Here is a 72,089-nt window from a genome sequence, read left to right on the forward strand (position 1 = left end):
AGAACAAGGATGACACCGTCCAAATTCTCTTCATAAACACAGACTCCGACGAACATGGGGGCATGGACCAGCTTTCATTTCCCGGATCACGCATAGCAAATAGTCATATACCATCCCTAAACGGTCTCTTCACGCAAGAAATGTCTCCATCCCCAGTCCGTCCTCCCGATGAGCGCGAGTAATTCGGAGGGATATGACTGAAACCCAGGGGGCATGCGTCCTGGTCTGCTTCGGCAAGAAAACTTTGGGTATAGGGTAGGTTTCCGCGGGAGAATATGACTAGTCTGTACCCCGTCCGTCAGTGGAAGAGGGGTTATTCTAGAATAAGATTCTTTTGTCAAAGTTATGTGAGTTGGCGAGCGCCGCCACTCACCTTTGTTTATCTCGGTAGACATCGCCGAAGAAGTGTTTTGTTTGCACCGCGAATAGAACAATCTTTGGGTGACCTGTAAGAGGTAGGCCTCTCCCGATAGAACAAATGTTTTGTCTGCAAATTGAGGGGTAACCTTGAAACCATATTTTATACCTGGGGGCATGCAAACCTTTTGGAATGCAAGCAAAGAGCGATTATTTATCTGTTTTTTGGATTAGTCGTTTCCTAACTTGCATAAAGAAAGGATGTGGGGCAAAAATCTAAAAGTTATCGTTTTTATATGAGACATTCTTATCATATGAGTGGATTAATCGAGCAGTTTTAGCACATAGTTCAAGCTCGTTAAAAAATAAACATAAGACATGAGCAAATGTTCCCACCCGCGTTTAAGCTCGTTAAAAAATGAACTATTCCTCGGTAAATAACCACCGTGAATGAAGCATTTCAGCCATTAAAGCCTTGGTCGTGTTTGCACCGTCACCTCCACTTTTCCATTGCCCGATCATTCACCTCCATTTGATTGTTTACCCATTTTGAGGAACAGCTGCGAAGAGTGATTTCGCTAGCCATCCTTGTGACACTGTCGTGATTGGAAAATTCCAAACCTTACCTGGAATCAGCTGCTACCCATTTTATCACTCGTTCCTCAAAAGACGAGTCTTCTTTAAGCTCTTTTCAACTGACTTGTAAAATATGAAAAGATTGCCGAGTTTTGGCCTTCCAGCTCGTTAAAGCGACAGGAAGTGCTATCCCTCCTCTAGATTTTAATCTTTTTGGACTTGAGGGATTATTGCACAAAAAGATCGAGCGCTTGTTTTGTTCGGCTCGTTAAAGATAATCGAAAATTCATCCCTTCTGTATTGTTTTATACTTTTTCGGACTTAAGGGATTAGATGACGAAAGGAATTTTGGAGTTACCTTTACTTACCTTTTCAGACTCTCTAAAAATGAAAAGGACCGAGTTATCTTTGTCGTTAGACTCGTTAAAAATCATTAATAGCGACAAACTTGTCTTTAGACGAGAACGAGTTTCACTATCGCTAGGCTCGTTAAAACATAGCGATGGGTTTGCCCGAAGGGCAAATTATAGAACAAGCATATGTTATCCTCCTCAAGCTTGACAAAAATAAAGAGGTACTGGTTAGCAATGACTGGGGAAAAATTGGGAAGAAAACTCAAAGAATCTTTATTGGTAGCAAGTCGCTCTTGAACATGACACTTCCGCTCCATGCCCGAGTCGGGTTGGGTTGTTTCATTCACCGGTCACATCGCCATGGTCTGGCCATACCATCCATATTTGGGGTTAATGCTACCAATCCATCACATAAGTGTCGCCGACATGTTCAAGAGAAGTCATCCAGAAAGGCCACCTGTGTCCCGCCCACTACCATACATTATACTCCATTCTTTCATGACCGCCACCCTGAACCATATATCATCAGATCGTTTTCACCTCCATCAAAATCATTTGCTCCGTTCCCTGTCATTGATGTGGGATTCATTAAGGCCCTCCTGTGACGGATCACTTCTTGTCGACATCAGCTCATTATCCAAGAAGTTGATCTAGGAACACCCCATTCAGTACTTTGAAGCTTGCATGCCTCAATGGCAAGTTTCTCACTTCCAGCGACAGGTATACATCAATGACCTTCGATCGAAAGATTTTGCGTGGTGTTCGACACCAAGTCCTTTATTCACACCACGTGAATTGTACTGCAGTACCTTGAGGGTCATTATCATTATCGGTGATTCCTCTCGCACTTGTTAACAGTTTACATCATTGACTGGTAATCAAGCGATGTCTTTCCATGTTCGACTTCAAAACATTTCTCACATGGATCGACTTGTACTTCGAGTGAAGATCGGACGAGATTGAAGACCCCGGATCTAGTTTCATCCATCCGGGCTACGATATATATTCAGGAAAATAAAGACATTGAAATGTACAGCATTGCAGCACAGATAATCATCCTACCAAAAGGATGATGGCTCTATCAGAATCATCAGTCTACCATCAAACGATTGTCTGTCCTATGTACATGAAAATGAATTTATAAAGCTGAGCATGGGAATGCCTGCCTCAGCTAGATCATGAAAACAGTATGAAGATAATGTATTGTATTGTATCTTATTACAGATCTCCTCCCAGCATTGAAAGAACTTCGGATCCTCCTAATAAAGCATTTCACCCGATAAACAGCCTCATACTTTAGGGGGCAACTGTTATAGACATTTTTGTTCCTTACAGCTCTAAGCATGAAATTTCCATAAACCAAGGGCTCCTAAGTCCCTAAAAGTGTTGTTCTAACTCCTAAAGGAACAAGGTCAACAAATTACAGCTTCTCCCAGAAGTTCTCCACCAGAAACTGCTCAGAACTAGTCAAATCAGGATCATTTCAGCTGCTCCACTAGCCAAGTGCGTTGCATAGCACCTAAGTCCACTAGCTAGGTGCGTTGCAACGCACCTAAATGCACTACCAGGGTGCGTTGAGTGGGAAATGACAAGTGGCAGAGTCATTCCACGAGGTGGAGAGACAATGGAAGCTTCCAGAATCTTCTCCAATGACACTTGCCTCACTGAATTCGACCAAGGATGAGTAAGAGGCTCTCAGTCTCCAAATGGAAGCAGGAACTGACAGAGAGAAGCCACTAATCAATTCATGAGCTGACTCATCCTCCTTGCATACATCTATATATGGATCCCTCATCCCAGAGATCCAGAGGCTGGAATTTTGCACATTGTAAGGAATTGTTGTTGGTTTTGAGATACATATCAGAGAATTGGGTGATCTATGCTTTGTTGGGGTTGAAGAAGGGACTTCTTTGCTGGGAGGTTGATGCTGGGTCAGGAATCATCGGCTGTAACTCCTCCTGGATCTTCTTGTATATCAATAAAACTATTTGAGTTTCTTCTCCATGCTTGTGTTTCATTGATGCTTGTTACATTTGTATGGTTAACTTAAATCTGATCCTAAGTTATTTATGAGTATAAACCCATGTCTTTGTATAGTTTCCTTCTTCTGTGATCTTGCAGGTACTTGGTGAAGCTGGGCCAGTGAAGGAGCAGGTAGCTGGAAGCTGTCAAAGAGAAAAGAGATTGGATCGAAGGACTAGCGCAAGACACAGGTTGGTTCATCCTAATCCTCTTTGTTTATAGTTCATAAAGAAGAATACAAAGGTAGTTTTCTCTGTTTGTTTCTAAGGTAGCTGTCACACCTTAGTGGGATAGAGCAGATATAGATAGACACTTTTCCCAATAACACTATTCAAAAGAAAAAATTTCTTTCCCCGCCAACTGTAATAAGGAAATACAGGGTTTTAGTGTTAAACTCCTCGACAGCTGATTTGCCGAATTTTAAATAAAAATTAACTGTTTATGTCAAAAAAAAATGGAGAGCGGAGCGCTTAGGGTTTGACGTTGCTCTACAACTGGAAGACCTTCACAGACTGCACCGTTCTGCCATTAACCTTCAACCATAAGGTAGCTACAACACAATAAGGAATAGCTATCGTGCAATGGAACCCCCTCAGGGGGAGGACATGATGCCTCACCTCGCTGATACGGAAAGCGGCCTGCGACAGACTAAAAATGTCAGGATGGACTATCCAAAAGATACAACAATAGAGAATGAAAATACACCAATGAATAACAACACAAATGAAGAACCATGAGTGACATCAAACACCTGCAAGCTGATAGCAGTTGACAGACCCAAAATCGAGCTCCCAAGTTTATGCATCAACACTCAGATCCAGTTTATGAGGGATCATGCTTTGATAGGAAAGTTCATAGGCCTTTGGCCAATGGAGAAAGCTTTACATGGCTGGATCACAACCAAATGGAAGCCAAAAGGGCACATAACACTACAGTTAGGGCCTAAGGGCTTCTTTATTGCCATTTCCAATTGTCTGGAGGACCAAAACAAGGTATTGGATGGAGGAACATATTTCTTCAACGCAGCAGGGCTATACCTAAGAGGATGGATCGAGCACTTTAACCTAGACAAACTCAGTGTGGTTGCACCTTTATTCTCTCCCTCTAGAGTATTGGGACAAAGACTCTTTGCAATACATTGGGAATGGTTTAGGCGAATTCATCAAAGTGGCAGAGGAGACAAGGCTGAAGCGATACACCTCCTATGTGTGGATCTGTGTATACATGCACCTCAGCAAAGCTCTCTCGAACATGGTAAGCCTCTACCATGATGATTATGAATGGTTACAAATAATAGATTATGATCATGTACCATTCCATTATCGAAAATGCCACACCCTGGGCCATTTATTCCAAGACTTTCCCTCCAATATGAAATCCATGACCACCCCTTCAATGGAAAAATCCGACTTGGATGGGTTCACAAATGTTCCCAATCACAAAAACACCCATAAAAATCTCTCTATCTCAGTGAAAAAACCTGTAACCAGCACCTCCTTGCCTTCAACAAGCAACAACTTTGAAATCCTGCTCTAGCCGGAGGTTCATATTTTAGATAATCAGAAACAACCTGAAGCCATTCCTAAGACTTCCACCCATTCTACTCCATCAAGATCAAAGAAAGCCCTCACTTCTAAGCAACCTGCGGACACCAAAACCCCCTCTCCCAGTAACATGCAGAAAAGGACTTCTCAAGGTATGGAGGTAGATAGCACTCAAATGAAACTCACGATTGTAGATGATACAACGGTAGAGTAGGAAATAGTACAACACATGGAAGAGGAACCAGAGAGCTTCGACATCGGAGATCTACATATACTGGGACTTGAACAGGCTTGTAAGAAAAAGGAATATGACAAAATTCTTGAGTGACAAGTAGAGAACTTAGAAGTAATTCTCTCAAGAGCACAGAAGCAAAGATCACTAGGCGTCCAAACTGGTAGTCAGTGGGATGGAAGAAATATCTTCAAAGACGGATGAAATATGTTTGATGATATGTATGTAGTTAGTAAACTCCTCTGCATTACTCCATTGCATTAATCCTTGCTTTGTATCTTGCATGTACCCTCACTGCTTGTCAGATTTGGCTACTTGCTGCCAATAGTCTCTTAGCTCTTTCTTGAAAAAGCAGGTGAAGGAATTTCCTTCAACCTGATTTCTTCAAGGCTCTTCATAGAAATTATAGAACTAAGAGAAGGAGATGTGGAATCTCACTATCAAACTCTTGAAAAAACTTTGCTTGTTCGAATATATCCAAACAAATTAAGCTACCACTCAACAACATTGTCAATCTTGGAAGACTCAAGAAAGATCACATCTCTAGATATTATAAACTTCTTATTCACTTCATCATAGAGATGGTATGCTTTGGAGGTATGAGTACCCAAAGAAGATACATTTGTGATTCATTGCACTGATTTTTTTTATCTGTTCCTTAGGTATGAAGGCATAATATGAGGAACCAAAAACCATGAGATGCCTCACTGAAGGAATGTGGCCATACCACATTTCATAGGGAGTCTTGTTTCTAATAGCAAGAGTTGGACACCTATTATTTATATACACAACACATAGAACCACATCAGCCCAAAACCTTATGAACTTAACATGTGAACTATGCCAAGTTCATAGAAAAGTAATACATTCCAATGAACTATGTGTTGAAAAATGTAGCAAGAAATTCTCAATTTGATGTTTCCTTGATTAAATTGAAAAAATTCAAATTTCCACATCAATAGACAACTTGGATGATGTTAACTTGTGTGACATGGCTTGTGTCACCTAGTTTACTCAATAAATTCGAGTTGAAGGAGTTAGAGTTCAGTTCTGCATATGTGATTGCTAACTTGTGGCAATAAAGGTCAATTATCTCACGTTGTTGTTAGTTAAACTAGTTCTAACTTTTGGAGGAACTAGTGGAAGGTCATTTAAGTAGTGGGACTTCAGTCAAACTCAATGATCATCTAGTTAATTAATCAATCAACCCAAAATACTTGGGGCATGAAGAGAAGTCAAGTCCCCTAAAATTGGTGGAGATTCGAAGGTAGTTTTAATTTCTTGTAGCTCACGCAGTTGCAAGAACTTGCTATAACCATAGTGGAGGAGGTAGCTTGATTAGGATCTTCTTATGAAATTAGAGAGTGAATGATTGTTGGTAGCATTAATAGCCTACTAGCAATTTGTTTTGCACCACACTTCAATGTTTTGGGCATGGTTTTTGAGGGTGGATATTTTTTTTTTATGCTTTTTGGTCATGCACGTCCTCACTAAGTATCTTGGGAGGTCTGTAATAGTTTCTTGCATGCACATCCTCACTAAATATCTTTTGGGATGTCTGTACTAGGTCCTTGTAAATTTTTGTTTGCCAAGGCTTAACTACTTATGATCTTAGGTGCTCACAAAAATTCAACAGTTTATGGCACTTTCCAAATCACCATTCCTGAAAGGATCCAACAAAATGACTTTAGAGGAAGATGAGAAGGGAAAACTCTTATTGGAACTAGACTAGAACTAGTGGAATTGGTTGCTCCCAATGGTTTTAGAGTTGTACTAATCTAGTTTGGTGGTTCAGATTGGCTAAGGTCAGTCTTGTATTGAACTGACCTTAAAACACCAAATTCACTAGTTCTCTAATAAACTGACCAATTTTGAAGAATGTAGTGCAACATAGCTAATGACCACCAAATAATAATTTTTTAATAAAAAATACTGAAAACGAAAAAAGAAAAGTATTAACTCGAGGGGCCTACAAAACCTAACCCTAGTAATTAATGGTAATATTTAATTTTTAAAGTTAAAGCGAAAGTTGACATTCTCCTTTTCTTTCCTTTTTGAAAAGGAAAGATAAGGATAATGTCATCTTTTACTTAAATTTTTAATATTAACATTAATTGTTTTGAGTTGTTTCAGAGTGGTTCCAAATTCATTCAATTTTGAGAAAGTCAAATTTTAGATCCGATTCAAAACTTAGTGGTTATTATTTGAACTACTTCTTTATAATGAGTCCTAGACTTTGACTTTCAATTCTTCAGGTGCAGTTATTGCATAATCATATTCCTTGTGAGACTTTGCAGCAGAAGTTGATCTTTAATCCATTGCAAGCACTTGACCTAGCATAGGGAACCATCAGCTACCCCTCCCAAGTTACACCTCAACATTGAAATTTTATTTTTCAGTAGACATTCATTTTATCCATTAGATCATTTCTTCCACTGTGACAGTCCAACAACACCCCTGCCAGCATATGCTTGACAATCCATCTCATCTTTACTGCTACCTTATAAACACTCTTAAATCTTGTGTCTCCAATATAAAAGAGGAAGAACCAGAAAGGGCCTTCTTGGCGCTCTTCACAATCCACAATATGTTTAGCTTCTCTCTTGTGCTTACACTCTAGTCTTCTCGCAGCTTCAGAATGGTGAATCTTAAAAACAATCTCATGATGTCCATTCAGGGAAGCATAATTCACCCTTTGTTTGAATCAAATTACCCCCCTAGCATTCCCTTTACCTTTAAATGCAGGCATATATTTTCCTTCTGGATCATTGGTAAGCTTCCCATCTCTATTTCGTCTCCCTCTCCTACCCTCATGAACCCGATAAGCTGAATTTAACCAATCTCAATGTATCTGAGATAAACAATCCATCCAGCTGGGTAGATTGAGTTGAGACCCTTTTAGAAACTAAATCCATCCCTCCACAATGATATATCCCTCCCCAACAACATCATCATGCTCTATTCGATATTTATCATTCCCATGATCACTATAAATTTCAGAGTCCTTCACTTACATATTTGGTAACATCATCATTCAAATCACTTATACTTTGTTGTGTTGTTTCTTGTGTTATGATTTCCTTTAATGGAAATATCTCCCTAGTAGGCACGAGTAACTAAATTCAAGTTCTTATTGAACTCTTGCGTTAACATACTTAATTTTCATTTTGACCTATTCGGTTTCAAATTCTTGTGTGGTTGGTTTACTGGTTGACTACTAGCATTCACCAAGTGGTTATTGATGATCATAGTTAGTCTAGAGTGAACGTTGGACTTTGCCTTGAAAACCAAGCCCCAAGAATAAGCACTTATCATGGAACATTTCAGAGCCCATACTAGTGGAAGGCCAATTGTGCAGTGGGACTTTAGTGAAACTTAGTGATCATCCAGTTAATTGATCAATCAACCCAAAATATCTAGTGCATGGAGAATTCGAGTTACCCAAATATGGTGGAGATTCCAAGGCAATGTAACATCAATTGTAGACTAGCCTTGAGTGTACAGGTGTTAGATACTTTCCCCCTTTTCTTGCTTATTCATTCATTGCCAAACACTATACCACTAGTTCTAAGAATCTTGTGGATACTATCACCACAATAAATGTATATTTTATTTTATACGAGACAAGAATTGTATATTTACCTTTGGGACACTCCAAAAATATTTTGATGCACCTTTGTGACCTTTATGACTTTATGACCTTAATTCCCATTCCATGTTCATCCATGTGGACACACTTTATGATGTTCTACGACAACCTAATGTCCTTGTCAACTTCCTCTCATCTTCCTTGTCATGTTTTCAGGACTTGTGTATCCAACAAGAAATTTGGGAGATGAATGCCATCAAGGTAGAAAATCAAGGGGGTTTCAAGTCATTTATTTAGGGTTCCCACTAGCATAGTCCCACCATATGATCCACCCAATCCCTAAATTGGGGTCTACTACTATTTCAATTAATTATTAGATGATCATGGTGGGCCATAATTCCAAGTTAAATATTATGATTCTTCATATGATATTATTGGATATACTTGAGGAGACATCCTTTTGGCTAAAGGGTTAAGGGAGGATTTTGACTTCAATATCGACCCATATTCTAATTCTAGAGAGCCATATTGTAATAAGGTGAAAAGCTCCAATACTAACCGGAGATTTGTGGAGTTTTAAATGACAACTCATTAAAATTCCATCAGCTGACAAAGTCTATAGATAACTTTTAAGGAAAACCTTTGGAAGACCTTTATAATAAATGATCGTTAGACCCACCTCTAATTAGGCCTCTATCCAACCTTAGAAAGAACTTTGAACAACACTTTCAAGTGACATCACTCCAATATCCAATCCAACATAAGAGAACACATGGATGCCCCACTTTAGTGAGAAGAGGAATATTTAGTGAAGTACAAGACCCTCCCAAAAATATTTGAAACATAGGCTCAAGCTACCTTTGGAGGTTTGAAATGAAACCACATTTCTACACTCATTAAGATGCCACTGAACAAATTTATAAGGAATGAAGTAGTTTTATATTAAATTCCACAGAGGGTTGAATGAGACTCAAAACATAGCCACCTAATTTCTTGTGAAAGATCCTTAGCAAAGGCTTCTCTAGGCCTCAGAATAGTGTCTAACATAGGGCTTTGACTTGTGAGAATTAGGGCTTAGATTTCCCCTACCAAAGAGGGTTGAAAGAGATCTCTATTAATTCAATCAAAATGTATCTCTATCCTAGGGCCAAAAGATAAAAGCCCGGCAAACGAGCTCTATCCATCGAGATAGATTTGGATGCAAGAATCAATGTTTTTGGGTCGAAGACCATCTTCATTTGATTCTCCTCATTGTGTCGATTCCAATGGTAGGTGGAATGCCACATAACTCCTCATGTTTGGCGATATATGCTTGATCAAATTTAGTGCCTCAAAAGTATGGTAAATATCCCCAAAATGAGTTGATGAAGGCAACTTGATGTTGTGGTGAATTAATGGAACTTATTCTCAAATGGTTGATTAACATTAAAGGTATCTAATGGGTTTCCTTAAAATTTATCTATAGGCATATTTAAGAATAAATATGGTTATACACAAAATCAACAAATTAATAATATCTATCAACATTAAGTTATAGAAACATTTTTCTCACTTAGCTTTGGATTGATGGTTAATGGGTCCATTGTTAAGGCACCCCTTGCGTTAGGCCAACAGTTAAAATCCCCCATCACTTCTAGCCTACAAAAAAAAGTTATATAAATGTTTTAGAAAATACAGATCACAATTATATTATTGTCTTATCTCAGTCTAAACATAAATGGATGGATATAGTTAGAACTATAGCATATGTAGATGGCTTAATCAAATAATTGACGTAATCAATTGTTAAATGTTGTTGTCATTTATCCCAACCTCAGTCTTTGAAACACTCTTAATATCCGTCTATGGATTGCATTGATAGGAATACCCAATGGTCACAAAACCCTAAAAGGAAGAGAAGAAAGCAAGCCGTTGTAGTGTATCCATGATACTCTGCATTTAGGAATTTGGGTGCAAGAATCAATGTTTTTGGGTGGAAGACCATCTTCATTTGATTATCCTAATTGTGTCGATTCCAATGGTAGGTGGAATGCCACATAACTCCTCATGTTTAACGAGATATGCTTGATTTAATTTAGTGCCTCAAAAGTATGGTAAATATCCCCAAAATGAGTTGATGAAGGAAACTTGATGTTGTGGTGAATTAATGAAACTTATTCTCAAATGGTTGATTAACATTAATATTGGGATTATTAAGGATCATCCTAGTTAATTTTAACTTACAAAGAAAGACTTTGTAAAGGGATTATTGATTAAATACTTTGAATCCCATGTTAGCTTTAAAGGATGATTTTTTTGGCTCCAAAACTTAAAAATTCAAGTTTCATTTTGTCTATGTTGGCGCCATGTGTTAGGATGATGTTCACCCCTCTAGAAGCTTTCTCCACTTTATATTTGAGCTTGACATCTCCTTGGAGTGCATTGAAATTTTATCCAATCCTAGAATTATCTCTATTCTAGTAGGTGAGGAATAGTTGCATTCACCTATGGATGAGGATGAATTTCATTGTGAGCTATTAAGATTGATCTAAATCTATTGTGGATTTTCTGAGGAGTATACTTGAGGTTTTTTGTGGAGTTCTTTTATCTATTTTGAGGCCTAATTTGAATCACCTCTATGGAATAATTTCAGATTCTATTGTGGCTTAACTCACTAGCATAATCAAGGAATCTTCACTATTTTTTGAGGTAATTTCATTGGTAGTCCAAGGAAATTTGTATACTAATATTGAGCCCTATTCCAAGATTTCTCTAAGGAAACCTAGTTTTCTATTTCTGAGTGCTAATTTGTGACTCTTTAAAGAAATTTTCACAAATCTCCAATACTAACCGGAGCAAGTTTTGGAAGTGGGAGATATTGTAATAAAGATTCGCATTCTCTAATTCTATGACTTTAATTGTAGGATTTCAGTGGCTCGCAGCGATGGATGAAGTTGTTTGAGTGAAAATGGAAGTTGAAGCACAACATGAGAACTCTGTTGCTCTATGCGAGGCCTTATGCCTTGAACCATCTCTCAGCGCGTGGCTTTGAATGCGGAATATCTCTCTGCATTTGATTTATGGCTACGACCCATGTCTCTACACGTGGCATTCCCTATATCTAGCTACCCTACGCGTGTCTTTTGATTTTCAGGTAATACGTCTTCATGATTCATAACATCATTTTGGTCTAGTTAGTCTACCATTAATGTTTCCTACCTAGACGAGTGGATCTCAGTTTTTATCCTTGTAGCTGTGCGTGGCCATCTTTAGTCTGGCGTATGGCCTTTCCCTTTCTGTTTTTCCTGGCGCGTGGTATGATTCTAAATTGGTTAGATCTTTTTTGGTGCCTCGCATACTAGTTATGGCCTGACAATTGTAGGACTTTCTTGCATTTTCATTTCATTCATTGAACTTTCACCTTTTTCCTTACTCGCATCCATGACCATAGATTTGAGTCTCCATGATTATAGATGCCTGCCGGTTTTAATCCTCTTCTCATCATCCTGAGCGGGTTTCTTTTCTCATCCATGTTTAGCATGGACTGAACCTTTTCTCTCTGTCTTACTCTTTGGAGTATATCAGGAGAAAGTATGGTTCTAGTCATCTTAATTCTGCTTTGGATGGGTATTTGATAACCTTATTTCCTCATTTAAGTGAGTATCAGTCTTATTTCAGTTCTGAGATTTCGTGTTGAAGAGGAGAATTCTTCATTGGGTTTGGATTTGCGGGCGGTATTGATGGTTCAGGCTTCTCTTTTTTGCAATGAAGGCCTCGCGTGAAGCACAGAGGTATGGTATCAATTCTCCTTCTTGTATTTGATGAGTTATGCCACTATATTTCATTTTTTCCATATCCTCTTTTTGGTTTTTTAGTTTCAGTCTGAGTGGTTCCTTACTCCTTGCAATTGATATGGTAAAGCTGAAATGCTTTTTTCTCAGTTAGAATTACTATTGCAGAGTTCTTACCTGATATTTAAGGAAATCTTTGTTTTGAAATTCCCATGCACAATATTTACAAACCATTTCATTATTTCCCAACCATGCATTGATGCTCGCTATAAAATAGGGAATTCCTGGTGTATATGCTATAGCTGTATATGTTGTTGTCTTGATTGTTCCTGATTTCCATGATACTATGGTATTTTTTTTTTTCAGCATATTTCCTGCTACAGTCTAAGGCTTTTCCATTTTCGTTTCACTTGGACAGCTCTTAGGTTCAAGGTTCTAGATGGGTCCTTAGGTTTGCAGGTCTCCTGGTTTTTCTGGGTTTAATTTCCGGTAAGGTTTCGGTTTTCCGACTCCTTGCTCTGGAATTCTCTGGAATGGTATGGACTCGAGTTTTCATGTTTTGGTACTCGTGACACATGGGTTGGCACATTCCAAATGACTTTCTTAACCATGATTTTGGCTATGACGTGATCTCTTTCATCAGCTAATTTTAAATTTTTAATTAGCTCTATCGGTTTTTATACCCTCACACACACACACACACACACACACATATATATATATCTCATAAGTGTGTAAGGTTGTACGTAATTCCCTGAAAATATTCAACTTTCAAAAATTTCCACTTAACCGAATCTGATAGGATTTTCTCACTACCATTTCAATATCTATCTGTATATCTGATCCCTCTATATTTCCTGTAGCTTTTATTATCCTCCTAACTTTCTGAGCTACGTGTGTCATTCTTTTTTAGGACGAGCTGTCTCCAGTACTTTCTTTGTCCCTCTCTGTAGTGCATATGGAAATCCCATCTGATGTGTCTACTTCGTCAGCCTTGGTGCAGGCTGTTATAGAGGCAGAGAAAGCCTTTGGTAGTGGATCATTACATAAAGATTGGCAATCTGAGGTGGCAAACACAATTATACCTCCTATCCATATGACATGGAAAAAGGAAGGTGGTGGGGATAATTTCCTGCGATATAAAAGATATCAGCAGTTCATGAAGACTACTCCGCCACCCTCTGCATGCAAGTTTGTGGTTATGTGGAAGCTGTTCTGAATAGTACACCTTAACGATTATTCATTCTAATACTTCCTCCTCGACTTTTCGTCTATTTCTTGTCATATTCAAACTTGACTCTATGTATCGGACAACATTACTAAAATCACCACCTTTTATTATAAATACCAGAGGATCGCGACGTGTAATTCGAACACAACAACAATTGCAATAGAGGATTTTGAGTATATGAGGGGAGTAATGGAAAGGCTTGTGATTGAGGTAGTGAGTACATGTTTCATGGCAATCACGATGGTGGTGGCGTTAAATGCTGTCACAGGTGAAGCAAAAAGAGAGATAAAGCCTATATCCTTTATATTCGGAGACTCTTTGTCAGATGTTGGAAACAACAATCACCTACCATGGAGTCTAGCCAAGTCCAATTATCCATGGTATGGCATTGATTATGGTAATAGAATGCCTACCGGTAAATACACTAATGGCCGAACCATTTGTGATATAGTTGGTATTTCTTACATCTCTCAGCTTCCATAATTCAACTTGTTTCACCTTGTGAATATTTATTTGTATATTGGGAATTTGGGAGGTATTGATTTGATTGGGTGTTGCTAATATTGCAGCTGAGAAAACAAGTTTTCCAATCTCGATGCCGATCCTAGATCCATCCACTGATGAGAACACCATGTTGATACAAGGTGTCAACTATGCTTCGGGTGGAGGAGGCATTCTAAACGAAACAGGATATCTTTTTGTAATAACTACTCAACATTACTCACTCCTCTGGCTTTTTTTTTTTTGGTTAATTTCATTTTCTCACCTATTGACTGTATGCTCACGTAGATTCAACGATTTTGTTTGTGGAGCCAAATAGAGTTGTTTCAAGGGACCAATATGTCCATTTCCAATAAAATCAGGCATGCTAGAGCGGAGAAATTCTTTAGTGAATCCATCTATTTAATGTCCATCGGAAGCAACAACTACATCAACAATTATTTGCTCCCTGTGGAGGCTGATTCCTGGCAATATGCTCTCGATGATTTCATAGACTATCTTATTTCAACATTGCGCCAACAACTCACAGTGAGTTTTCCTGAAGCTTAAATTTGAGACTATTTTTTGGATATATGTTGTGCCCAAGTTTACTAATGTTCTTGATGTTCTAGGTTTCGAGTAGTGGTCTCATCACTCATCATGCACTCAAGTACATGCACTCAAGTAAAGGGGCTCATGCTTTACTTGAGTTTATGATGAAGGGGCTCATATTTTACTTGAACCTCTGATAAATGGTGGTGAGACCATTAGTGTCATGTCTCTACTATATTAATTTACTATTTTCACCATCACATAAAAAAAATTTGTTGTACAATGCATAACTTGATTATCGGCACCTATTTCGACGTATGACGCTGCTACAACTTTAATGGTTTTTGTTTCTACCATCTCGTCACACTTATTAAACAAATTAATGTTTGATGACTTGGCTATTTAGCTAGCTAGATTAATTGCAATGGTTTATGTTTTTTTTTTAATGTTGACATTCCACACGGCTTGATGCACAACACCCCAAGGTGTTTCACTCTATTTCCATCACATGGCCTTCCATGCTCATAGTGATTGCCATTAAATCCTCTTCTCCCGCCCTGTACGTGGCGTGAGCAGACTGTCCAGTCTCGTTCGCTTCTCTTGGAATCTCTGCCTCATCAACGGTGTAGCACACTCCTCGCGATCCTACGGTGGCACTACCCCGAGGTTCTACTCTTCTCCGGAAAGCAATGGTATTGACCTCATTCTTCTGGTAGCTTCCCTGCGAAGCCTACTCTGTTGTGGCCCTTACCTTAGCCCCCTATGCAACTAGACACACTCGGCACGGTGGAATTGATGTCTTTGCAGTTTGAGCTCATGGTCCAGAGGTGGTCAAGACTGTTTTCAGGTAACCCTGTTATTTGCGTTATTGTTCGCCAGTTTCCTTACTCCTTTTATGTGGGATTATAACCTTGCAGGGTGTCTGGTTACCGTTCTGAGGCTCGCACCTATACCAGTGGGGAAGGCGCTCCTCCAGTGTCAGGTTTCGACAACGACCAGGTAAGAATCATTCTGGTTGGGAAATTATGGCCCCTGCCTGCCATCTGGCCTCGGCTCATCACAGTTTTTTTGGCTTTTCTATTAAAAGCATGCTAGCGCCGAAGGGTTAGGGTCTCTTAAGGAAGTTTTTCCTTTGTTAGTTGAAGAGTTCTATCATGTCTCCCACACTCTACCATATTAATTTTTTTTTTGTTAAATACCTCTATGGAAACTATTAAGTCGGAAACCCTCCTACCATCCTTACTACTCCAGTCGTTGGTGAAGTTTTCTGGCAACCAAATTGTTGGTTCATGGTGATGTTATCGGCTTGGTACTATAGGACCATTAGGCCCCTATACTACTAGTGTAACCCCTTATTGTTATTAGTATAACCCACTTATTACATTGATGTACCCATGTAGTGCCCATATTTTTACTATTGTGCCCCATAGAAACCCATTATTGTTATTATTGTGCCCTTACATTATTATTGTTATGTCGGCTCTGATTATGTTATGACCCCTTAGACTCCTATATATAGAAAGGAGGTATTTTCATTTGTATCATCCAAGAATTGTTCATTTATGTAATGTAAAGGAGGTTGCTCCCTCGAAGAGGCTGAATTCTAAGGCGTTGATCTATCTTTTCTTGAGCTGGTTTCATAACATTTGGTATTAGAGCTTTGGATTCTAGGGTTTCGCTGCTCCAAACAGGTCATCGTGGCATTTTCACTATAACTTTTTTTCTGTGACGTTTCAGAAGTTGCAAAAAAACCCATTTGAGAAGAACTCATGCTGAATATTCGGTCCGAATTTCAGAGCTTTTCGCGCGATATTTGCGGAGATATGATCTGAGGAAGTTGGTCTTTTGCAGACTCCTGAATTACATTCAAAATAGGTGACCTGGGGAAAATTGTCATAACTTTCTCTCTGGGGATCGGATTGAAATTTCGTAAGAAGGTACAGAAAGAGGACAGACTATAGTTTTTTTTATATCTTTTTCAGATCCAAAGGTTGAAACAGTGACACGTGGCACTTCATACAAGTTCTCTCTTCTGGAAAGGTCTATAATCAGGTCATCTTGGGAGATTGTGCATAACTCTTTCTTAGAGAATCCAATTTGGATCAGACTGGTGGCATTGGAAAGAGGACACAGAGGGCTACTATATGTTGCAATTTCAGAACTTATAAATCTGAAAGTACAGAGCTACAGTCGTTTCAAGGTCGAGCTCCTAAAATCAAGAAAAAACAAGATGAGGAAGTTTGATGGCAAGGATCTGGTAAATTGGATACTTCAGATGGAGCAATATTTTGATCTACATGGTGTATAACTGTTACAAAAGGTATGTATTGCATCTTCATATTTAGAACCAGATCAATTTTTATGGTATGAAGGGTTTTGTTCTCGTAAACAACTTGTTACGTGGTCAATTTTCACAGAGGAAATGATAGCACATTATGAGGATACAAAGAGCAACACCTTCTTTAGAGCAACACCACAATAATTGGAAAGAGGTAAAGGGCTTTGTGACATAGTGGAAAGAAAAATTATGGAAACCAGGAAGTGTACCCCTCACAACTATAAAGATGGAAGTGTTGTTTCTCCTAGCCTTCCACAACCTACAAGGGTTACACCACAACAATTGGAAGAAAAAAGAGAAAAAGGGCTTTGTTACAATTGTGATAGCAAATGCACTAAAGGTCATAAGTGTGCTGAGAAGAAATTATTTTACATAGAATATGAAGAGGAGGAATAAAAGGATCAAGAAACATCAAAAGAAGAAGATATACGCCAGGACCCCACCCCAGAGAAAGAAGAAATGAATCAGACCATATCTTGTAAATCATTGGCAAGAAATACCACTCCTCAAACTCTCAAGATAGAAGGACATATCAAGAAGAAAAATGTGCAAGAAGTGAAAGATCACATCCAGAAAGAAGAAATGAATCCAACCATATCTTGTAATTCATTGTTCGAAATTACCACTCCTCAAACTATCAAGATAGAAGGACATATCAAGAAGAAAAATGTTCAAGAAGTGAAAGATCACATCGAGCATCAAGAAATGAATCCGACCATATCTTGTAAAGGATTGGAAGAAATTACCACTCCTCAAACTCTAGAGATAGAAGGACATATCAAGAAGAAAAAGGTTCAAGCAGTGAAAGATCACATCGAGCATCAACAACAATTTCTCCAACTTTTAAAGGATAATGCAACTTCGGTGCAAAATCAAACGAAACAACAGGTAGATAAACATCGTAGTGAAAAATGTTTTGATGTAGGTGATTGGGTATTTTTATAGCTACATCTCAAGAAAGCTATTTATGAGAAGGAAATGTTGGCAATACTACATGCACTTAAAAAATGGCGACCTTACCGAATGGGAAGACTCTTCAAGGATGAGGATGTGGAAGCATTGTTTTGTGTTATTTCTATTATCCAACCAGATTGGATAAACGAAGCAAGGGATGAATGGAAGAAGGACGAAGAAGTATGGCCACTTATTCAAAAGTTGCAAAAGATCCCAATTCAAACAATATTGCCAGAAATTGAAGAGGAAGGAAAAATCATATTGGAACTTGGAGCAGTCACAGAAACAAGAACCCGACAGCTACGAAATCGATCAATTTCATAGTATCTCATCAAGTGGAAGAACTTACCCACTGAAGATTCCACATGGGAGGACAAGAATTTTATACAGAAGCATCAAGAACTACTCAAGCGTTGAGGACAACGCTTTTTGAAGGAGAGGGGCATGTTAGGCCCCTACTAGTGTAACCCCTTATTGTTATTAGTATAACCCACTTATTATATTGATGTACCCATGTAGTGCCCATATTGTTACTATTGTGCCCCATATAAACCCATTATTGTTATTATTGTGCCCTTACATTATTATTGTTATGTCGACTTTGATTATGTTATGACCCATTAGACTCCTATATATAGAAAGGAGGTATTTTCATTTGTATCATCCAAGAATTGTTCATTTATGTAATGTAAAGGAGGTTGCCCCCTCGAAGAGGCTGAATTCTAAGGCATTGATCTATCTTTTCCATCTTTTCTTGAGTTGGTTTCATAACAAGTACTAGGGTTCATTAACTCTATACGTACCTTGGAAATCTCCCACCTCCTTGCGATTGATAAACTTGGCGGATATATGTTACACTTGGAAATTTCATTGAATATGCTCTGGTTATATTGTACTGTTTGGGTTAATGCTCTGGCTATCGGTGTTAATTCTCCCTGCTCTGCCCTCTACGTGGCACGAGCAGGCCCTTCTATCCATAGTCATTTACCTTGAGCCTTTCGCCACATCAATGGAGGATGGGTTGGGTTATGATCCGATGGTTCAGCTCTTTCATGGTTTGGTTCATTCATCTCTTGGTTATCCGGTTGAATTATCGCTTCCACCACTTGGCTCTGGCTTTGTTTAGTTTTCCGCGGGTCTTCTCTGTCTATTGCCAGGCCTTGAAACAAGTTGGAAGGCCACTAGATGTGGGAATATGGCGACCCTATCACATGGAAGAATCCGTGTATGTTTTTTTTTTTCTGTTATTTGACATTTTCGTCTCTGGAATTTTATTTTCTGCTGAACACTCCCACAACTCTCTGCTAACTAAGGTTGTAATGGTGCGTTCTAGTTGTAGAGCTCGCCTCAAGAATCCGAGACTCTCAGGCGAGGCTGCAGGGTCGGCATCTCACCTGTCTTCCTTGCTCAAGAAGCCCAGGTAAGGAATTGCTTCCGGATAGCTGTTCTTTGACTGAGTTTGGCTCTTCAGATGATTCGAATCTGAGATGGTCGACTATACTGGTTCTGTTGCACAGCCTTTCTGAGTTCCGAAAGTTTTGAAGGCTTGTTGAGTTAGCAGGGTAATTTTCTTGTACAGCCGAGAGCTGTAGGGGTTGAGACCTGTACCCTTTTGCTCGGGTAGAGGGTTTTGTTTTAGCTCTCTAGCGTCGAGTTGAACAGTGGTTATTCTGATGTAGCTATGTATATTTTTTTTTACCTGCCATGGTTTATCCCATGGCTTATCTGGTTGTACTATGTGAGCTTGCAATGTGCTATGAAGCAACTCTCAGGAAAATCCTGGGTGAAGCTGCTGGAAGCGCCTTGGTTAAACTTATTCTCTTCTCCGAATGTGCATATGTATTCGCATAACCTTTGTTACAGTTTTATAACCAACTGCTAAATAGATGTTGTTCTCAAGCTATATACAGCTGTATGGTATAATGGTATTGTTTCCACACCTTAATTTTCTGTTCAGTTGTTTAAATTTGTGAATGATAACAGTCTCCATCCAGATTACCATTCGTCCTAATAATTGAACCGAAATTTAGATGAATGTTTAGCACTGCCTGACGCTAGTTCATTCCTCTATACTATAAGATTAGGTTCTTTACTGGTTCTCACTGCTTCCATGTTTATTTCTGGTAGTTAAGTCTTATACGCAAGATTTCTTAGTTAATGATTTATTGTGAAACCCCACCCGTAAGGTTCTGGAAGTCCATGTGCAAGGTAACCCTTGACGGGCTCGTTTGCATGATACAAAGTTTTCTCTCTCCACAATTTTCTGTGGTCCATCTTCGGTTACAACCTGAGGCAGAAAATTTTCTACGTTTTGTATGCCATATATGTTTACAACTTATCTGTGTTTCCAGCATGTTAATTGTAAATGAGATGTATACATTTATATATAACCAACGTTATTTCTCCAGACTATACCTCCGTATAATACCCAGCAAAATTTATGGACCTGCATCACTTTGGATTTTACCCTCATTGTTCTGGTTACTATTAACAGGTAAAATTCAATTCCATATTTATTATTTGTTTTCCAAGCGTGAAATCTTTGATTGCAGTCTCGATTTATATTTACCCGGCTAGGGTTTGGTCGGAAAATTGGTATTGTTTTGCTATGTTATATATCTACCATCCCTAGTGATGTGACCCAGCCCACGCTTCCACTTAGCCTCGCCTTTACACCTGTTATGGGCTTTATGACGTGGAATGTCCAGTTATTGTTTTCGGCGGTTGCATGCAATATGGGTAGTAGATATTTTGGTTAGGCAACTGTGAGTGAGTTAATGCTTCATTCAATGTTCACCTACGATCCTCGGGCCTGGTTCCCTCTGGTTGATCTTTGCCCAAAACACCTTGGCTTCCCAGTCATTCGCGATTGTTCGGTTCTGCTGTGCGGCTCTGCGAGGGTTTGTTGGTTACACTGTATGGTTCTTGTTCCGGCGAATATGGTAATCTCTGGTTTTCCTTTGGGTGTGGTTGTGAATGAATGCTGGCCTTCCAAACTTGATTATGCGGTTGCCTGTGGGTTTCTCCTGTGGCACGAGTCTGCCTTGGCTCTGGAGGTGCGCTTGCTCGAACTCTTTTCAAACAGTAAGTTCCCTGGTCTCGTTCTGCCATTCTTCTGTGGTTTGGTTTTGGAATCTGGTCTCTCGTCCGATAATTTCCCCTTGCTGTTGTTCTTATTGCTTCTGGTCTCTGCTCGGTATGTAAAATGGTTTAACTGCTGGTGCCCTTGAACTCAGGTAACAGGGTGATGGACTTCCACGGCTACAAACAGGTAAATGGTCCTCTCCTTGATTTAATTCGACCTTCTTCTGGCGTAGACTCTGACCAGGCCTGCTCCTTCTATCTCAGGCTCTTTCGATTCATCAGTGGCTCTGTTCCATGAACTCCTTGGTCCGGTCACACTCAGGTAATTTATATAACCCTTCTGTTTCTATTTTGCTTCGATTTTCAGGTCTCACTATACTAGGTAGTTTTCATGTGATAAATGTAATATGGCCTATTCATTAGCATAGGCACCAATAGTGGTTAAAATTTAGGTTTTATAAATGAATAATATTTGAGTCCTCCTTATTAAATTTATTAAGTATAGTGATTGTATTTGAGCATTAGTTCATTGGGAGGTTTCCCTTGAAGAGGAAAAGGAACAAGAGTTTATCTTTCCATAAAATGATTACCATATCCTATTAACTTACCTTGATGGTTTTGGATTCAATGAAGTAAAATGAATTTTTATCATATTATTATAGACATTACCCCGTAGTGAATTCATGCAATGGAAACTTATGGAGACCTTTTCTAATCCTTACACCTGTCTCTATCTCGGGAGTTGGATCTCATCAATGGTCCAGGACATGGATGCCCATCCGATGGTGAAGGTTTTCTTGAGATTGGTCATGGTAACTAACCACCCAATCCATGCTGGCCGAGGTTCATTTGTGTTATTTTTTGTAGGGTTTCCATACAACTTCTACCTTGCAGGTTCCAGATGTTTGGCAAGGTAATGGGACAAAGACTCTTTGCGAGACATTAGGAATGGTTTAGGTGAATTCATCAAAGAGGCAGAGGAGACAAAGCTGAATTGATACACCTCCTATGCGCGGATCTGTGTATACATGCACCTTAGCAAAGCTCTCCCGGACGCGATAAGCCTCTACCATGATGATTATGAATGGTTACAAATAATAGATTAGGAGCATGTACCATTCAGCTGTCGAAAATGCCACACCCTGGGCCATTTATTCCAAGACTATCACTCCAATATGAAATCCACAGCCACCCCTTCAATGGAAAAATCTGATCCAGATGGGTTCACAAAAGTTTCCAATCGCAAAAAGACCCATAAAAATCCCTCTACCTCAGTCAAAAAACCTGTCATAAGCACCTCCTTGCCTTCAACAAGCAACAACTTTGAAATCCTACTCCAGCCGAAGGTTCATATTTTAGATAATCAGAAACAACCTGAAGCCATTCCTAAGACTTCCACCCTTTTTGCTCCATCAAGCTCAAATAAAGCCCTCAATTCTAAGCAACCCGCGGACACCAAAACGCCCTCTTCTAGTAACATGCAAAAAAGGACTGCTCAAGGTATGGAGGTAGATAGCACTCAGATGCAGCTCACGATTGTAGATGATACAGAGGTAGAGTAGGACATAGTACATCACATGGAAGAGGAACTGGAGAGCTTCGACATCGGAGATCTAGATATACTGGGACTTGAACAAGCTTGTAAGAAAAAGGAATATGACAAAATTCCTGAGCAACAGCTAGAGAACTTAGAAGTAATTCTCTCAAGAGCACAGAAGCAAATATCATTAGGCGTCCAAACTAGCAGTCAGTGGGATGGAAGAAATATCTTCAAAGACAACAAGAAACGAGGATGGAAAACCGATCTTCAGAGAACCATCCACATAGGGGAGATGCTGGTGGAATCTGGAAGATACCCCAAGCTCACCAAATACTATAATCCCCTTCCCATGTTGGGTTGTGTTATATTCTTTCCACGTAGTTAATAGGGGGTTTGAAGGGCACCCGTAACCCCACTTTATGGGGTCCGGGGCAGCGCCCCGGAAAATTTTGGTTTTGGACCATATGTTAGGTTGGGCGGACCCACCTATGGTTTTGTGCATGATTTTCGCACATGTTTTTTGGACACGATGTTTTTCGGTCCATGGTATTGGACGTGATGGTTTTCGGTCCATGGTATTGGATGCTTCGGCATGTATAAATATGTATTGTAACATTGAAAGGAATATAATGAAAAATCAAGCTGGTAGTCCCGGTTTTGGGATCCAGGGAAAAATCTTTGTGCATATGTGTTTTATGGGTTATGCTCTCACATTGTTTATTTTCTTTGTTTAAGAATTCATATGTAGGTAATTTATGTACAGGGTTAAAACCTACATCTGGTATCAGAGCTGTTTTGGCTTGAAGGGGATGCCTTTGTTGCTGAGGGGTTTCGCTCGGGCCTGTGGTAGACCCTGTTCAGTGGGAGATCTGCGAGATCGATTCTAGTGGTGAAAGAAGATGGCAAGCAGTGGAAAGATAGAGATTGAGAAGTTCAATGGTCAGAATTTTGAGTTGTGGAAACTCAAGATGGAGGATCTGTTGGTGGATAAAGATCAGTGGATCGCGGTAGATCCGGGTACTAAACCATCGGGAGTGACCGATGAAGAATGGAAGAAGTTGGATCGGAAGGCAAAGAGCACAATACGATTGTGTGTCTCGGATTCAGTATTGTTGAATGTATCAGGGGAAGATACGGCAAAGGATTTGTGGGTCAAGTTAGGGACTTTGTACCAATCTAAGTCTTTGGTGAATAAACTCTTCCTGCGGAAAAAGCTGTATAACCTGAGGATGAAAGATGGAGACTCGGTGACAGAGCATCTGAATGCGTTTAATACTGTGGTAAGTCAGTTATTATTTGTTGATATTAAAATTTCAGAAGAAGATAAGTGCATCAGTCTGTTGTGTTCTCTACCAGATTCGTGGGATAGTCTGGTTATTGCAATAGGTAGCAATGCAACTGCTTTGCAGTTTGATGAAATAGTCTCAGCCTTGCTGACGGAGGAGATGAGACGGAAAAATATGGACAACCAGAATGGTGATGCCTTGTCTGTATGAGGACGGTCCCATAACAGAAACAAAAATAAGTCATCGAGTGGGAGATCTAAATCTAGAGGGAGATCTAAATCTCCAGGAAAACCTACAAAGGTGGTGTGCTAGAAATGCGGAAAGGAAGGGCACTTCAGAAGGGATTGTAAACATAAAGCTCCTGATAAAGGAAAGGGATCTGATGATGCTCCTTCTGCAGAGGCGAAAACCACCTCAGATGAAGGTGGGGATGTGTACTTGGCTTCTTCAAGTACACATGTAGATCATGAGGCATGGTTGATTGACTTAGGTGCATCCTTTCACTTCACTTCCCATAGAGAGTGGTTCTGCGAGTATGAGAAATACGATGGTGGTGATGTCTTCTTAGGAGATGATAGGAAGGCTAGAATCATTGGTCGGGGAAAAGTAAAGTTGAAGTTGCAAGGTGGAAGGGTTAGAACACTTCCGGGTGTTCTACATATTCCTGCATTGGCCAGAAATCTGATTTCTATAAGCAAGTTGGATGATGCAGGTGTAAAGACGGTGTCCGAGAAAGATACCTGCAAGATGGTTCGAGGAGCACTGATATTAATGCGGGGAGTTCGGATTGGAACTCTGTACAAGCTGCAAGGTAGCACTGTTGTTGATGGGTGCAATAGTTCTATGGTTCCTGAAAATGGAGTAGAGAATCTAGTGGTCTCTGGAGAGAAGACCATGTTGTGGCATCAAAGGCTTGGACATATTGGAGAGAAGGGCCTTCGAATACTTCATGGTAAAGGTATGGTAGAAGGTATGAATAATAGCTCTCTGGATTTTGATTTCTGTGAAAATTGTGTATATGGGAAGCAAAATCGGGTGAGTTTCTCCTCTGGTGGTAAGAGGACAAAACAGATATTAGAGCTTGTGCACAGTGATGTGTTTGGACCTGTGAAGGTTCCATCACTGGCTAAGTCTGTGTACTATGTATCATTCATAGATGAGTTCTCAAGGAATACATGGATATATTTCCTTAAGAAGAAATCTAAAGTCTTTGACAGGTTTAAAGAATTTAAGGCTCTGGTGGAAAATTAGAGAGAGAAGAAGATAAAGGTGCTGAGGACAAATAATGGTGGAGAATTTTGCAGCAAGGAATTTGAAGAATTTTGTAAGAAGTGTGGTATAGCAGGGCAGAAGACTACTCCATACACACCTCAGCAAAATGGAGTCGCAGAAAGAATGAACAAGACGTTGATGGAAAGGGCAAGAAGCATGCTCAGTGGTGCCGGGTTAGGACAGGATTTCTGGGCAGAGGTGGTGGATACTGCATGTTACCTGATCAACAGATCACCTTCATCAGCGTTGGAGGATACGACTCCACAAGAAGTATGGACTGGTAAGAAACCCTCTCTTTCACATCTAAGGGTATTTGGATGTGATGCATATGTACATGTTCCAAAGGAGAAACGAACCAAGTTGGATAGTAAATCTGAAAAGTGCATCTTTATTGGGTATAAGGATGGTTTAAAGGGTTATAAGATTTGGAACCCAGTCACATGGAAGGTTGTGTACAGCCGAGATGTGTTGTTCAGAGAGGTAAAAGATGTTATTCAACATGAAGTCCAACCAAAGGAACCTGAGAAGATAGAGTTTGAGCCAAAGGAGGAAGAATCAGACTCTGCAGCAGAGGAGGAATCAGAAGATGAAGAGCCACAAACTCCGGTTGTGAGAAGATCAGTTCGAGAAAGAAGGCAGCCAGAAAGGTATAGTCCATCTGCTTTCAGTTCAAATTTTGCTTTGTCTGTTACTGATAATGATCCCAGAACTGTGAAGGAAGCAGTGGATTCAGAGGATGGAAAACTCTGGAAAGAGGCCATGGTCAATGAAATGGCATCTTTGCACAAAAATGAGGCTTGGGATCTGGTGGAGTTGCCGGCTGGAAGGAAACCCATTGGTAGCAAATGGGTGTTCAAGAAGAAGACAAATGCAGAAGGAAAGGTGGAGAAATACAAAGCTCGGTTGGTAGAAAAAGGTTATTCCCAGGTGCTGGGAATTGATTTTGGTGATATTTTTTCTCCTGTTGCCAAAGTAACTTCTATTAGATTACTTTTATCTGTTACTGCTGCTTTTGATTTTGAGGTAGAACAGATGGATGTGAAGACAACATTTCTTCACGGGGATTTGGAAGAGGAAATCTACATGAAGCAACCTGAAGGCTTTGCGGTGAAGGGTAAGAAAGAACTGGTATGCAAGTTAAAGAAGTCTCTGTATGGGTTAAAATAGTCACCAAGGATGTGGTATCAGAAATTTGATACATTTATACGGGGACTTGGCTTGACCAGAAGCAAAGCAGATCATTGTGTGTATTTTAAATTAATTGGTGACCGTATTATTTATCTGGTCTTGTATGTGGATGATATGTTGCTGGTTGAAAATGACAAAGAAATTATCCAGGATTTGAAGACCCAATTGTCCTCCAAATTCGACATGAAAGATCTTGGTGCTGCAAACTATATTTTGGGCATGGAAATTAAAAGAGATCGGTCAAAGAGGAAGCTCTGGTTAAACTAGAGGAAGTATGTCAAGACAATACTCCAGAGGTTTAATATGCAGGATAGTAAATCGGTGAAGGTTCCTATTCCTGTAGGTGTGAGGTTATCTGCTGAACAGTGTCCCAAGACACAAGAAGAGGAAGAGGACATGTCCCGTGTTCCATATGCAAGTGCAGTGGGTAGCCTGATGTATGCAATGGTCTGTACTAGACCAGACATTGCACATGCAGTGGGAGTATTGAGCAGGTTTATGTCAAAACCTGGGAAGGAGCACTGGACATCAGTGAAGCGGGTTTTCAAGTATTTGTGTGGCACTAGTGATTATGGTTTGTGCTACCAAGGAAGACCAGGATTGGACAGAGTGTTGGATATTCATGGCTTTTCTGATGTAGACTGGGCTGAAGATCTGGATCAGAGAAGATCTACAAGTGGGTATGTGTTTAACCTATTTGGAGGTGCAGTCAGTTGGATGAGTAACAAACAATCTTTAGTGGCACTATCAACTACAGAGGCAGAATACATGGCAGCCACTCATGCAAGAAAGGAAGCAGTTTGGTTGTAGAGATTGTGTTCAAGTATGGGGTTAGTACAGGGAGCTATAAGAATAGACTGTGACAGCCAAAGTGCAATTTTCTTGGCAAAGAACCCTGCTTATCATTCAAAGACAAAGCACATTGATGTTCAGTATCACTTTGTGAGGGATATGATAGAAGACAGAAAGGTGTTGCTGGTAAAGGTGGACACTTTGAAGAATACTGCAGATGCATTGACAAAATCTGTGAGCTCTGAGAAGTTCTCTTGGTGTAGAGAAGCAATGGGAATCTCAGGGCTGAAAAATGACTAAGCTCTCCTGTGGCCCCCTGTGGAAAGAAAACAACAAGTGGGAGATTGTTGGGTTGTGTTATATTCTTTCCACGTAGTTAATAGGGGGTTTGAAGGGCACCCGTAACCCCACTTTATGGGGTCCGGGGCAGCGCCCCGGAAAATTTTGGTTTTGGACCATATGTTAGGTTGGGCAGACCCACCTATGGTTTTGTGCATGATTTTCGCACATGTTTTTTGGACGCGATGGTTTTCGGTCCATGGTATTGGATGCTTCGGCATGTATAAATATGTATTGTAAGATTGAAAGGAATATAATGAAAAATCAAGCTGGTAGTCCCAATTTTGGGATCCAGGGAAAAATCTCTGTGCATATGTGTTTTATGGGTTATGCTCTCGCATTGTTTATTTTCTTTGTTTAAGAATTCGTATGCAGGTAATTTTTGTACAGGGTTAAAACCTACATCCCAATCATGAATCATGAAGCTCATCTCATGGAAAATCAGAGGGCTCAACAGCCCGGGGAAGGGACGATTAATAAAGAACATGCTACAACAGGAAAAGCCTCAAATTCTCTTCTTGTAGGAGACCAAGCGTAATTCCCACAACGTTGTATCAGATCCTTGCCAAAGCATGGCCAAGAAGCAAAGAAGTGGCGGTGGAAGCCATGGGAGCCCCAGGAGGGCTAGTCATCGTTTGGGATGATAGAGCTATAACACTTACCAACATACATGCTATTAAGCACTTTATTCAGGCCAAGTTTCATTTAACAGGGACAAATGTTCATGGACACTTAACTAATGTCTACTTCCCCCAGGAGGCAACAAACAAAGTAGACACACTGAACACCCTAACTCAGATCAACTCAGAAAGATCCCACCCACTTTGGATCATAGGTGGGGACTTCAACATGATTACGAGATTGGAGGAAAAAAGAGGAGGACGGATTAAGCTGGACTGTGAAAGCATGCACTTCAAAAACTACATTCATAACAACAGGCTTATAGATATGGAATTCAACAATGGTGTTTATACTTGGAACAACAAGCGTGCAAATTCCCACCAAATTGCATCTCAGTTAGATAGATTCCTAATCTCTGATAATGCAATACATCTTGGCGGGGATCTCTTGGCCTCTATATTGCCACTCTCTGGCTTGGACGATTGGCCTATTAGGCTTCACTGGCAAAGACTGGGAGACAATGTTCGCAGACCCTTTCGCTTTGAAGCCTTTTGGCTGAATCACCCCGATTTTCATAACCTAATAACAGAGACATGGAGAAATTTCACACCACCAGAAGGCGCAAAAATGTGCAAGCTCTAATGTTGACCTTTTGATCACGCGCGAGATTTTGAACCGGAGCTCACACGCCCCTACAACCTCGCCTCCTGTGGCCCTCTGCAGGCCTCCTGCCTGTCAGCCCCTGCTGTTGGGTCTCCAGTCTTCCCCTCAGCATCTCTGCAGTCAGGCTCTGCCCTCCTCCTCCAGCCAGTGCTGTGACTGGCTCCCTTCTAGCCTTTCCATGGCTAGGATCGACCCCTCCCAGATGCAAGACAATGAAGACCAGGCTGAGATCTTCGCCTCTCTCATTTCTGAAAATGCTACCATCTGAAACAAACCCACATCTTCAAATTTCGTCAAGAAACTGGCTGACATCTAAGAAATCTCCCTTCCCCCTAGTCTCCCAAGGAAGGTAGCAATATATCTAGCAGAGAGAGGTCTGGTTGGACAATTTACTAGCGTGTGGCCCTCTCCCAGAGCTATATAGAAATGGGTGGAGCTCAACTAGAACACGAACATCCAAGGAAAAATCGCAATAAGATTTTGTGGAAGGGGTTACTACACATTCCTCTTTGAAACCAAAGAATACCAAAATATCATCTTTAGAAATGGTCCCTACTTCATGGATTCGAGAGGTCTCTATCTGAATAGATGGTCCCCTGACTTCGACCCAGAAATGGATATACCTAATGCAGTCCCGATTTGGGTTCGCTTGCCCCATCTCCCTCTTCATTGTTGGGGAAATGAATCAATCAAAGCCATTGGGAACATTGTTAGAAAATACATCGACAGATGTGAACCAAAGGACAACATGCATGCATGTGCAAGGATCTGTGTTGAATTCAATTTAGGAAAGGGCCTTCCGGAAGTAATCAAGATCAAAGTGGACCAATGGACCCATATTCAGTAGCTGGACTACGAACAAATCTCGTTCAAATGTAAGGTATGCCATGAATATGGTCATTTTGCTAATAGGTGTAGTAAACTAAAAGAAAATGAAATGAATGAAAATGTTGAAGCTAATGAAGACATATGGGAACAAGTGAAGAAAAAGAAAGCAAACCCCAAATGGTCTGGCCCAAAACCAAAGCCTCCCCCAGAAATCCAAGCTGCATCCTTCTCCTCCCCTCCCATCTTAACTCAGTCATTACCCTCTACATCAGACCCCTTCAAATCTTTGGAGGAAGAAGACCCCTCATCCCCCCACTCTCCTCCTGATCCCCAGGAGCCCCCTCTCCCTGAAATCCAATGCCAAGACACTATCGAATCCTCATTGCCTCTTACTATTTCCTCTCAGCCTCTTCTTGATCCTCCCCTCAACAGAATCACTAGAAGCTCATTTAAAGATCATGGGGGTTCTAGTGAACCCTCCATGAAACCTGGCCCAAGCAAGAAATCTGCTAAGCAGCAGAGGGATGAGAACGCGCAAAGGACATAGCAATGGGAACGCAGACACCCATAGAAACTTATATCCTGGGGCAGCATGACAAAAAAGAAATCAACAATGACGAAGGGGGGCGAGCACCTCCCCGCATACCTTATATTCGATGATGAAAATATTATCTTGGAACATCAAGGGACATGGGCACCCCTCTAAGGTAGCAGCCCTAAAGGATCTTATCATTTCTGAGAAGCCAGGAATTATTATGTTACAAGAAACAAAACAAAACCACAAGGAAATGAATAAAGTCATTGAGCAGTAGAGACAGTATAGAGGAAGCATTAGTAAGGCAAGAGGAGCCTCATGAGGAATAGCAACAATTTGGAATCAAGGTATATGGAACTGTATTTCGGAAATAATAAATCAACACTGCTGGAAACAATAAATCAACATGCTCTGCCTCTGACCACTTCCCAATAACTCTAACGCTCGAAAATCATGGGCCACTTGGGTCCATTCCATTCAGATACATTTCTCTCTAGAATGATATACCAGCAGTTGCAGGAATTGTTTACAGCTCTTGGATCCAACACATCGAAGGCTCTCCCAGTTTCATTTGGGAAACAAAACTACAGAAAATAAAACAAGCAATCAAAGAATGGGCTAAAACAAAGTATCAACAACCGGAGAAGGTAAAAAAAGAAATTAAGAACAATTTGGAGAGTATCCAAAGAGTAATATAGGATAATGGCCTTTCCCAAGAGAACAAACAGCAAGAAAATGAACTCTACTTACAGCTCTACCGAGTTAACAGAGAAGAGGAAACAAAATGGAGGCTCAAGTCGAGACAATTATGGTTACAAGGGGGTGACAAGAACTCAGTTTTTTTTCACAAGCAAACGACAGCCAGAAAGATAAGGAATAATGTTAGCTCCATCCTAGATGCAGAAGGTGATAGACAAAGCACTCAGGAAGCCATTCGAAGAGCTGATATAAATCACTATCGGGACCTGCTAACTGAAACAAAGGAAGCAGAGGATTATACAGATTTATTGCAGCATCTCTCAATAGGGATAAGCAGGGAAATGAATGACATTTTAAGCAAGGAGATAGATGAGGAGGAAATTAGGAGATCAATCTCGACTCTTCAACCTGATAAAGCCTCGGGACCGGATGGCTTTCCCATCTGCTTTTATCGAGCATTCTGGGGAATTATTAAAAAGGACTTGACAAAAATGCTCAATTTGATCCAACGAAAAGGAAAAATAGGAGGATATACCAATGCTACTCATCTAGCACTCATCCCCAAAGAAAACATGCCATCTTCCTTTGCTTGTTTCAGGCCCATATCACTCTGTAACTCCTACTATAAAATATTGACAAAAATCATTGCTACCCGCCTAAAGCCTTTGCTCCCTTCTCTCATTTCTGAAAATCAAGGGGGATTCTCAGCCAACAGACAAATAACTGATTCCATTTTACTTGTGCAAGAAGCCATCCATTTGAGTCAAACCAGGAATGAGAAAGGGTTTATCTTCAAGATTGATCTGGCCAATGCATTTGACAGAGTGAGACACTCCTTCCTCTTGGCAGCTTTGAAGAAGATGGGATTTGATGACCGCTTTCTCAACCTCATTCGAGCCTACATTTCAAGGCCATAGATCTCCCCTCTTGTAAATGGCAGGCCTAGAGAAGTTTTCCAATCCTCCAGAGGCCTCCGACAAGGTTGCCCCCTCTCACCTTATCTCTTCATTCTAATGGATGAATCCTTCAGTAGAGCGTTGGACTTCAGCCGGAGGGTTGGCTTAATCACAGGAATAAAATTTGGGGATGGGGTCAAGAACATAAATCATTCACGATTTGCCGATGACACCCTACTGATTGGAGGGGCCTACACCACGATATCCAAGCGCTTCAAATCTCTCCTTGACAAATACATGAGCTACTCTAGCGGAATGGTAAATAATTTGAAAAGCTACATATATGGTTGGAACACAACAGTGCAGGTGATTCACAATATCTCCATCATCTTTGGAGTCACATGCAAGTATGATTGGACTCACTTCTCTTACTTGGGCATGCCTGTAAGTGCTAGACCTTTGACAGCAGAAGTCTGGGACACAGTAGTCGACAAAATGAAAAGAAAAGTTCAGCAGTGGGGACCTATTTGGCTCAACCCAGCTAGTTGCCTCACTCTTCTTAAGTCAAGTATATCTTCTTTCCCCCTATATCATTTTTCTCTTCTTCAAGCTCCAGCCTCCTTCCACAACAAAATGGAAATCGTCCTTCGCCAATTCCTATGGTGAGGGGGGAATGATAAAAATAAATTCAACTTGTTTAACTAGAAGCAGGTGATCTAGCCCCAAGACCGAGGAGGTATTGGAATTAGGTCTCCTAAATTTCTCAATTTAGCCTTTGGAGGCAAAATTGTCTGGAGACTCATTACTGGACACCCAACATGGTGGAAAAAAGTTCTAGAAATTAAATACCTCAATTTTCCTAGACAACAGCGTCTTGATCGAGATATTTCGAATAGAGAATCCTCCAAAATTTGGCGATTATGCAAGAGAGAAATTCCACTAATTGCTCAAAATACTTCAAAAATCCCCAAGGGAGGTGCAAGCATCAATATTGGAGCAGACAAAATCATGGGTCAAGAACGAATAAACAGACATGGCGGAGTCCACCCTATCCTTTCCCTTTTTGAAATAACAGTCATTCATTACCTGGACCAGATCTCCCAATGGGATCCTCACACTCTTCTTTGGTCAGGTTGGGCCTTCCCAACCATACCCAATAGTCTTAACGCAATTCTTTCTATCCTTCAATCCATTTTGCACAATATAGCCCCTGTCAAAAAAAACAATCTTGATGTGTTTCGTTGGGACCCATTCGGATCCTCTTACACCATCCAAGCTGCTCACCATTATATTTGCAACATTAGCTACCCCATGCCAAGTTGGCACCACTGGAACCTGGTTTGGAAATCCAAGGCAATTCCAAAAAAGCAAGTTTTTTCTCTGGACCCTCCTCAAAGGGAAAACCCTCACGGTCGAAAATTTGCAAAAGAGGGGAATTAATGGCCCCTCTCGTTGTCCTAACTGCTTAGCTGCTGAAGAATCAATGCATCATCTCTTTATTGAATGCCCTTTTTCCATCAACTGCTGGAGGAACTTGTCTCATAACAATCAAATCCCATGGAACACCTAAAACACCATAGGAGAAATTCTTTACAAATGGAAAAAAAACTACCCCTGGCAGCACAGGAAAAATAACACAGTGAAGAGAGTCTGGGACATTCTTCCCCACAATATGCTATGGAATATTTGGTTGGCACGAAACCAGAAGCTTTTTAAGGATAAGGACTCAACTGTTAAAACCATTTGCACCAAGGCAAGGGGTCTTGCCCTTGAGATCATCTCAATTAAGAATCCGAGAAGTATAAATGTCAGTGAACTCAACATAGAAGAACACATTTTCTTATTGAAAGTATATAATTAGTCATAGGTAAAATACTTGATGGTTATCCATTGCATATCTTTAAATCATCATTTAAAACCAAAAAATTATATTATGTCACCTAAATATTTAGATTCATAATAATACTAAGTTCCATGAAAATTCAAAGATAATTTTTGACATTATCTAATATAATATTTGATACAAAATATAAATATATGACACCCTAAGAAGGAAAAATAGCATGCCACCAACGTTTAGCTTTCAAATCCATCCAATAAGAGAAAGGAATTAGGAAATAAATTATTAATTGATACATATACATACTATTCTAAATGATGGTTTACTAAAAAATTGAGTTACACCAAAATAATGTCACAACTTACAAGTTTCTAAATTCTATTGCTCCAATGATAATAAAAGCAATGAAATGGCTCTAGTTTCATGAAAGGTATGCATTAAAGCCAAAGAAAGAGGGGAATTGAATATTTGTGCAAAAGAATCTCCTCATATTTAAATGCATCTTGAGAAGCATAAAGGTAGAAAAGCTATGCCATAGTACCAAAATGATTCAATCCAAATGCATCACATATTTTACTACGTTTTCTAAAAGGTTGGTAAGATGTGGACATTTTTCAAACTTGATGGAATTTTTCATGTGTCATCAACCAATAACAATAGCACATGAAAAAACTTTCAAATGATATCTTCAATTTCTTCTTATAGTAGCCATCATCCATGTAATTATTCATGAATGTATTCCACCTTCCATCAATACACAAAGAATATTAAAATTTCATATCAAAAATATACATATAGTAAAGGACAACAAAAGTCATATATATATACATAAACTTTGTGCTAAGTAAAAAAACATATAACTTAATAATCCTCACATGTCAAAAAGCCTTCTTTCCTTTGTAACTTGCCAAATCTCATAAATTTGTTCCCATTTCACCTCTGTCGTGTTAGGACCTATTAATGATATATGTATCAATGCATCAAGTGTGTTAATTGATAGTCTTATTATCCTTATATCTTTGATCATATTTTTCTTAGAGAACCCTCATTCACATGCGACGGTGCTCATTGGTATGACAAGCATTGCTTGCCATAATTTTAGCATATTTGGATACCTAAAGTGCCAATCTTTGTTTGAGAAAATACTTTCCATGCATCTTCCATTAAGAATCTTTCTCTATTAAAATAAACCACGTTAATAAATTGATATAATTCTCTTTTACAAGTTGTAATATCAAACATTAGTACATTTTCACCTTCATTACATTTTTTATGTTGCAAATGTGAAAAACATATTTCAAGCCAATGCTTTACACTATTTTCTCTGACATAAATATCTGATGGGTAATGACAAGGACTAAACAAATTTGCTGGATTAAAAAGAAGAAGATCTAGAAATCTTGAATCGAAACTCTTGATAAATTCTTGGACATAATTTCTTGTAAGTTGTATGCAACTCTGAAGGGAGCCCTCAATGCAAGATACCATTGGTTGTGACAATTGTTCATCATGGATTGAAATATACAAAAAAACATGTCTATGGGTATTCCCCTCTTTGTCAGCATTTTCAAGGAAACCATCTTTGGAGTCTTTCAAAAATTTAGTAAGATGTAAAACACCTTCTGCAAAAGAATTTACTATACAAAAATATCTTTTAAGAGTATTTAGTGCATGGTTAATAGCTATTCCAAGAAACGTGACATCCACATTATCTTCTTGAAATTTTTTGTTTATATTATTCAACTCCTTCAAAACATCAGCAAGCATTTTTAAACAAAATTGAATTAAAAAAATCCTTTCCTTATGATACAAATCCTTGCCTTATGATACAATGAATTCTTTCTTTCTCTCTTCTACACACTCAAAATAGAGAGCCATAGAATCCCATGGATTTGAAGAACCTGCAAGGATTCTAATTCCATTATCTCTAATAAGGAAATGAGCTTATTATTTCTCTTTGCTAAATTTCCAACCCATGAGTATACCTTGTTTGTTATTTTCTCAACATACAAATACTCAGGTATATTTTTCAAAGCATATGATGCTACAAGTGCTTCAATATGTGAAATTCAATGAGTGCCAATCAAATTTGCTAAATCATTCTTTAGTAGTGTGACAAATCCATTTTCACATCCAACCATAGATGAAGCACCATCAGTCGAAACCGCTATTAGTTTCTCATTTTCCAACTACCTTGTTTCCTTTAAATTAACAATTGTATCATATATAGTCTTTCCTTTTCCACTAGGAACAATAATCATTTTCATAAATTGTGTGACTGGAGGGCCCAAACCTGTTAAATCTAGATATGTAGAATACACAACAAGGTGTTGTTCCAAACCATTGTCTATACTTTCATCTAACATTATAGAGAAAAAGGGATTTTCTAACACTTTTCTAGTTTGCACCTCTTCAAGATAATTTGATATAGAGTGAATAAATTTAGTAGCTTCTTTTCTATTTATGTAGGAAGAATACTCCACTTGAGAAGGCATATTGGGCGTCTATAGATGCATTTGAATATGCCAAATATCTTCATAAATAAAAATTGAAATATCTTTTTTTGCAATAAAATATGCTAACTAAATGGTAGTTCTGATCATTTACTTATTAGCCTCACTTATAGCCACTATGTGTTCTTTAATGGGATTTTCAAACCTTTCAGTGTCATACAAATTTCTCTGAGTTGATGTTTGATGAATAATGGATTTTGCATGAGTTCTCACAACATCATATTGAATCGTATTAAATCCATCTCCAATACCCCATGGACCTTGAGCCTTGTATTTCTCACAAATTTTACACTTCATATGAGTCTTGTGACATTGAACATTGATACTATACACCCAAGGATATTTTATCATCCACTCTTCTCGGAACTCACGTTTTGAGAAGGCCTTCCTCCTCGAACTACTAGATCCACCATCGTGTCCTTCCTTTTTATTGCCAAGAATTTCTATATCAACAAAATACTCTTCATTCATATCTTCATTAGCATCATCATTCAAATGAGGTATATATGGAATATCTTTAACATTATAAGTCTTTGATGTTTTAAAATATACATAAAAAAAATTTAGTTGATTGACCCTTCCTTTTTGGAGGCATTTCTATTTAAATAATTTACCTACATGCAAAACAATTACAATAAATCACAATAATCAAATAAAGAGTGAGGGATTGATAATCATTACATAAGCAAAGATGTTAAGATAATAAGGTGTAATTACTAAAGAATAGCACATTCCACCTTGAAGTGTATATGAATGTGGAATGAGTTTTTTAATCTATTTGTAATAGTAGAATTTTATTAGTCACTCAAATTACATTTTGGTAATTTATGATGATAAAATCCCTTCAATAAATATGATATTTATTATGGTTCATTAGATTTCTTTGTTTTGATGAATGCTCCTTAAAAATTACTAGACACTACCTATAGTACAATGATTACTTACTATAAAATAGATACACTACCTATAGTACAACAAGTAGATCAATAATAACTCAATTCAAAAAAGCAACTTCAAACCTTATTTCTATGGAACCTTAACCTATGTAAAATAACATAACATTTTAAAATTCTTATGGAATTTAATATTCTTAAACCTATAAGAAATCAAATTAAGTTAAATATATGTTTGTTATTAATAAATTTAACATAAAAGATTTAAATTAGAATATATTAAGTATTAAGATAAGTGAAAATAAACTAAATATATAAAGTTAAATATGTGCTAATTATTAATTATTATTATTAAGTTGAGTGTAAATAGTAAAATAGATAGAGAATATATAAATATATAAAATTAGTGTAATTTCAATCATAGTTTTATTATTTTTTATGGTACAATAAAAACAATAAAAGTATTAATGTCACACATCTAACTAATAAGGTAACTTATAGTAAAATAAAAAATTTCTGTATTAATAATAATCCATGAATTACCAATAGCATTATGGTTTTTCACTTTCAAAAGAACATGGCGTAATTCATTAATTTAAATTGCAATGAAATGTTGGACTATGGTTTTTCAGCACATATATAATTTACCATTATACATGACTGTAAGTTCCATAATCCGGCTGGCAACTTCACGTTTATTGGTGTGATTTAACGTATAACCTGATATTTTATTAACCTTCCATAAATGTTTAAGTGTTATGGCAATTATGGCCATACCGCCTACTTTCAACCTTACATTAATACCCTGGTTGTCATATGCCTAGGGTTATGCATGGTTTGACTACCAAGGAGCCTCCAGTTGGTACCCTGGTTGTTATATGCCTACGTTTATGCGTGGTTTGACTCCCAAGGAGCCTACAGTTGGAATCCTTCCATGGGAATATGCATCGGTTCTATGGTGCAGATGCCTCTTCCAAATCCAACGGTCGTGGTGTTAGATCCTGGTACATTGTGTGCCTTGAGGTGATTTCCCAGGGTTGTTGAGCCACGAGTGTTAGTCTGTCGAGTCCTCAAATGGTTCACTTCTGTCTTTCTCTGTTATGGTTCTCTACACGCTGCTTTACCTTGCCACAGTTTGCCTTTGATCAAGCTGCCCACTTCAGGTTGCCTTCAAAATTGGTTCTTTTCAGTGGTATAACACAATGTGCGCTGAGACACAGTCTCTGTTTTCAGAAAGGGTTTCCAGCTTGGATAGTCTCTTCAGGTAAGCGCATATTCGTTTTAGGTGTTAAAATTAAATAGTTTCTGAGTTTTATAAAATTTCTCTTGTTTCGTCATCACATACTCATCTTGTTTTCTACTTGAATGTGCAGCCCTGGTTGGCTATGGTGTGAGTCCTTGGAGTCATGTCAAATTGCGGTTAGGTCTACCAGTTTATTGGCGCCCACTACCAGGTATGTGTTTATTTGTCGAACTAGGCTAGGGATATTAGTTAACATCCTTCATTCGTGAACTGGACAGAACACTATCCTTGTAATGTATTTTTAAAAGGTTTCTTTGGCTTAAGGCTGAGGGTTTTGTTATAATAACTCAGAGGGACTGGGCCAAACTCAGAGGAATAATTCCTCGTTTTCAGAATTTTGGTTTTGTTATGAAATTGCAGTTTTGTTGCCAATAATCCGCTTGTGTTAAGTTATTGATCTATTAAAGACATGAGACTAGGGTTTCTGTGATCGGCATTAAGGGCATGAGGCCCAATGGCAGTAGAGTACATACTCATTTATTCATGGGTGGCGGGAGATAGATATTAAGACCCTCATTATTATGAAAAGTGGGAGACATGGGTGGGAAATAGCAGGAAACAACGGGCTAGGCCATCCTAAAATGGAACCAAGATCGCTGAAACCACTGAAACTTTTTTGGTGTAGAGGCCAAAAATCTTTTTGGCACTAAATTGTTTTAGTTTTTATATGATGGGGCTTTCACTGTTATTTTGCAAAGGAACTCGAAGCTGAACTAGAAGTTTCAAGGAAGACAGCAAAGGGTTTATTTTCCACAGGTATTTTCCTTTCAATTTGATGTATTTCCCTTGCAAAGATGTTGGCATTGGTATTATTTTCCTTACGTAGCTGTATTCATTGGTATAGCTGTAGGAATTTGGATTATTTTGAACAGTCTCCTCAGTTGTGGCTAGTTTTTCAAGAACAGATTCATCCATACTTGAACAAGGAACAAATCATTACTGTCGGTAAGGTTGGGCTTGTTTAATGGAGTATTGAAATCATTATAGCAAAGGGAACACATCATTAATATTAATACTAGGGGAACTAGAATAGAGTCAAGGCATTCCCGAACTAGCGAACACATCAATACTGCCTTCAAAACTATTTGAAGAATCAACAATTTCCTGAGCCGCGTCTGGTTCTGTTTCTTTATAATTACATGAACAACTTAATTTCTGCTTTGAAGTATCGCTCTCTATTTGTGTGTAGACATGAATCCAATCAACCTTGTAATGAGATGACTCACTTGCATGTTGGGAAACACTAGGCATTGGCTCATACATACTAGAGACACTGTCCACTTTCGAACCATGCAATTCATCAAGGCCATAAAACTGTTTGTCATTGTCTGGACTCTGAATAATGAAATTTGTCTTCATGAACTTCATCCTCAATAGCTGAGTTATGAGGTTGCAGACCAACATCTGAAACTCAAATATTCTCATAAGCTTCTTGAGGTTCATCGTATGATGAATGAATTAGTTGATGATCTCCAAATTTCAAATAAACTGCATTAGACAACATGGGACAACCATCATTTTGGCTACTGTTATAATTCTTATGTGATTTTCATTCTTCATCATCGTGAGTTTCACTTTTGTAAACCTGTTCAATTTGCTCTTCTTTTTCAACTACATGATCTTGATATCTTTCAATTGCATCTGAATTCTTAAACCCATACTCGTGAGTTTCATTATTAACAAGTGAGATGGGATTTTCGGGATACCAAATTGATGAGTATGGGAGAGAAAAATACTGTTGTTTTAACTCTAGCAAGATTAACACTTAGTTTGAAATCAGGCAGTGAGCCTATTTTGGAAATACCTATATGTACTGAGAACATAATAGGAAAGCCAAACAGCTAACCCAGATTGTGAAAACGTCCAAAATAGGGCATACTAACAGCACGATTAGGTATTGCCAATTTAATGGCTGTAACAGAAGCCAGTTTCTGAAACCAACATTATCAGAATGCCCATAACAGGGCAGAACTGTTACTATTTGCAGTTCATTTTAAGTAACTTAAACATAGTGGGGATTAATACGATTGTTTGGAAATCTATATATTCCTGAAAGATATTGGGCATTGATGGTGAACATGCTTTCATACTAATTGAAATACGCAATCAAACTTCTGCTACGAAAATGAAAATATTGAGCAATGGAAGACACAGTATTCCACACTATTATTAATACAAAGCAAATTGATAACTGGAGAAAATCCTCCACTCGGTAAAAAGACTCGATGGATGAGTTAATGGGGAGATTTGCACTCAGCTTACATGGCCAATTCTTTTATTTTATTTTTATTTACCTTTATTTAATTTAAATAAAAAATTATCAGTTCACACACACATGCATATACATAAACCAAGAGTAGATATATCTCAACTCTGGATCTATCAAGTGCTGTTGAAGGAGAAAATCCTTCCAGATGCAAACTTTTCCTCAAGTTTTTTCACTATCAAAAAGGTTTGTATTAGAAGGATTTGATCCTTTTTGTGTTTGATGGATCTGGAGTTGCGATGGATCTATGCTGGTCTAACTACAACCTCCTCGTCTTTCCTTTGGTGGTTTCTCTCTTCCACTATTCTGCATCTTGTCTTGATTGAAATCTCTTCCTCCTTTATCTCTATGCTTTTTCCCAGTGGTTATCTGGCAAAGAATTGAGCCCAAACTCCCTAAATGGGAAACTTCTTAGCCATTATTATTCATAATTGTTTTTTCCAATGAGTCATTTTGCCATTCTAGCCCCAATGCCTATGTGGCTACTTTGTAATTACATATCACCTTTGATATGGCCCTAGGAGTGTTGGCCTAGTTCCCAAATTTATTTTCTTTCCCTGATTGTTTGGCCAATCCAATATGGCCCTAGGAGTGTTGGTCGAGTTGCCAAATTTCTTTTCTTTCCCTAATTGTTTGGCCAATCCATTGTTGACATAGCTACCTGACCCTTGTCTCGCCTTTTTTTATGACCCCAGGGCCCAGAGAGCTGATGAGCTTCTTAATAAAGAAATTTATTTAATGATATTTTTAGTACTAAAAATTTCGTCTAGTGGATTACAAATTTATGGGTTTGAGTTTTATGCTGCTAGACTCGATATAGGTTTATCATAAAGTAGTTCTCTTTAATGAGATTATTGAGATTAGATTCAAATCCAATGAATTGCAAATAATTTATGGTCCCAAGCTTCACATGGATATTTATTATTTTTGAATTTGTTTGGTGCTATTACATCAATATTGAGCCCTCTTTGAAAACAGAAGTGTACAAGACAATTTTTGGAGATAAAAATTGTATTCATACGAAATTATGAATACCCAGGGCTGAAATACAGAGCATCTTTTAAGGCATTTTGTCTGTGTATTGTAGACAGGCATATCTTCTTGGGTTTATTTTCCTCACTCATTCTCTTCATTATTTGGTATTTTTGAGTGTTTCTTATAATCTTTAAATTCTGTTTTTCCTTAGAAATATAGTTCCTCACTTACCTGCGCCTGCGTATTAGGTGTTCAAGGTGAGGATGCTGGTACCTTGACAGACACCTGCAGGTTCCCTCCCCCACCATCTCCCCCCTCCCCAACCAATAAAAAAGAAAACTTTTTCCTGAACAGAAGTAGCTGAAATGTACTGTATGGTGCATTCTTCACCATCTCGAAATATAATGTCTCAAAATATAAGTCATCCACTCTTCTTCTAATATTAATATTAGATTTCACTGTCAATAGGTGGGCACTCCAGTCCGTACAGAAGGTGTGGATTTTTCCCTCAAAAGTATTCACAACATTAGAGAAGCTTTGCCTGAGATATGGGAAGAAGATGCAGAGAGCTCCATAAATGTTCGACAGTCAACAGGGGCAACTGCAGCTATTGAAACTGTTGTCACTGCATAAGCCAAGATATCGTTGAATAAGGGAGTGGGGAACCATGATAATCCCATTGGAACTTTGCCTCTATGTAGAGGAAACTCCGACTGTCTGTAACCTTGGTACTAAAATGTATATCTGATCTGAAGGATCCTTTACCGAATACTTTAGCAATATCAGTTCTGTTACAGTTGATCAATATATCAGATCACTTTGTAACCTGCTTTGATAAAGCATTATCTCTTCGGATGCTATTTTCTTTCTGCCTTTGCTTGATCTGATTTTAGCAGCTCTCCATTAAAAGTTAATGTTTATCTCTATCCCGGGCTTTGCTTAAAAATGAAGACATTTTGAAAATTTTATTCGTTTATCATGGTTTTTCTCCACGCCATCGGAAACACATTCCTGATTCCTAAATGTTCAATAAAATCATTGCTCAGATAAAAATGGATGGGAGAGTCATTGGATATAAAATTAGAATACGTTCCCTAATATGATTGACATTGTAGGTGGATTTCTAATGGGACTGAGTGTTTTGTAATGAAAGAGGAAAAAAAAGCGACATAATAGAAACAATTACAAATTATCCTCGAGATTGTTGTGTAAAAGGACACGATATAATAGATATAACAGAAAAACAAAATATATGTGGTTGCTTTCATATGTCATCCATGCAGAATGGCAATACTTTTTATTATTAGCAGTGAGTAAAATTTTCTGTATGTATTTTTATTATGTTAGTCTATGGGGCATTCACATAATTTTCATAATTATAATGAAGTCATAGAGCATTTTAATAAGTTATATTAGTTTAAAATATTAGAGGTATAATTATGGGTTTTGGAACTTAAATTTCATAAATAGCTAATATTAAACAGTTAATCATTATTTAGCTTAACTACCCTAACACCTTTTTACTTAAGCTTCATTTAATCCGTATTTAGCTTAACTACCCTAACACTTTTCTATTTAAGTTTCATTTAGGGAGGTTAATATGGTCTTAATATTTTTGTTGATATTCATATAAAAAAATTACTAACCACTTGAATACATGGATAACAAGTTTTTATATGCTCCAATTATCTATAGATTTCACATTCCCTCCTCAAGCTCACATAATAATATTCTTGACACCCTCGTACCTATTCATGTGGACTATTCCACAACTTCCATACATAACTCCATGAGCCACAACACTCCAATAATAGATCTTACAACAAATTAAGCTTAAATTAGCATACAAATCCACCTTCTGCTATTGTACCTATTTAAGTGGTTCATTCCACAACTTGACACTCCATCCTCTCTATGAATGTGAGGGATGACACCATGTGCTACCACACTTAAACATGCATGCCTCAATAACAGGTCTTTCAAAAACCTTGAGGAATATGTCCTACTTGTGTCTAGGCTTTACAACTTGGACTAAACACTCTAGTGTGTTAATCATTGCAACTCTCCATGTTAACTTCTTCGCTAGGCATCACCACCATCAACTCCATCTATTTTCTTTTACCCATGTAGTTATGAGACCTTTCTCACTATATATCTTGAACCTGTGTCAATCCATAATTTTCATGTACTCCTTTACATCCACCCAACAATGAATTGTTCTCATCTCACCTTGACTGGTCATTCCAACCTCATTTGCACTTTCCATATCCATGTGATTTTTCATCCACCCAACTCTCAAAACTAACCTTACACAATTCCATCCCAATAACCATTAAATTATTTTTGTGAAATCCTAGTTTCTTAGTAGCAACATTTCATTAAGCTCTAAATCTTAGGATTCAAGGTTCATTTTCACACCACTCCTCACTACTCCCCCACTTCTTTTTTTAGTCTCCATACTTTAACCTTGGTCACCACCTTTGGTTTAGCCATATACATAAACCAAGAGTAGATATATCTCAACTCTGGATCTATCAAGTGCTGTTGAAGGATCAAATCCTTCCAGATGCAAACTTTTCCTCAAGTTTTTTCACTATCAAAAAGGTTTGTATTAGAAGGATTTGATCCTTTCTGTGCTTGATGGATCTGGAGTTGAGATGGATCTATGCTGGTCTAACTACAACCTCCTCGTCTTTCCTCTGGTGGTTTCTCTCTTCCACTAATCTGCATCTTGTCTTGATTGAAATCTCTTCCTCCTTTATCTCTATGCTTTTTCCCAGTGGTTATCTGGCAAAGAATTGAGCCCAAACTCCCTAAATGGGAAACTTCTTAGCCATTATTCTTCATAATTGTTTTTTCCAATGAGTCATTTTGCCATTGTGGCCCCAATGCCTATGTGGCTACTTCGTAATTACAGATCACCTTTGATATGGCCCTAGGAGTGTTGGCCTAGTTGCCAAATTTCTTTTCTTTCCCTGATTGTTTGGCCAGTCCAATATGGCCCTAGGAGTGTTGGCCGAGTTGCCAAATTTCTTTTCTTTCCCTGATTGTTTGGCCAGTCCATTGTTGACATAGCTGCCCGACCCTTGTCTGGCCTGTTGTTATGACCCCAGGGCCCAGAGAGCTGACGAGCTTCTTAATAAAGAAATTTCTTTAATGATATTTTTAGTACCAAAAATTTCGTCTAGTGGATTACAAATTTATGGGTTTGAGTTTTATGCTGCTGGACTCGATATAGGTTTATCATAAAGCAGTTCTCTTTAATGAGATTATTGAGATTAGATTTAAATCCAATGAATTGCAAATAATTTATGGTCCCAAGCTTCACATGGATATTTATTATCTTTGAATTTGTTTGGTGCTATTACATCAATATTGAGCCCTCTTTGAAAACAGAAGTGTACAGGACAATTTTTGGAGATAAAAATTGTATTCATACGAAATTATGAATACCCAGGGTTGAAATACAGAGCATATTTTAAGGCATTTTGTCTGTGTATTGTAGACATGCATATCTTCTTGGGTTTATTTTCCTCACTCATTCTCTTCATTATTTGGTATTTTTGAGTGTTTCTTATAATCTTTAAATTCTGTTTTTCCTTAGAAATATAGTTCCTCGCTTACCTGTGCCTATGTATTGGGTGTTCAAGGTGAGGATGCTGGTACCTAGATAAACACCTGCAGGTTCCCCCCCCACCATCTCCCCCCTCCCCAACCAATAAAAAAAGAAAACTTTTTCCTAAACAGAAGTAGCTGAAATGTACTGTATGGTGCATTCTTCACCATCTCAAACTTCATTGGATGATGCCTCCTTTCTAAATAACAATTCTTTCTTGTCAATGAAAAATTGTCTCCTTTCTAATTAAGACAAGAAAAGGAATTTTCTTTATGTATCCCATGGAGTATAACCTTTTATATGCAATTGTGTCTTATAACATGATAGTGTTGCACCCTAACCCAACATACAACATTGTAACAATCCTAGTTCCTTTGGGTGTGTTTTGAGAAATGAGGTCATCCTTTTATGAAAATGCACGCCCGATTGGCTCATTGTTATGTATTTCAACTTTTGTGCAATAAATGGCCACATTGAGTCACTTGATATCCACCATTCTAGGAAATGCACTGGGATGATCTTTTGCTTGGATATGTGATCATGTGTTTGGCACTAGACTCTAATTCGTTAGCATGAAATAGGTTTGAGAGGGATGTTATGGAAATATGATTGATTCTCCTCTGAACATCTTAAATCTACACAAATCTGCGCATAGGTATAATACCAAGCCATGATATTTGTAGCTTGGGTCTTTGAGAAGTATGAGGCATGAAATTGGCATTATTTGGTTTAATCCCACACCAACATTTACTCATGAATTGATGAAACCAGAGCTCATGGGCATTCACTGCATTGTCATTCATTTGAATTCACTTATTCCATGTGTGGTTAACTATATTGGAGGGTTAAACATAATTCTGAGTTTTTATACCCTCTTTTCCACCAGTGCTCTACATTATTTTATGTCTTTTCATTTTCCAAGCATATTTCAGAGTTTTTTATTGCATATTGGTGCTCTTCTAAGGCAGCACACCATATCGCTTCATCTACCATAATAATTCTTTGGACTCTGATTAGTAGTTTCCATGCATGCTTAATGTGCTTCATATGCATTGCTTTTCAAATGTTGATTTCACAGTTTAATATAAATCGGTGATAATTTATTTAAATATTTTATATACAAAATGATGTTTTTTTGTTAGGAACATTGTTTATTTTTTGAGCACCATATATGGAACCTCATTGGTTTCAATCCATAATTGCAGAGAGTCAACCAACCAAACTTTGATTTAATTTTCTAAAATCTCTCACTTTAATCCAACTTCTGAATCTTGTTATATAAATGATCGAACAGACACTAACTGTGGCAACAAACTATCTTGAGGCATTATTTGGGCAGCGAATCATCCCTGAGACATTACTTGAGGCATTGGCCTATGTCTAAGGCATTATCTATAGCAACACGTTAAATCTGAGGCTTCAGTGTGGCAGCAATATGTCTATGAAGCAATTCTGAGATAGAAAGATACCTCTGAGGCACTGCTGATGACAATAGATCATCCCTGAGTTATCAATTGTGGCAGTGAACCACCTATAAGGGATTGTTTGTGACAACAAATCACCCCTAAGGTTTTTATGTGGCAGAAAATCATCTTGAGGTATGGTATAGGGTTTTGAGGCAAGCAAGGTTTGGTTTGGAGTTGATTGTGGCTGCAATGAGATAGTGAAGTAATGTTTATAGGTAGCAAGGAGATATTCTACAGAGATTACTTTGCATTATGCGACAACAATTTAAGACAGAGCATTACCCTTTGTAATATAATCCAGAGAACTCCTCAATGAAATTAGTATTACATGCATAGAAGTTTAAACCAACATATTTTAGAATAATTTTATGGTTTTACATGTGTCATATATTTCAACATTTATTTATGTAATGATCCTAACTAGTGTCCACAAACGTTTCTTCGCAGATTTCTATTACATTATTCTATACAAAATGGTAGACTAGGTATTTATGTTGCTTTTGGTATTTGTATTATTTATGTTGTTGATTTAGTTAGATGTTGGATTTTTTTTTAGAAATAACTTTAAAATGATACTTCAAAAGTTTGTTTGTGACTAGTTAAATGCTTGTTGGAACACTTTGATAAGCTTGCCTCAAAGTGTTGGACAGATCTTCAATGCTCACTCAACACATATTTGGTGTTACCGATTCTATTTTCTTATCAGTTTTTTGATGAAGGTTTTCTTATTTTTATGTTATTATGTGTTTTTCTAAGAATGTACCCATGGGTGTTACTGATGCTACTATGGGGGATTCAATGATATTCACTACTTTTATGGAAATGTTAACAAATGCACGAGGGCAAGATGTTGCTATGATGATGCATGAGGTAAGCTTGAATGTTGTATTTTATATGTTCAATTATCTTATATTCCTCATTATATTATGCTAATTTATGTTTGTGGAATGCAAGAAATCACTAAAGTCATTCCAACCCCTATAACACCTTATAAAACATCTAAGGTAATGATAGTGGTAAAACTTGATCAATATTTTTGTGCATTTAGTTAACTTATTTCACTATATATATTTATTAATATTTGTTTTTTACTAAGCGTGCATTTTGTTGGCATGCAGGATTCATTTATGCCCCTCAATACAACCAATGTTGGCATGCAAGGATCATTAATGCCCCCATATACATCTAATGTTATGAAAGATGTAAGATTCAACCATTTATTTATGTGAGTTTCATAATGTTATTTGTTGAGAAATCTAAGGCATATATTTAATAAAGTTTTTGCACAACGACTCCATGATTTATGAGGTGTTACGAAGAGCTACATCATGCCTTCAAATGGATCACCCCATCCATTTTTTTCTTCTTGTACATACAATACTATTTTAACAAGTAACCCAAGCAATATGTTATTCCAAAACATGATGTCAAGTTACTTTTTTTAGGGTTTTTATGTAATCCAGAGGCCCTTTTAGGGTTTCTTAAATTCAAACCTTAGATCATACTCTATTCCCTTTATGTCATTCTAGAGTTTATCCCATGCCCTAGAAATCAAATCATAGGGAACAAATACCTTAAGATTAAGGTTTCTAAATACTAAACCCATAAATTCAACCCTACTACATCTTATGATGGACCCTTTAAAAGAAAGTTATTATACATACCTCATGGACACCTATCTGTACTGATTAGTATTTTGGTTACCATGATTATTTGCAACTTTACTATACATTTCATTGATCATTTGCCACCTTCATGACCTTCTTTTAATGAGTCTTCTGAGATATTGTCATTCTATAATGGGACTTGCTTCTTCATGTGTTCATGAAACCCATGCCTCAGTCATAACAAAAATAATATTCTTTTTCCTTTTTTTACATAAATTACATAGCATTGTGATTAGATATGTCATTATGAAGACCGAACCTAGTTACATATTTCAACATTATTCATTTTTTATTCCATCTTATTATTTATATTTGTGCCTTGTAGGATGTTTCTAGGGTGACTCCAACAAGTATACAATCTATTGGTATAGAGGGTCATGTTATGCCATCTACACCTAGACCAGAACCCCATAACATGCCCTTTACACAATCTGTTGGTATAGAGGGTCATGATATGCCATCTACACCTAGACCAGAACCCCATAACATGCCCTCTACATCAAATGTGGGTCTAGTCAGCATTCTCCCACCAGGACCAGAACAAGTTTCTTTGAGGAGTCTTATAGACTCACAAACAAGAATGTTAAGGCTCCTACCAGATATTCTTGCAAATGTTCAAATCAGACAGGAAATAATTGAACAAATTCAGTTATGGGAAATGTGATTGTTGGAGAGTGTAGCTCCTGCAAGAGATCAACAGGTAAAATTATTTTTATTTTTTTTATAATTTCATTTGTTATGTTTAGGATCATTATTTTAGATATGAAAAATAGTTTCATATTTTGGTTGGGTTCTTAATAGTTCCACAATTTCATTGTAAATGTAGGAATTAAGTGACATAGTGCCTAATGTATCTATAAGGAAACCTTCCTCAATCCCCAAGACTACAACAATATCATCGGTGACCACAAAAGGAATGCAAGAAGTTACAATCTTGCTCACTTCAGAAGGAAATGTCTTGAAGGATGAAACAGGGCTGAAATTTTATCACTTTATTTTTTCGTCATGTAGAACAATTATTTGGAAATACCATCCAAATGTATTGGAGGAAACAAGCCAATGCCAAAAAAGAGGAGCTATTTAAAGATGTAGTAATAGCATTTGGTAATCCTGGATTTGATAAGGAACTTATTTTACAGATTGCAAGTAAATACATGCACTCAAAGAGGTCCAAATTAAAGACGAATTTGACAAAAAACTTGATGTATCCACGTCCAGCTTGGATCACAGACCAAGTGACGTGGGATGAACTTATGAAAGATGCCAAGTTTAAGAGGAAAGTCCTCAGAAATCCAAACTATACGGCATCTGCACAAGGAGGAGCTAAGAGACGCCTATGAGATACAAGAAAAGCAACCCGAGCTAGGGTGTCAAAAATTGGATCTCACAAATTAGGCTCTGGTGAATATTATAGTATTCGTGGTGGTATGGTAAGTGATATTTCCATCTATTATATTCTCTATTTTAGGCAAAGTAACCATGGTCATGTTGAGTTAATTGTATCTTATTAGTTATTTTACCTTATAGATATGATTATCTTTGTTGATGTAGGTTTACCAGTTTCAAAAGGAAGCTTCAGAGGAAGACCTAAAATATGCTATATTACATGGTTCCCAAGGTCTTCGCCAACACATGATAAATCGAGGGGAAAAAATAATTACTAGTTATGGATCTCAGGTTAGTTGTTTATAATATTATATGAATAGTGCAATAAATCAATTGGAGGTTTTAATGTTATTATAACAAGTTAAAGTGTGTTGTGTATAGGAATCAGGTGAAACATCTCGGAGTGAGCATGGGGAGGAGATACAAGCACACATGATTATTTGCTTGTTGCACAAAATCATCCAATAGTCATTCCTGAACCTTGGCAGGAAGCCATTGTCGAATTTCAACGAATGGGAGACATAAATAATGAGGAGGGTGTTCATTGTGATGAGCATCCCACACCCACAATTAATGTAGCACCTCCTAAAAAGAGGACAAAAAGGATTTATATGTGTTAAATTTTAATAACTTGAATGTGCATCGCTCTAGCTTCTAAGGAGTGCACTAGGTTGTGAGGGTCCAAACATAAACTAATTATGTGTGCAACAAAACAAATTTTGAATATACTTTGTTTTCTTGATGATTACTTACATATTATGGGCATCACTAAGACTATTACAGGTCCTAACTTGTATTATTTGTTTGATTATGATCAATTTGATATGCTTATATTTGTGTTGTATGTAGATGACCTGGTCCTAAAAGTTAGCTAAAAAATTCTATCCCATGGTGTAAGAAGAAACTGGAAAGTGAAGTTAACATGAAGGACATACACCTCATGTGTTATTTCTTGGTCTTGGAGGTTTGGCTGAGTTGAGGTGAGGTGGTCCTCGAATAGGGGTAAGTAAGCAATTGAGATTCTGAAGAAGTTTCTAATAATGGAAAATAAACCATAGGCTACGTTTATGATACATATTTTGAAGTTATCAGTAGATTAAGATTCAAATTTGGTTGATTTGTCAGCGTACAAAAAGTATATAGGCTCCCTAACATATCTGGTAGAATTTAGCAGTCAAATTGTTGTGTGCATGAGATCCATTGTCTCACAAACAAGGGGGGCTCAGACACCAATTTATTATCCAGCTTGGATGCTAATATATGGTTGAGCTGAGGTTGCTGCAAATATGCTCCATGGTCTGAGGTATGCGAGGTACTTAAAGGGCACATGGGCACAGTGCTTTGAGTTGTTGCATGCTTTAGTGGATTTTGACAGGGCCAGAGATGCAGGTGGCAAGAAGAGTGATTCATGGTTTTGTTTCAACTTGGGTTAAAATATAATATCTTTGTTAGGATGGGATACCCATGTGTGCAAGTTGAAGAAGTCCATTTCTGGGCTAAAGTAGCCTCTTGTGCTTGGTACTCATGGATTTATGAGTACTTACAGATTATGGGCATCACTAAGACCGTTGCAGGTCCTAAATTTTATTATTTGTTTGATTATGATAAATTTTATATGCTTATATTTGTGTTGTACGTAGATTACCTATTCCTAACAGTTAGTTTAAAAAACTCTATCCCATGGTGCAATAAGGAACTAGCAAGTGAAGTTGACATGTCTTATTTCTTGGTCTTGGAGGTTTGGCTGAGTTGAGGTGAGCTGGTCCTCGAACATAGGTAAGTAAGCAATTGAGATTCTGAAGAAGTTTTGGATAATGGACAATAAGCCCTAGGCTACTTTTATGATACATATTTTGAAGTTTTCAGTAGATTCAGATTCAGATTTGGTTGATTCGTCAATCTACAAAAAGTAGATAGGTTCCCTAACATGTATGGTAGACTTTAGCAGTCAAATATATATGTGGATGAGATCCCAATACACTGTCCTAGTCATCCTAGTTGTATAATGCACAGTTGTACCGTTGTAACACTAACATAGGCACCAGAAGCTATGCTACTAGAAAGGATTAAAAGTAAAGTAGGATGCTAAGACCTTAATGTCTTTGCATGTCAAACACTATGCTGATACTTATTTCATTATTTACTTTTTAACCTTCATATGCTGACCATTTTCGATTATGCTAAATTGAATGCTCTTTTTCCTGTTTACTAGGGCATATTTCCAGAGATCCTAGAAGAGTTACTGGCTGCCAGGGAAAGAGCCAAGGTAGATCTAAAGGTGGTGAACTAAGTGCTTCCTATGTTCATGTTACATGCTTGTATTTTTTCCACTTAGCATCTCAGTTTTTAACTTCCTGTAATCTTGTTTAGGAGGCTAAAGATCCTTTTGAGAAGGCTGTCTTGGATGGATGACAATTGGCTTTGAAGGTAATTACAGCTTTGTCAAGTCTATATTAATTATGGCTTGGACATGGAATAAAAGTAAAACTAGGTATGCTCGTGAAACGCATAAAATAGTTTTGACTGTGTGCACTTGCAGATCAGTGCGAATTCAATTTATGGGTTTACTGGTGCCACTGTTGGGCAATTTCCCTGTTTGGAGATTTCGTCGACTGTGACGAGCTATGGTAATTTCACAGTTCTTCCTTGGAAAAAAAACATTAAATCCATGGATACCTTGATTCTCCCCTTGTTTTTCCTAGTTGTAATGTTATTGGTGCTTCTTTTACTTACAAGATAGAGATGCTTGCAATCCTCTCGTATTCTATATCTGCATGTATCAGCCATTCACATTGATTATTTTTGGGCATCAATTATATCCATGTAATTCTTTTCTTCCTCCTGGCATAATGTTTTGGGTATGAACTATAATTGACAATTTTGTACAAATAAGATTGAGTTCTTGAATTGCATTAATTAGTCATGTGTACTTGTACAACTAAGATGATATTCTTAGGCCCTCTTATTATATTTTGATTACAAGTCCAGTTTGATCTTTTGACACATTCTCTGTTCCATCGGATAATATCAATTTTACGTATTGTTTTAAAATTTCATATCAGTAATCATCTCATTTTTTCCACCTAACAGGTCGTCAAATGATAGAGAATACTAAGAGGCTAGTTGAAGAAAGGTTCACAATAGTTGGTGGTTACCAATACAATGCTGAGGTAGGCTATTATTTAGCAACTAAAGGCATTTGTAACCTTTGAACTGGACCCGTAATGACACGAAGTACACTTGTTGTATTGGTGATAGTCTAAGTTCTTGAAATCATAATGGGTGATCTGATCCTAACCAAGATTTCTACTGTAAAGCTTGATATTATATTTTTATATTTGAATCTAGGTTGTATATGGAGATACAGATTCAATTATGATACAGTTTGGTGTACCAAATATAGAAGAGGTCATGACGCTAGGGAGAGAAGCCTCAGATTATATTAGTGGTACATTTACAAAGGTACAGTGTCAAGAATTTTAAATATCCATGAAGCTCTAGAGTTGTTAATGATGTTTTTGTAAGGATGAATGTTTTAATATCACCTTTCTTTTTAAAACTAATCTTCTTTTGGCATTCCACTTCCATGAGATCTTTGTAAATATGCATAGGAAAAGATGATCAGTTATGCTTTTATGTGGCTTATCTGCATCTGTTTGGTGCATCTTTGGCATCTAATCAGTGTGTTATTTAACATATGATTTTATGCAGCCTATTAAACTAGAATTTGAAAAAATATATTACCCATACTTTTTGATCAGCAAGAAAAGATATGCTGGGTTGTTGTGGACAAAGCCAGATGCTTATGACAAAATGGATACTAAAGGTGACAAACCTGATCTTTTTGTTTCAAAGACAGGCCTTAGTTTTTGTGAAGGCTCAAAATTCTCTTAGAAAAACAATTTATTTGATGCCTTCTTAATTATTAGATATTCCTGATCTTTTAAATATTCCATATCAACAGGCATTGAAACAGTGCAAAGGGACAATTTCTTGTTGGTGAAGAACTTGGTTACAGAGTGCCTTCACAAAATACTCATTGATCATGACATACCTGGTGCAGTGCAGTATGTCAAGAACACTATTTCTGACTTGTTAATGAACAGAATGGATTTGTCACTTTTGGTGATAACTAAGGTGAGAACAATGAATCCTTCTGCATTTTTATGACCAAATTTGTTTGACCATTTGTTACTTTTGAAATGGATAAAATATGATAGGGGGAAGAGGAGATTTACATTGCGAGCAAGTCACTTATTAAATATTCCTGGTTTCAAGTGTTAGAAGTATATATTATATACCTAGTTGGGGCAGGCCATGGAAGTTTCCTTTTTAAGTCTGTCCTGTTTCTTCTCCCTACATTCTGTACTTGGAAGGGATTCAGTCAATATTTACTGCTAGCAATGGGAGGAAGAAGTGTCAAGGGAGGCTCTTATGCAATTGAAGAGAATCAAAACATGAAAATATATAGTATATCTGCATTTTTAATCTCATCCTGAGAAAAATTGCAGCAGAAACAGATGCTTGCAGGTTATATCCTTTATCAAGGCTATCAGCATATTCTTAAGGGCATTGTTGTTTTCTTGTGCTAACAATCTCTTTGTTGAGTCAGGGTCTGACAAAGACTGGAGATGACTATGCAGTCAAGGCAACACACGTGGAACTAGCTGAGCACATGCGGAAGGTAAATACTAGAAATAACTTCTCATAACAAGTATAATGAATGGTTCAATGCCTTCTTGTTCCATTTCAATCCTATCTCTCTATTTTTATTACTACAGTGCATCTAAAGACTCTTGTAATATTTTGCTTTTTATTGACAATGAGTCCATTGTTGGATTTTTTAAATTGATGTCGTGTTTTAAAGCCAAGTTGCCCCTGGTTTGCAGAGGGATGTTGCAACTGCTCCAACTGTGGGTGATCGTGTTCCATATGTCATCATAAAGGCAGAAAAAGGTGCCAAGGTAATAATTAACCCCTTCTGTGCTCAGCATAAGTCTCGATATTTCACTAAAAAATGGTTATTTTAATTATTTTGTTATGTTTTATTTGGAGGCATAATTTACAGAGGGATTATGGATATAATGACTAATGTGTTTACTTGGGCTCAGGCATATGAGAAATCTGAGGATCCAATTTACGTACTAGAGAATAACATCCCTATTGATCCACAATATTATCTGGAGAATCAACTGAGCAAGGTGAAAGACCAAAGCATCATCACTTGAAGTTTATGCTCTTTTTGAAAATTTCACCAGTGTTTCAAATATATCTTGATAGATAGTAATTCTTTCCAACTAAGTGTTTTTTATTAGTGCCTGTTTTTGCTCTATAGCCGTTGTTGAGAATATTTGAGCCCATTTTGAAGAATGCAAGCAAGGAGCTTCTTCATGGTAGTCACACACGAGCAGTTTCCATATCAACTCCTTCAAATAGTGGAATTATGAAATTTGCCAAGAAACAACTCAGTTGAATTGGTTGTAAAACGCCTATCAGGTATTTAGTTAATACAAGTAGAGGGTGTCCTGCATGTGGTTTCCTTGCTTATAGTAGTGCACAATTGAGAGTAACTATTATTTCAGTTTGGCGCTTTAGAAAGCTACTAGGGTTCATCATTTTGATGTGGAAAAATCTATGAGGTTGCATGATTCCATGCCTGCTCTCCTTGTAAGAAACTATCTAGATTTCTTATAATAAGAATGTCTGGTTAGGTTGCTTCATATTGAAATTCATGATGTTACCTAATTTCATGTTGCCATTGCGGCAAAGAAGATCAGACACTTTGTTCACATTGCAAAGGAAGAGAAGTAGAATTGTATTAGAAAACAATTGCAAATGGTAAGCTAGTATTCTAATACCATTACTCTTTATTTGGAGAATTTAAAGTAGGCCTTGCGTCTATTGTTCTCACCTAGATTTTCTATCATATGACACTAATATTTGATCAATGTCAGTGAGGGAATTAGAAATGCTCTTTGGTAAACTATGGACACAATGTCAGCGGTGCCAAGGCTCTCTGCACCAAGATGTTCTTTGCACAAGGTTTTTGAATGCTATATTTCAAGTATTACATTTTCATAACATGATTTAAATTTACATTATGGATGTATTTTGTAACATTTGTGTGATCATGTATTTGTTTTTAATTAATAGGATTTTTTTTTTTTTATTTTTTTTTTTTTTACAATTACTATCTCTTTTATACTTACATTGATGTCCTATCCTTATTGCAGTCGTGACTGCCCAATATTTTATCGTAGGAAGAAAGCTCAGAAAGACCTAACTGAAGCAGAGGTGCAACTAGAGCGCTGGCAGTTTTGAGGATGCTGCCTGTGTAGCTTGCAATTTTTTGTATTATCGAATATTTTTGTTTTCTTGAATTTTCTCTAGTGTATGTTTCTCTGATTTAATGGACCAGGTAATTTATTTGGTCCCTGAATCAGGATGAGCATGGTTTATTTATTGTACAGTAATTGTCAAGTCCTTGTTATTTAAAGTTAACCAGTTCGATATATCTTTTCTCCTTGCAAATGAGATGGAGAAAAAGTCAAAATGGATACATACTTCCCAAGGCACACCCTATAAATGCAATGTGCACGCATATCCCAAATTTTAGGAGAGCACACACTATAAAACATAGATCTGCAGGCTTACATATGTATATCCAGACATGTATATAGTTGAATGGATGGATGGATGGATGGGTAGATAGAGATGGATACAAAGATAGATTGGCAGGAGCAAATCTGAGCCAGAGAAGGATGCAAAAGGATATGACAATAGTTTGAATTATGGACATTTATTTTTTTTAAATAATTTTTTTGTTGTCTCTAGAGAGACAATAGTTTGAATTATGGACATTTTTTTTTAAATAATTTTTTATATTGTCTCTAGAGAGACAATAGTTTGAATTATGGAATTGTCTCTAAAAAGACAAAAATGTAATTGTCTCTGAAGAGACACAAATGAAATTGTCTCTAGAGAGACAAATCAAATTGTCTTTGTAGAGACAATAATAATATGTGTTCTATATTTTCTTTATAGAGACAAATTTTTGAGACATTATATTTTGAGACACCCGCTTAGAGACAATATTTAAGACAATACACAAGTTTCATTTTGTCTTAAGTTAAGACAATTGAATCAAATATTGTCTTAAAACCCCCTACATGTAGTAGTGTAATCATGGTCATGTATAGGGACCACGAGTTGTCATTAGCTATGAAGGAGAGTACAAACTCAGGAAAATAATACCATCATGGCTATACGTTGCTAACTATAAGAATTTGAGGAAACATTCAATGGTTACATTCATTTTCCCTTCTAGAATAAACCTTGGAAGGAGATGGAACATGTATAGGAAACCATATAATAGGATAGCTAAAAAATCTATCAATTCACAAAGTTAAAACAAATACATGACAAGTTTCTATCTTTTTAGTGATAGCAAGTCCCAACAATTCCACTTGTTCAAAAACATTATTAGAGTCTCTTTTCAGTAACATTAGCATTATAGAAAATTCCAAAATAAGAAAACGGATATGGATACATATATAACAACATGGAAATAAGTAAAACAAAACCTTAGAGATAATTTATATTAAAGTTGTTAAAGTAACATAAGTTTCCTAGCCACTCGAACCCAAAGACAAAAACCCAACAAATGAATGCAAATGCAGGCTCGCAATGTTATGTTTCGTAAACTGATAAAAAGGAACCATAGGAAGAAAAGGCACAGTGTATAAAACTATTCATAAAGCACAAATAGCAACCAAGAAGGGCCTGTAGATATCCTTGAAAGTGACTACCTAATATTATTAGTCAATTAGAGAGTACACAATAAGTTAACAAAAATTACAATGCCCTTATTATAACGGTTAGCCTCAAGCAAGTAGTTAGATGAAAAATTGCAATGAAAACAAACTCTGGGATATTTCTGCCAAATAAGAAATGGATTACGTTGTTCACAAGACTTGAAAGGGGAAAATCGAGCATAGTTACAGGCACCTAACATCAAGCGTTCACATTCATAGCATTCGCAACATCCAAGTTTGAGCAAGATGAAGATATAACCAAACTGGGAGAAGACAACAAGGAAAACCCAATGAATGATAGAGCACACAAATCCTGAGAGTAGCTGCATGAAACATAAAGCAATGGTATATTGGGGTACTTACACATAGTATCAAAAAGGAAGATAAAATAAAAATAGAGACTAGAAACAATATATATATATAGATATATGCATGAGAGTGGTAGTTCGTTCAAATCTAATACCCAAACCATGTGAATACTATACCCTTAGAGATAAGGAGGTGGTGTTGGAGCCAATGATGAATGAAAATTGAGAAAAGGAAAAAAAAAATAGGATTAGTGTGAACCCTTCCACTAGAAAGAAAGAAGCTAACCTCAGTGATTAGGGAAAGGAGAAAAAAACACTTTACATGTAGACACCATGAGATGGAGCCCTGTTCCAATTTCAAAAGCCTATAAGATTACAATAAAGATGGTATTGTGAATCAAAAAACCAATTGAACCATTGCTATGACTAATTCTACCACTCTGCATGCTAAGAAAATAGAAAATAAATAAGACAAAATAGAAATTTATCATATGAAATTTACAAGAAAAGAAGCAGTATGGAAACACTTTTACCTGATGTAGCCACCATGACCAAAATCCCACCTCCATGGAGAAAAATCGAAGGAGTGAATATCATTATATGAAATGAGTATTTAAAATTGTGAAAGTTGCAATTAGAACACAACCTAGGAAAATAAAAGCTTCCACTGCAAATGGTGCAGATAGGAGGGAGAGAAACCAAAGGGAAATAAAAAGGATTTGGATAAAGTCAGAATAATTCAATAATGATGGTGGGATATCCCATAACATAGCACCCAACACCTTTTGGGAGAAATCGTGAAACTCTATCAGAAACCAGGCCATCAGGCTCTTTAAGCCTTCATCCCCGAGAGCGATGACAATAGTTGCCAATGGTAAGGTATGGTGAAGGAAAAATCCAATTAGGTTTACCATGCTCACTCACACCATTGATTTCCAAATGGATGCATCCCATCCATTGAACATAACTTTAAGAAAACTTGAACCATCACGTGAATGCAGTGAGGTGGCGAGGTGGCAGTGTTGCATACCGCATCTTAATCCAACTAGGTTTAAGCACTAACTCGAGTTAGAAAAATGGATTTGACATATACAATAAATCCCCCCACGAGAACACTTTCAGCACTCATTTCAACAACTAGACTAACTATGACCCTGAATCAATACATACCATTAAAAATTAGCATAAAATTTAGATAAATGTAGAATGATGTACTCTATTGCCTAACATAACCATGAACATTAATATTGGCAAGGTAATTCAGCCAAGTATAAACTCCTAGGTATAGGGAGAAGGAAAACGAGGATTAAAACCCATATGGAAGGAAAGAATGATGAGCTGAACAACTAGACTCGGTGCCATTATAGAAAATATCAAATGTAGTCACCCATAATCATGAGGCTAACATAGAACTGGCCTAGTAACATTTGCATGTAAAAGACCTAATGGCATATTGAATTCCATAGCAATGAGAGTAAATTTTGTTTAATTTCTTTTTGAAAATGGGGCAACATGCACTGTGGAATTATGAAGGAAATGAATACTTTTTTGTAATTCTAGTACTTATGATAGAAGAATAATGGGAGATGTCACAAATGGTATTACAGCCCATGTTCTCTACTAGGCCTTAATGAACCATCAAAACAACAAAAATATACATAGGAAAAGTACATTAAACTAACAAGTGATTTATCATGCTATGTGAAAAATACGTTGATTAGGCTAAGGATATAATCTAGAAGATAACTGAGGACCCACCTACTATTCCAACAGGAGCTACCCCAACTATTGATCTGTTCATGGAGGTTTTACAAAATTTGCAATGAGAATTGGCACACTTAAGGGAAAATAATTAACATTTGATTTGTGCTAGTGATGGACAAGAAAGAATGATCAAAATTTTAAAGGATAAATCAAGCCAAAACTTATTCTAGAGTAAAGGGGAGTCAAATAGAACTCATTCCAAAAAATTTAAGTGGAAGAGACAGTCGGAACTCCAAGGAGAATTAACAAATATCAAGTCCCCTACTTTTGATGGGGAGAAAGAGGAGGATGTGGAAGCCTCATTAGTAAATATGACCAAGGAGTTTCAATTGTATGATTACAAGAGAAATTTGAAAGAAAGGTTAGCCATTTATTAGTTGCAAGGAAAAGATTCTCTATGGTTGAAAGAGGAAAATAATGTAAAATTTTTGGAGGAAAAGACAGTATTCTAGGAGGATTTCTGCAAACATTTTAAAAATATCTACTTCAGTGAACAATATTATGATGATTGTGCCAACAAGTTTCATGAATTAAGGTTGGGAAAACTGATCATAGATTAATTTGTATCTAAATTTAAATATTTACTTAGATACGTTCCATATCTTGAGGAGGAAATAACTAAGGTGCAATGGTTCATAAACTTCTTGCCTAAAGTGTAGAAGGAACAAAATCGAGTTTGATAACCCAAAAGCCATGGATGAGGTTGTAAGGAAAGGTTATTCTACAAATAGTTTAAAAATAAGGGGGAAGGGTCCAAAACTTGGACAAATAAGGATAGACCCAAGGCCAAAATGGGAGGAAGGCGAAAAAAACAGGATTTCTTAGGAATTTTGGTTGGGATCATCAATGGAAAAGGTTTTATAAGGTGAATGTAAATCAGCAAGAAACTTCCTAGGTAGGGTAAAAAATCATAGATTTGAACACTAGGAAACAAAATGGAGACAAGGAGAAAGGATCGTTGAAATTATGGGTGTGGTGAGCCTCCTTTATTTAGAGACTTCCTAGATAACCCAAAGTTTGTGCAAAATATGCAAGTTGTTCATTCCAAGGATAAGCACAACCCTAGAAAATAGAGAAGCAAAACATCAGTTGACAAATATTAATCTATAAGGTATTCTCGCCAACCAAGATGTCTCTATTTTAATTGACCCAAGAGCTAGTCTAAGCTATGATGTACCACACATAGTAGAAAGTTATAAACTAAAAACTAACAAATATAGGACAACTTGGTTGGTACAATTGTCCATTGGTACCATGAAAAGAGTCACTAGGCAGGTGAAACAATGTCAATTAAAATTAAACGAGTACTTGACAACAATAGATTTAAATTTACTCCCCCTTGGGTTTTATTACATATGAATTGGCATGGATTGGCTAGAGCAATAGGTAGCGCTTATAAACTACCTATCAAAAACTATAACTTGTGTAAACCAGCACTGAAAATCCCACAACATTCAATGTGTGCCAAAACCAATCTCACTTAGGAAAATTACAACCCTGGAAATGAACACGAGTTCTCGGAAAGGATGCCAAATATTTATGGTTCGGGTAGAAGAAACTGAAGAGAAAAGCAAAGAGATAAAAGTGAATGTTGTTTTAGTTATTAGTGAATTTTTAGATGTCTTTCCCGAGGAGATTCCAATTTTACCACCCCATTGAGATATAGACTTCTCCATAGACTTGGTACCTAGTGCAACCCTAGTGTCTAGAGCACCTTACAGGATGAGACCACTAGAATGAATGGAGCTAAAGATGCAATTGTAGGAGCTGCTAGATAAAGGGTATGTTAGGCCTAGTGTGTCACCATGGGGAGAACCTATGATTTTTGTTAAGAAAAAAGATGGTATGTTTAGGATGTGCATTGACTATCCTGAGCTAAACAAGTTGACTATTAAAAATAAATATCCCCTACCTCACATTGATGATTTATTTGATCAGGTAAGGGGAGCCACCATAGTTTTTTAAATTGATCTAAGGACAAGATATCATCAACTGGGAATTAATAATGAATGTATTTATAAAATAGATTTTAGAACCTGATATGGACACTACGAGTTTGTGTTGTTACCGTTTGGAATTACAAATGCTCCCACAACATTCAATTTCCTAATGAACAACGTGCTCAACAAATATTTGGATAAATTTTCACCAGTGTTTATTTATGATGTTCTGGTATATTCTATAAATGAAGAGGATCATAAGGAACACTTAAGGATGGTGCTACAAACCTTAAGAGAAAAGAGATTGTATGTTAAATTTAGTAGGTGTGATTCTATAAAAATAAAATACAATATTTAGGGCATGTCATTTCAAAGGAGGGGTTAGAAGTTTATCTAAATAAGGTGAATGCCATGGTTAACTCACTTATACCAAAATATGCAGTTGTTGTCTAGTTATTTATGGGACACGCAAGGTTCTACCGTAGCTCCATCGAAGTATTTTCCAAATTAGCATATTCCATTACCTATCTATGGAAAAAGTGAGTAAAATTTGAATGGTTATTTGAATGTTAGAGGAGTTTTTATGAATTAAAGCATGCACTTACAGCAACTCCTATCTTAAAATTCACAGATTATAAAAATGAATTTACAATGTGTATAAATGCATGTATGGAGGGACTTAGAGGATTTTTGTTGCAAGATTATTTTGCAATAGCATATGAATCAATAAAGTTGAAGATTCATGAAATAAATTATGATGTATATGATCGAGAATTAGTTGTTGTTATACAAGCCTTGAAAATGTGGAGGCACTATCTATTAGGTAAGACATTCACCTTGTTAACAATCATTTCATCATAAAGTATTTATTCTGCCAGCCAGACCTCAATGCAAGATAAGCTAGACAGATGAAATTTCTCAGTGAGTTTGAATTCGATATTAAGCACATGAAAGGTAAATAAAATAATGTAATTGATGGTCTAAGCTAGCACACTCACAACTTAATGACAGTAACCGTTAGTAGTATTAAAACAAATTTCTTAGAGAAAAAAAAATATTTGCTCCATAAATATCCAAATTATATGGAAGTACAATAGAAAATGAAACAAGTTCATGTATCAAGCTATACAGAAAATGCAAAAAAAGTACTGACTTACAGAGGGAAACTGTATGTAACCAATATACCAAAATTGAAGGTGATACTTGATGAGTATTAAAGATATATTTCCCATTCCTATCATTGATGAATTATTGGATGAATTGCATGGATCAATTTACTTCACCAAGTTGGATCTTCGTTCAGGATATCATCAAATCGGAATGAAGACTGAAGACATTCTAAAAACAACATTTAGAACTCGTGCGGGTCATTATGAATTTTTGGTCATGCCTTTTGGCCTTACTAATGCACCTTCTACATTTCAAGGTTTGATGAATTCCATTTTCAAACCCTTCCTTAGAAAATTTGTGTTAGTATTTTTTGGTGATATACTAATCTACAACAAGTCTTGGAAGGATCACGTCCAACATGTTGACATGGTGCTCAAACTATTAGCGGTAAATGCAACTGAAGTAACATAATCATCATACCTTTTTGGAGGGCGTTTGATTCTTGTAGACCTCCTTAAGGATGTTTCTGGTGCTTCCACAATTGGCTAACTACCATCTGTAGGAACTTCTTCATGATCACCATCTGAGACTTGTTCATGATCTACATCTGAACCCTGTTCATAATCTGATTCTGAAACCTGTTCATGACTAGAATCTGAACTATGGTCATCATGACTATCATTAGAAGTGTTGTCAAACTGAATGTGCTAAAAATCAAATACACCATCCTGTTTCAATTTATTATCTACATCTAACTGTACAATAGAGGATTCATTAAACTTTACATCTCTGTTGATGATGATTTTGCGGGTAGTAGGATCCCACAATCTAAATCCCTTTGTTCCATCACCATATCCAACAAAGATATACCTTTTTGATTTTGGATCTAAATATGCATCACAACCAAACACTCTGAGTTTAGAATAATCACAAGGGTGACCTTTCCATACCTCTTGAGGAATCTTGCAACCTATCGCTGTCGATGGTGACCGATTTATCACATAACAAGTTGTAGCCACCGCTTCTGTCCACAATTCCTTCTGCAAACCGGCGTTACTAAGCATACTCCTTGCTCTCTCCAAAAGAGTCCTATTCATGCGTTCAGCAACTCCATTTTGCTGAGGAGTATAAACAGTAGTCTTATTTCTCTCGATCCCTGCATCCTTACAATAGTTTTCAAACTCCTTGGAGGTAAACTCACCACCATTGTCAGTTCTTAAACATTTTATAGTTCTACCATTGATGTTTTCTACCAATGCTCTAAACTTCTTGAAAACTGTAAAAACATCAGACTTCCTTTTCAACATGTAGACCCACACTTTCCTAGAAAAATCATCAATAAATGATACAAAATATGACGAGCCACCATACAAGGTTGTAGGGGCCGGACCCCAAACATCTGAATGGATATAATCAAGTATTTCTTTACTAGTATGTTTGCCTGTTTTAAACTTTTGCTTACTTTTTTTGCCAAACAGACAATGTTTACAGAAATCTAACTTTCCAGTCCTTAGATTAGGAAGTAACTTGCGATCAGCCAAAATTTTTAACCCTCTTTCACTCATATGGCCCAACCGTTGATGCCATAGGCGAATGGAACTACTGTCATGTTGAGACACCGTAGACACATGATCTGACCTTGTTCTTCCTTCTAACTGAAATAGATTTCCTACTTTCTTAGCTTTCATTACTAGTAAAATACCTTTGTAAATTTTCATTACTCCACCTTGAATTACAGTTTTATATCCATTGGTGTCAAGAGCTCCTAGTGATATTAGATTTTTCCTTAAATCTGGTACATGTCTTACATCAATTAACATTTTAGTTGTCCCATCAAACATTTGCAGCTGTATACTTCCTATTCCCACAATATTAGATGTGACATCATTACCCATGTACACGACTCCATAATTAATAGATCTATACGTCTTAAACCATTTTCTATGAATACACATGTGGTTTGATGCACTGGAATCTAACAACCAATGTTGATCATGATTTGACAAATTAACTGATAACACTTCATCGCTCATACCTGAACCAGATGCCGAACCTGTATCTGTCGTGTTTGCTTCCTTCTTCTCTGTCGAAGAAGCTTCTTTAGAAGTTTTTTGTCGCTTCCAGCAGTCCTTCTTCAAATGCCCCGATTTGCCACAAAACCAGCACTTTACTTTACTCTTCTTCCCTTTCAATTTTGAACGTGAGTCGCTGTGCTTACCAGAGCGTCTTTCTCTAGAACGACCTCTAGCCATCATTGCTTCTGATGTAGAGGTGTCAGCATTCGACCTCTTCCTTGTCTCCTCGGACAACAAAGCTCCGACGACATCATCAAATTCAATGGTTTCTGATGAACTAAGACTTATAGAAGTAACAAAATGATCCCATGACTTGGGAAACGAGCACAATAAAGTAATAGCTTTATCCTCTGATTCAAATTTTACTTCTATACTTTCTAATTGCACCAGTAGAGTATTAAAAACATACAAATGATCAGTAATCAATGTACCTTCCTTCATTCGCAAATTGTATAGCTACTGCTTCAGGAGAATCTGATTTGTTAAGGATTTCATCATGTAGAGCTTCTCAAGCTTCGACCACAGGCCTACAGCTGTTTTCTCTGACACGATATTAAACAACACATCATCCACCAAACACCGCCGAATAGCACTCACTGCTCTTTCATCCATCTCGACCCATTCATTATCTATGATATTGTATGGCTGTTTGGATTTTCCCAACAACGCTTTCGCCATGCCTTGTTGTACCAGCAGATCATGCATCTTTACCTTCCAGATCTCGAAGTTGTTTTTGCCATTAAACTTCTCAATTTCAAACCAAGCACTCTGAGTTTTCGCCATCTTGTATCAACCAAAAAACAATCTCCAATTCCAACTAGTTAATCAATTAAATAAAGATTTAACACAGAATGCCTTCGCCTTCTATCAAAAAGTGTTTTGTTGTACCAAATTGCAATTATAAAATAAAAAACCAAATAAAAAATTTTAGTTTTACCAACGCAGTTCTCGGTTGGCGCGTTGGCGCTATCTTAACAAACTACAATCCGCGCCGGCAGCAAAAATGCGTAGAGTAACAAAAATGGCATGACTAAAACTGTCGGATCCGCGCTTATCTGGATATTGGCGCTCTGGCACTCTGGCGCGACTTTTAGATTCGGACCCGTGCCAATTGGCGCATCTATGCCTTAATTATCCGCGCCAAACCGTTCTCTGCCAATTCATGGCGCGACTGTTTCGCACTTACCCGCGCCAATCGCCAAACTTTCGAACGGAAACTCCACCTGCAGCGATTCGCGTTCCAACTCGCTCTGATGACACCGCGTAGGCAGTTTGTGTGCTTGATGAATGTCGTTTGTGTTCTTGATGACACCGCGCAGGCAGTTTCAAACGCTCTGCGATTTGGCATACGCAGTTCCACAGCCATGCTCCAACAGCACAATTGCAACCTATTCCTCCAGCAACGTGCCTGTTTCAACGTGCCACGCCTGCTTCAATGCTGCCTGGTCCAACGCACAGGCAACAGTTCCAATCTCCAGCAGATTTGGGCCCGCCATGCCTCCGCTGCGCTGCTCTGATACCACTTGTTAGACTAACAGTGCGCAGCGGAAAATCAAAGACAAACACAACATCTAAAACCATACACAAATGACACAGTGATTTAACGTGGTTCACCCAACCAATCTGGGCTACGTCCACCAAACATAGGCATCAGCAATCTTTATTATCAAACAGGAGATTACAAAATAATCAATTTCCTCACAAACTCTCACACCTCCCAATCTGTACGGACATCTATTTTATAGCTCAGAGAATGTAACTGTCTCATAAATCCTCTTACAACAAATATAGGATGCATTAACTCTCTCCCAACAAAATATAGCTAATATAGCAACAAAATCTTATTGTTGTCACCTACTAAGATTTTTGCCCAATTTATGAAAACCGAAAATCTCAACAACTCAATAGAGAAAAATCTCAGCAGTAGTACCTCTCTACTTGGAAGCAGATATTCTTGTTCAAACCCCTATAAACACTCTGGTAGCTCAACAGCTCCAATCTGCCCCACGAAACCCTAGCGTCAATCTCTAGGGACTGCATCAGCCTCTCTCTGGCCCAATGTTAGCCCAGCGTCGCTTTGGCTTGGCTTGTCTCAGCCTCTGGAGGCACTGTGTTAGCCCTCTATCCCTCCGCGTCACCCACGTTGGCCCTCTGAGCCACTGCACAGCTCCTAGCTGCCTCTGCGTGAGCCCTGGCTAGTTCTGCGTGAACCCCTGGCTACTTCTTTGTCCCTCTCTCTAGCTACTGTGTTGATGCTCCCAGTACCCTCTCTGCTTCTCTCCTTTTGTATTCACTGCCCCTCAACTACAACTCTGATCACTCTCTCAACTTTCTCAGCAAACCCAACCCCAGAAAGTCGAAATCTTGATCTCTTGGTGTGTTCTCCAAGTGACCCTCAAGCCTCCTCTTATACTTTTCTCATTGACAAATCAATGGCTGAGATTAAGTCCCTAATCAATGATTAAGATTAGATCTGGCTTGATCCATGACTTTTGGACCATTCTAACACAGTTTTATATTAATTCACATTAATATTTTATTTTCGCTAAGTTTAGACTTAGGGACTCCATTAAAAATATTAATTATTTTAATATCTCCCAAACTGTTTAGAATCTGCCCAAACCCTTTTTGGGTATTAGATATCTCATGTTCCTTAGCCTCTCCACCAATTTTCGTGGCTAGAGCACATCTGATGCTACCCCAAATCAACACTCCCTCTTAGCGAGGACCGTGCTTTAGTAATACTTCTCACTGAGTATCACCCTGATCATCCGGCATCAGTCTCTATGCTGATGCTAGGCCCGCTGCCCATCATCTGCACTGCTACATCTGTATTGCTACCCATGGCCCTGCCACTGCCACTGCTGCATCCATACTGCAACTCCCTTTGTATCCATGCTGCTACCCATGGCCCTGCCACTGCCACTGCTGTGACCCCTCTCATCATGCTGCATCGTGCTGCCCATATCACTACCACTGCTAACTTCTGCATTGCAACTCAGTTACTGAGAAGTAAGTAACTGATCTCCAAACTTTGACATATTCGTCAGGCTAGAAACGCTCCTGATGCTAAAGCTCCCTCTGTCACTGACAAGTGCTCCCTCTCTGACCTCTGCACTGCTACAACAATTCCATGCATCTCGCATCGTTGCCCACCTCTTTGTGCCATCCTACACTGGTGCAACAATCTCGTGCCTCTCGCATTGTTGCAGCCTGCTAGCCTCACGATGTCCTGGGAATCCTGCACTGTAGCTCCGTCTATCGCTCCATCCGCATTTGTCTCTACTGACATCGCCAGCACTGCTACTCCTCTTTGGGGCTCCCGTAGCAATGTCTAATCCAAGAGGCTAGGTACCTCCAAGATCCTGCACCTCATCTCTTGTAGTCCGCCTGACTACAGCTCAATGTCTCCCCACTTCCGCTCAAGTGGTGTGTGTGCACTCATGGCATGATTATCGTGTGTCTCCACTTCCTTCTTTGCCCTTGCTGGCGTTGCCTTGGTCTCGGAGGCCTCTCCCTTACTCTTCTTCCTTCGACACTAGGTCGCATAATGACCCAGCTCCCCACAGTGGAAGTATTTGACCTTGGAGAGGTCCTTCTTCTTCCGTTTCTCCTGCTTTCCCTCATATGCTAGGGCAACATCCTCCTCCTCCTCCTTGATTCTGATCCCCTTGCCATTGCTTCCCGCCTTGCTCAGCCTTCTGATCTCTTCTTGGCGAAGAGAAGCCCACATTTCCTCCCAATCTGGAAGGGTCACCCTGCCCAGTATGCTTTGGAGTTCGGACAAACACCTCCAAATCTTTTGAGACTGCGTTCAGGGCTGTTCTCACCATCAATTCTGGATCCGGCGTTGCCCCTATGGAAGTCAGCTGATCCCAGATCTCCTTCAATCGACCGAGGAATGGGTCGATCTGTTCTCCCTTCTGCATCTGGTATGATCGCAACTAATTTTCTAGTAGCATCTTCCTTTGCACGGAAGTATGCTAATACAACTTGGTCAGGGCCTCTCACATCTCCTGTGCCGTGTTCTTCTCGGTAATATGTGGTACTATATGATCCTTGACCCCGTCAAGGATGGTACTCTTAGCCCTCGCCATTGCATCCTCGTACCTGTCATTATCAGCCAAGTTAGCTGGGACCGCTATCGTCTTCAAGGCGAAGTGCTTGACATGATTTTTGTCAAGTACAAATAAGATTCTGGCCTTCCAGACTACAAAGTTTGAGGCTCCGTCCAGTTTGTCCTGGTCTCTTACTCTGTGTAGTTCCATTCGTTACTCCTCTACTTCCCTCCTAGAAGTTCTCAGTGTGACTCCCTCTGAACCTCGATTTCCTTTTTGGAAACCCTTTTGCCAATGTCAAGATGCCCCCACTCTGATCATTTGTGCAGCTGCACCATTGATCTGGATTTTTCGGCCAGAAACACTTGGTAGCAACTCCCTCCTCCTTGGCCTTTCCCTTTTAGGTATTGTTCTGACTACAGTACCTATTAGCTCCACTCTACAACTTACCCACAACCTCCTAAACCTCAGCAAACTGAAGGTTAGAGCTCCTAGGCTCTACGCAATCCTGGCACCAGCAAATCAGCTTCCTCAGCCAACTGCGTCAGCCCTCCTAGCCTCTACGTGGCTTTGTGTGAGCCTGTCTTTGCCTCCCTCAGCCTCTGCACAGTCTCTTCGTGGCTCAATCTTGATGACATAGGCACTGCATCACCTATTCCTTGCCGCTACTCTACTAGGAACAACTTCTGTCACTCAGGACAACTATTTTCTGTTGTTGTTGCTCTTGCTCGGCTAATGTCCTCAGTTCTCCTGTGATATACAACCACCCTCGAATACCATGTTGGAATTTCTAAGTCTGACATGTTAGAAACCCTTCATGCACTTTACTGATTTATTCCTACCTACTTGTTTTGTTAATTAACAAGTTATTTACCATGTAAATACTGGAAATAAATACAAGTACATGCTCAACACATTACAGATCATCAACTGAAGGAAATAGAAACAAGCACACAAGTGACACTGTTGTTTTTTCACTAATGTCCTCAGAAAAACCCAAAAAACCAGTGAAACTATTTGAGGGTTTGATTTATTAAGCAGTTTCAAAATACAATCTGGGTACCGAATTCGGCTCACCCAACAAAGAAAAATCTCCGCAATAGCACCTCTCTACTCGAAAGCACATATTCCAGATGAAGCCCCGGATAAACACTTTGGCAGCTCCACAGCTCCAATCTGCCCCACGAAACCCCAACGTCAGCCTCTAAGGACTGTGTTAGCCTCTCTTTGGCCTAGTGTTAGCCTAGTGTCACTCTGGCTTGGCCTGCATCAGCCTCTGGAGGCACTGTGTCAGACCTCTAGCCCTCTGTGTCACACACTCTAGCCCTCTTAGTCACTCCACAGCTCCTAGCTACCTCTGCATGAACCCTTGCCTGCTTCTGCGTCCCTCTCTCCGGCTACTGTGTTGATGCTCCTAGTACCCTCTCTACCTCTCTGCTTCTGTATTCACTTCCCCTCAATTGCAACTCTGATCACTCTCTCAACTTTCTCAGCAAGTCCAACCCGAGAAAGTCAAAATCTTGATCTCTTGGTGTGTTCTCCAAGTGACACTCAAGCCTCCTCTTATACTTTTCTCATTGACAAATCAACGACCGAGATTAAGTCCCTAATCAATGGCTAAGATTAGATATGACTTGATCCATGAATTTTGGACCATTCTAATATAGTTTTATTTTAATTCACCTTAATATTTTATTTTCCCTAAGTTTAGACTTAGGGACTCCATTAAAAATAATAATTATTTGAATATCTCACAAATTGTTTAGAATCTGCCCAAACCCTTTCTGGGTATTGGAGATCTCATGCGCCTTAGCCTCTCCACTAATTTTCATGGCTAGAGCACATTCGATTCTACCCCAAATCAACACTCCCTCTTAGTGAGGATTGTGCTCTAGTAATATCACCCTGATCATCCGGCATCAGTCCCTGTGCTTTGCTAGGCCTGCTGGCCATCATCTGCACTACTACATCCTGTACTGCTACCCATGGCCCTGCCACTACCACTGTTGCATCCGTACTGCAACTCTGTCTATATCTGTGCTGCTGCCCATGGCCCTACCACCGCCACTACTACATCTGCACTGCAACCCCTCTCATCATGCTGCATCATGCTACCTATAGCAGTACCACTGCTAACTATTGCACTGCAACTCAGTTACTTAGAAGTAACTAATCTCCCAACTCTGATATCTCTGTCAGGCTAGAAACAATCCTGATGTTGAAGCTCCCTTTGTCACTCATAACTGCTCCCTCTCTGACCTCTGCGCTGCTGCAACAACTCCATGCATTTCGCACCATTGCCCACCTCTCTATGCCATCCTGCACTGGTGCAACACTCCCGTGCCTCTTGCATTGTTGCAACCTTCTAGCCTCATGTTGTCCTAGGAATCCTACACTGTAGCTCCCTTTGTTGCTCCATCCACATCCGTCTCTACTGACATTTCCAGTAATGCTGATCCTCTTCGAGGCTCCCGTAGCAAGGTCTAATCCAAGAGGCTGGGTACCTCGAGGATCATTCCCCTCACCGCCTGTAGTCCGCCTGACTACAGCTTGATGTCTCCCACTTCCGCTCAAGTAGTGTGTGTACACTCATGGCAAAGTCAACGTCTATCTCCACTTCCTTCTCTGCCCTTGCTGGCGCTGCCTTGGTCTCGGAGGCCTCTCCCTTACTCTTCTTCTTTGGACACCGGGTCACATAATGACCCAGCTCCACACATTGGAAGCATTTCACCTTGGAGAGGTCCTTCTTCTTCCGTTTCTCCCGCTTTCCCTCAGATGCTAGGGCAACATCCTCCTCCTCCTCCTCCTTGATTCTGATCCCCTTACCGCTGCTTCCTGCCTTGCTCAACCTTCTAATCTCTTCTTGGTGAAGAGCAGCCCACATTTCCTCCCAATCTAGAAGGGTCACCCTGCCCAGTATGCTCTGGACAAATACCTCCCAGTCTTTTGAGAATACGTTCAGGACTGTTCTCACCATCAATTGTGGATCTGGCATTGCCCCTATGGAATTCAGCTGATCCTGAATCTCCTTTAATCAACCAAAGAATGGGTCGATTTGTTCTCCCTTCTGCATATGGTATGATCGTAGCTGATTTTCTAGTATCATCTTCCTCTGCACGGAAGTATGCTGATACAACTTGGTCAGGGCCTCCCACATCTCTTGTGCCATGTTCTTCTCGGAAATATGTGGTACTATATGATCCTTGACCCCGTCAAGGATGATACTCTTAGCCCTCACCATTGCATCCTCGTACCTGTCGTTATCAACCGGGTCAACTGGGACACAATTTCTGTCAAGTACAGATAAGATTCTGGCATTCTAGACTACGAAGTTTGAGGCTCCGTCCAGTCTTT

At 38.3% G+C, this 72,089-nt stretch overlaps 1 protein-coding gene across 1 annotated transcript; it reads left to right on the plus strand.

Moving 5' to 3' along the window:
* Positions 1–13,863: 13,863 nt before the first annotated feature.
* Positions 13,864–55,139, plus strand: LOC149171184 (DNA polymerase delta catalytic subunit-like). The gene is made up of 13 exons (XM_089425874.1): positions 13,864–14,054; positions 15,624–15,705; positions 49,832–49,957; positions 51,879–51,932; positions 52,206–52,293; positions 52,757–52,836; positions 53,015–53,128; positions 53,378–53,492; positions 53,631–53,803; positions 54,279–54,350; positions 54,556–54,630; positions 54,778–54,867; positions 55,002–55,139. The coding sequence occupies exons 1-13, from the start codon at positions 13,864–13,866 to the stop codon at positions 55,137–55,139; spliced, it is 1,398 nt and encodes a 465-aa protein (XP_089282000.1).
* The last annotated feature ends 16,950 nt before the right edge of the window (positions 55,140–72,089 follow it).

The sequence above is a fragment of the Pinus tabuliformis genome, chromosome 4_2 (genome assembly GCF_031772625.1).
Source record: "Pinus tabuliformis cultivar Carrire ecotype Pingquan chromosome 4_2, CPIR1, whole genome shotgun sequence".
NCBI classification, from domain to species: Eukaryota; Viridiplantae; Streptophyta; class Pinopsida; order Pinales; family Pinaceae; genus Pinus; species Pinus tabuliformis.

What these genes read in the sequence shown, in the direction of transcription:
- LOC149171184 (XM_089425874.1), top strand. Translation starts at nt 13,864, where the DNA reads ATGGAAAGGCTTGTGATTGAGGTAGTGAGTACATGTTTCATGGCAATC. An exon ending in AGGCAGAAAAAGGTGCCAAG is followed by an intron (nt 54,631 to 54,777) that starts GTAATAATTAAC and finishes ACTTGGGCTCAG; the next exon opens with GCATATGAGAAATCTGAGGA. An exon ending in TGGAGAATCAACTGAGCAAG is followed by an intron (nt 54,868 to 55,001) that starts GTGAAAGACCAA and finishes TTTGCTCTATAG; the next exon opens with CCGTTGTTGAGAATATTTGA.